The 71741-nt window shown below is 38.1% G+C and overlaps 5 protein-coding genes across 8 annotated transcripts; 2 read left to right on the forward strand and 3 right to left on the reverse strand.

The window, feature by feature from the left end:
* Nucleotides 1-10111: 10111 nt before the first annotated feature.
* On the reverse strand, nt 10112-41581 carry bckdhb (branched chain keto acid dehydrogenase E1 subunit beta). 2 transcript variants are annotated; one of them, XM_085918890.1, is made up of 11 exons: nt 41181-41581; nt 39784-39861; nt 38931-38999; nt 32878-33011; nt 31487-31642; nt 26610-26718; nt 24411-24508; nt 23548-23658; nt 15676-15762; nt 12206-12357; nt 10112-10484 (listed from the first exon to the last, which is right to left on the reverse strand). In XM_085918890.1, the coding sequence occupies exons 1-10, from the start codon at nt 41374-41376 to the stop codon at nt 12217-12219; spliced, it is 1179 nt and encodes a 392-aa protein (XP_085775016.1). In that variant the 5' UTR covers nt 41377-41581; the 3' UTR covers nt 10112-10484; nt 12206-12216. The 2 variants fall into 2 exon arrangements, with proteins under 2 accessions (XP_085775016.1, XP_085775015.1); XM_085918889.1 differs by having other exon boundaries at nt 10112-10597; nt 41181-41580.
* Nucleotides 41582-41985: 404 nt separating this feature from the next.
* Nucleotides 41986-49566, reverse strand: ttk (ttk protein kinase). Of its 2 annotated transcripts, none has more exons than XM_085918780.1 (25): nt 48966-49566; nt 48514-48598; nt 48214-48436; nt 47880-47986; nt 47668-47811; nt 47360-47474; nt 47206-47275; nt 46985-47106; nt 46760-46847; nt 46534-46642; nt 46196-46418; nt 45657-45763; nt 45404-45547; nt 45167-45288; nt 44790-44923; nt 44508-44637; nt 44128-44220; nt 43873-44030; nt 43536-43687; nt 43312-43436; nt 43115-43189; nt 42831-43007; nt 42597-42693; nt 42387-42472; nt 41986-42310 (listed from the first exon to the last, which is right to left on the reverse strand). In XM_085918780.1, exons 2-25 carry the CDS (start codon nt 48596-48598, stop codon nt 42230-42232), a joined length of 2967 nt encoding a protein of 988 aa, XP_085774906.1. In that variant the 5' UTR covers nt 48966-49566; the 3' UTR covers nt 41986-42229. The 2 variants fall into 2 exon arrangements, with proteins under 2 accessions (XP_085774906.1, XP_085774905.1); XM_085918779.1 differs by lacking the exon at nt 48966-49566 and adding an exon at nt 48743-48942.
* Nucleotides 49377-53890, forward strand: ebag9 (estrogen receptor binding site associated antigen 9). 2 transcript variants are annotated; one of them, XM_085918781.1, is made up of 7 exons: nt 49377-49684; nt 50088-50182; nt 51081-51162; nt 51287-51439; nt 51812-51922; nt 52635-52726; nt 52904-53890. In XM_085918781.1, exons 2-7 carry the CDS (start codon nt 50100-50102, stop codon nt 53019-53021), a joined length of 639 nt encoding a protein of 212 aa, XP_085774907.1. In that variant the 5' UTR covers nt 49377-49684; nt 50088-50099; the 3' UTR covers nt 53022-53890. The 2 variants fall into 2 exon arrangements, with proteins under 2 accessions (XP_085774907.1, XP_085774908.1); XM_085918782.1 differs by lacking the exon at nt 49377-49684 and adding an exon at nt 49696-49874.
* A 1946-nt stretch (nt 53891-55836) lies between these two features.
* sybu (syntabulin (syntaxin-interacting)) lies at nt 55837-59350 on the reverse strand. The gene is made up of 5 exons (XM_085919109.1): nt 59193-59350; nt 58892-58985; nt 58639-58773; nt 57852-58007; nt 55837-57510 (listed from the first exon to the last, which is right to left on the reverse strand). Exons 1-5 carry the CDS (start codon nt 59224-59226, stop codon nt 56418-56420), a joined length of 1512 nt encoding a protein of 503 aa, XP_085775235.1. The 5' UTR covers nt 59227-59350; the 3' UTR covers nt 55837-56417.
* Nucleotides 59351-65132: 5782 nt separating this feature from the next.
* On the forward strand, nt 65133-69801 carry gdf6a (growth differentiation factor 6a). Its single transcript, XM_085918417.1, has 2 exons — nt 65133-65493; nt 68770-69801. Exons 1-2 carry the CDS (start codon nt 65133-65135, stop codon nt 69732-69734), a joined length of 1326 nt encoding a protein of 441 aa, XP_085774543.1. The 3' UTR covers nt 69735-69801.
* The last annotated feature ends 1940 nt before the right edge of the window (nt 69802-71741 follow it).

The following is a 71741-nucleotide window of genomic DNA, read 5'->3' on the forward strand; positions in this document are numbered from 1 at the left end:
GCAATCATGTATTTGTGTTTAGAATAAAGGGTTCATTGCTATTTCCCAAAATATTTTTCTTTGGATGTTAGACTGGTCAGTGGCCGGGCCTATGAAGAGGGTGCGTCTGCACCAAGTAGATGTCTTTGAAAGCAGATCAGAGAAAGTTCTGGCCTAATTACCAGATGTTTGCCTCAAGACATCTGGGCTGGCTGCCTCCTGCTGAGAAATGGCTAATATGGAACAGTGTCAGGAGTGCAGGTCATCACAGACAACTCATTTGTCAACATGGACAAAATATTTAGTCAAGGCAGATTGGCCACACACCCACTTTTTTGGCATAGTTGAAAAACGACATCAGCATTATTTTGTTCTTATACAGATACCAATCACGTGTTTGTTTGTTCCAATGATTGGCCTAGTTAGGACCTGTTGCAATTTCAACCCAACTTTTTGGAACAATATAATTCAAATTTTGCAATTCTGCTAATTGAGTCCCATCCGCTGAGCAAAAATACACCTCCAAATCAATTAGTTATTTCACAAGTTGGGGTTTGGGCAAGACCATTGAGTTGTGTTTCAGCATGACTGTGCCCAAATGCACAAATCAGGGTCCATGGTTGGATGTGTTTGGTTGTGGAGCTGTTTGACTAACCCTGACCTCAGTCTCAAAATCATCTTTTGCCTTGTCCTCACAAATGCTTTTATGGATGAATGAACAAAAAAAATAATCCCTCAAACACACTCCTATGGTGCTGCCAGTGATTGTGGGCTTTGTGAAAATATTTTTGAAAATGCTATTTTCTAGGACATGTCAGTTATGAGCCCTTGGAAGGCCACTTACTATTGCCTTAAAAACCAGACATTTGCAGCAAGAATATTTATTTACCACATTAACAATGTATAGAGTGCATTCCTGATTAGTTTAATGTTATCCTTATTGAAAAAAATAGATGATAGAAAACTAGAAAAAATAAGGACATTCTAACCTGACCCCAAACCTTTGAACAGTAGTGTGTACACACGCACGCACACATTTAAACACTTTATGTAGTTTTTCTTTCGGCTACGAGAGTCTCGAGAGTTTGACCTAAGTTAAACATTTTCAAGGCGTCTCAGTGGTAAGTGGCAAGAAGCGTCTGCCAGTCGCACCCCGGCTTCCTGCTCAAGTGTCTTTTTTTGTTTTTTTAGCAGCGGGTATAAACTCCAAGCAGCTTCTCCCAACAGCATTGGTGCAGGAAGATTTAAAATGCTCTCAAAATGTGTTTTATTACTCGGCTTCAGGTCATTCATGTCAACCATGATGAGGACACAAACAAATCGTCAAAAATTACAAGGAGTCTCAATGTTCCTCACTAAAGCAGTCATTATTAATGCACTAAACTTCATGAAAGTGAAGATAAAAAATTCAAAGGAGACAAATTAAGCGTCAGTGAGGAAAAATGCAGTTTCAACTCATCGCATTGAATAGGTTGTAGAATAATGGCTTAGTTGGAGAAGGACTATGACGTTGAAAGCAATGATATGAGGACCCTGCCATTGTTTCCTCCATTGTTCTCCCTGGTGACTTAAATGCAGCAAGTCTCAAAAGCCACACTGCACTAAATATGTATTTCGGCACAGCTAATTAGAGACTGTCTGTTAAGGGGGCACTAGGCCCAGAACGAGGGCTGGCTAAATATACCAAAACAAAAACAAAGCTTTCAAACTGAAAATTACAAACAATTGGACATTAAGTTATAATCACAAACTTTCCAGTGAAGGTAACTTTTTATGAGTTAGTAAGAGAACTTAAGAACTTAAGAGTACATGAGTTTGGTCACATGCTTTGAAAATGTGACAAAGACACTTCTGTGACTTTGTAAAAGAAAATAGACAACTTAGCTTTGAAAATATTTCCCCTTATTTTTAATGGTTAAACTTGGCACGTTCAAATGATATCCTCACTGAATAAAGTGTTCTTGTTCAGGTTTAAGCGCTGAGCTCTCCCGTCATGTTAAGAATATATGACATTATGTGGAAACATAACGTAAATATAGTATTTCGGTTTGTTGTTAAACTTCCATGACTCATCAAACCGTTTTTGACCATTAGGGGTAGTATGTGTAAATTGTGACCACTAAAGTTATTTTAATACCATCATTTTGAATAGTGCTTGATTACTCATTTCACAGCCAGACATTGCTAAGCACCATTTACATATATATTTCCAGACATCTTGTAATCTCGACTTTCTAATGTTTTTCCTTTCAAAACAGTTCTACTTCTGAAGAGGGTATTTTACAAACCTTAGTTACATAATACAAACTCTAAATCACAAGATCAAGGACATTTTCCTTTTTGAGGACAGATCTGCTAGATATATTGACAAATGTCATGAAATGTTGCTTCCACAATTGAAAATGCTTTGTGCTCCAGTTTCCCCTACTCTCCGGACCCCAAGTACACAAGTACACCCGTTCATCACTATTTCACTTGTTGATGTCTGTGCTTGTTTAGGTGGCAACAGAAACAAAGTATGTTATGAAGCAGTTATGTATTCAAATGAATCAAATGCAGGAGGGCTGCAACATGAACAATCTTATTGTAGTGTGAATTATTTAACGAACCAGTGAGTGATTCAAAGACAGAAACTTAAAAACATCTGCAAAATTGAACATGATAAACAAAGACACGAATCGTGGTGATAAAATCTGGATGTGTTGTGTTTTTCTCCATTTCAATCTGCGTAACTTGAGGAGCATGATTTAGGGAGTGTCATGGGTCAGTTCATTGGAACTCCCTCCCTCCCACCTTCCAGTAGATACAAGAGCTATGAGTCAGCCTGGACATAGGTGAAATATTTTACTGTTCACACATTTCCCTCTTGCTAACCTCAAAAGAGTCCTCTCTTCCCTCCCTGCAAAATAGCGCTCCTTGAGATCCTTATGCACCGCCACTCAGCAGCACATCTGACACATCTGGGAACCGAGAGAGGATTAAGTGCTCTGTGTGTTTTTGAAAAATGAGAATCCGTCAAGGGTTGCACGATGGAAGCCATGACGCAAGCCTCGAGCGGCATGGTCAAACAGTAAAACTTTTGCGAGCAGCAAAAATGCTCAGGCGTCAAACTGTGTCGGTAAGCAGGAATCAAAGGCAACCCCGGCGCCACATATCGACATCATGATGGGCTGAAAGCTAAATGAACCGTAACTATTCCCACACTGTTCTGAGAATGTATTGTACCTTTACAGTAAATAAAAGAATAAACACATAAAATTGTCACGTGTTCCTCCTGTGCCCCGGTCGATGCTTTTCCCTTGTGTGCGGCCGGCTGTCGCTAACGAGATGCCACCACGACGCACAACGCGAGATCGTTGACCGGCTCGTCAGTCGCCTCGCTCTGCTGGCGTTCTAGCCTCCCTTTTCCCCTTTTCCGAAAGAAACGGTTGGTGCTGCACATGGTTGTCCTGCCTCGTTCGTGACAGGCTGACTGCTGCGCTTGCTCTGAGGCACACCCTGCGCTACCAACCTGTATTCAAACGTTCTACCGTCACTTATAAACCTGTGAAGTAGCGTAATCGCGAAAGGTGAAGCGCAAAGTGGCGAGGGATCACTGTACGACAGTATAAAGAAAAATGCTCATATGACCTTTGAACTCAGCTGCTTTATATTAATTTTAGCAAGCTCTGAAAAGGCACGCTGTAAGATATTTTGCAATGTTTTTATTCTTTGAAGTACCCGCATCATCTGCATTCTTTTGTATGAATAAAATGTGTGCAAGATGTTTTATTTTCCCAGCTGCTTGTAAACCAGAAAAAAAAATCTATTTCAGTCTAACAGTACAGTATACATACATACATACATACATACATACATACATACATACATACATACATACATACATACATGCATACATACGTCAGACATTTGCATGTAATGTATATATTTTGAAGCATATGTATAAAAAAAGAAACCCCTTTGCAAGTGGCTTATAGTCAATCAATCACTGTGCTTTCAGTGTGAGCATTTTCACATGGACAACAGTTTTTGGATGAAGATCAATCTAGTTTGAATGACAGTCAAATTGAACTTTCCTTCAGACATCTGGTAAACATCAGCTGACTATACTCTCCACAATACATCTAATACTGTGAAACATCAAAACAATGTAAAGCATTTACATTCATTTCATGAGCCTTGAGTCCTATCAACTTTTATTTACTGAGTTGAATATTTGAGCATAATGTTAGATGAGGCGTCTTTGGCACACAATTGGATAGGGCCCCTTGAGCTGATTTGAGCTGAACCTTGACCTTGAGATGAATGTCCACATTTCCTATCTATTGCATAATTTCCACATTAAGTTTAGAGCAGTTGCTGTAAAACCAGCTGCATTTGGTGAACGTAGTACTTCATATTTAATTTGAAGTGTATAGCCTACCAATAGGATCCTTAACATAACATAACTGAAAGGCATTCTAGATTGCAAAAGATTTTATGTTTGAAAGTCTTAAAAGTGGATTTTGGTGGAAAGTTTGACGTCGCAAACATAGTTACATTTTTCCCCTTTAATGTTTTAAATTTTCTGTTGTGTTTTCAAAGCATTTTCTTTGGCCAGAACAACATATGGTGGAGGAGATCCATTTTGGGCTGGATTGCTAAATATCTAGCGCAATCCCAACGTGCAACTAATTTTCTCAACTGTTTGGAGCAAGACATCAACAAAACAACATACAATGACAAATTATATGCGGTACAAATACATAATGTTTATGAAACACTGTTAAAAAATCACTACTCTTCAAGAGAAAAGTAGTCAGGAGCTATTCATGTTTACTCTAAAACATGTGGCTTTCTGGCAACTCCTCTATCAAAGTTGTAAATGAAATTGTCCATCGCAAACCATGACGCCAAGTGAAAAAAATCTAACTGGATGCAATGCAAAAAAAATTCCATCGTGACCTGATTTTGCCCCGAACTTTGATACTGTATTTCCCAAAGATTTCAAGGTTTACAAAACTTAACCATGAGCTGGATCTTATGAAACATCCTGTTGCTCTTAATGTCCGTCTTAGCCAGATGGTCAGCATTTGCGTTGCATCGAGCATCACGATCAATCATGTGTTTCTTCTCAATGAGCTGCAGTTGCTGTGACAAAGGAGTCGTCCTCCTTTAGCCACTCGCTGGCCTTCTGCTTAGTGAGAAGGCTTTACATGTGTGAGCGTAACATGTGATGACCCTTCATTGGGGTCGGGGGATCATTTCTTTGCCACATAGTAAATTTGTGTTGTACCTAAGGGAGGGTCTGGAACTACGCTTTGTGTCCAAGAGGATGTCAGTGATGCGCCAACACAGAGAAGCAAAATTACCCCAGCTGACCAGGTGTTTTTTTTTTTTTTCACCCAAGCCTACTGTCTCCATAGCAACCATTTGCAAAATACTTTTTTCTTGGTTCCTTTCAGCAGTTTTTTTTTTTCACCCAAGCCTACTGTCTCCATAGCAACCATTTGCAAAATACTTTTTTCTTGGTTCCTTTAGGCATCAATGGCCATGGAGAAAATTTGATTAATTGTGAAAGTAAAAGCAGTGATTTGGATAGACATGTTTTAAAGCTTTAACGTTGTCACGACTAGTCTTTGTAATGAAAGAGACATTGGATATGCCATGTACACAACATATTGTGCGCGTGCATGAACAGGTAAATGTTTAATGGGGCAGTGAAGCTTACGGTAAATGGAACAAAAACACACAGATTCCCTCATCAGTCTCTTGTGGAGTATCATACACAAACCATTTACTGGAAGAGCAAAAGGTTACAGATAGGGAATTGAACTCATGGTTTTATTTCAAATGTGGCACACGTTTTGTGGTTTGGAAAGGTTTGTTTTCTGTCACCGAGGTAAGATTTGTATGTGTAACACATCATTATTTTTTTTTTTACATAAAACAAATATCAAGCACAGTCAAAGGTGCTGAACTCACTGCCTTTTATAAAGCTCCAACAAAGTTAGCACATTCTCACAAAATGGGAATATAATAAATATCCAGTTTAGCATTACTTTCTTGTAATTCAGTGATCCATTCCAAGTCTGAGCTGGAAAAGAGGGCTGCGAAGACAGATGCAGTGGAAACACGTCTCCGGGAGGACAGACTGCGGCTATTGTCAGTTTCCCAACATGCACACAGTACTTCTGTTAACAGTTTGAACAAATCACCAATTCACACAATTTGTTTTTTTTATTATCAACTTGGTACTATATAAGTCAGATGCAGATTGATCTGAGTCAAAAATGAATGTGCATTTGAATAATATAAACACCATATAAAAGATTGAAGAGCCACTGCAAGCCAAAGACAGGCAGACACGTGAAAGCAAGCACTTGCACAGTTATTTGTCCTAAAGTACTGTAAATGCATTCCCTACCACCCAGGAGTCCTGAGATCACCAATTCTGGGAATACCAGCACTGAAGTTGCATCACAGTGCTTGCTAATGTTTGAGATTCTAGCACTTTGAGATTCCTCCGAATATAAAGTGCGTTATAAATATAATTTATTATTATTATTATTATTAATGTATTGGATGAAATCATGCAATCGACTAGGAAGCCATAACACAAAACCCAAGGAACTACCTGGATCCCATGCATCAAAAAGCAAGAAGCTATTTTATTGACTTGTATTTGTTTGGTGATTCTTTTCCCCGTTAACATATTTAAAACAAATTTTAGAAGATTAGTTATGCACAGCCAATCAAGCATGTTTGTTCTTATGGAATATCTGTTTGAGCTGTGGTGGATTTTTCTCGCTCTGCCTATGTTGGTGATTAGAGTGGGAAAAGCGGGGCAAATCCATCCACAAAGCCCAAAGTCTTTGAGGCATCTGATGCGACTTGACTGGAGCTTGCCTACCTTCCCACAGACAATGTTGTCCAAGTAAAGATTCAACCCTATGGTTTGGAAAAAAGCAAGATATGACAATCCCGTCACTGTCTAATGCTGAAATGGATTACATCATGACATTTCAGATTAAAGGACTCGACATAGACCTCCAGTTGCAGTTCTGCTTTTTCAATGAGAAGAAGTGGAAACTGCTGTCACCAGTGCCTGATATTTCTGTCAAGCAAAATGTCTGGACTCAGTTTTGATGATAAGCAGCAATGTAACGCAACACTTGTCACAGGCCAATAAGTCAGTCTCATTATGCAGACTCTTGGTAATAAGAGTGTCTTTCCATTTAAGTTAAACTGTTAACATAAAAGAATCAAATTTTCCTTACCAAAATTAAAGGAGGGGTGGAGAACAAACACTTCTTCATGATGTTGCCGTCAAATAAACTGATATGACATCCAGTTTGTATTTTCTTTCTGAATCATTCACTTTATCATCATATACAAATCCCAGGCATGGGCTACAAAAATAAATGACCAAAATATCTACTGGATGTTGAAAAATACAACCCTAGCAATGTTATGAATTTGTAATAATGCTATAAAACATTACCCAGTAAACCATTCAAGTGCACAAGAGGCCACATGACAGGCTAAGCGGTTTGATAATCTCTAGTTATCTTCATCTTCACCTCCCCGAGCTTCATGGTGGGACATACCACCCCTGGTTTGTGTGTTTTATGTAAATATAGTGTGTAATGACACACTGTCGGAGCACAGATGATATTGTGGCCTTCCTTCCATGCAAGGGTCATCTTTGCCAGCCCGCCCTAAAGGAGGGGCCGAATCACCACTATGGTCAAAGGACCCGCTTTCACTCTGACCAAAATGACAGATGAGTTCATATCTCTAATGTTGATCTCATTTTATTACAGGAACCTCCTGAGAATATTATCTGAAAAGTGTAAGAATTGAAAAAAATGAACGTCAAGACATCTATTGTCAGTATACACATTAGAGTCATTTCACGACAGCTCAGCAGTCTTGAATCACACATTTACACGTACCTATACAATTGTAATCTAACCTCTAAAAATGTGAATTATAATACTTCCCTGGAATTTCTTATTTTAGTTTATGTGCCTAAGCCTAGTGGCCAATGGGGTACATAATGCAAAGTAGTAAAAGTGTTCTGTTGTTAAAGTTGAACTTCTTATGAGTTGATAATTCATTAAGCGGATGTTCCTGCATATTTCAACACAAACATGGTCTGCACACTCAGTGGTCAATAATATGTATATTTTTCTCCGCGGATGAACAAACTGTTGGTGGCACACAATGAAAGGTCCTGGGGGGATGTTCCTCGAACCTCTACAGCTCCCTCCACACTTGAGGGAGATGTTTTTCTTTTTTTTTTTTTCGTTCTTTTGCCCACATTCTGTCGATGCCTTGAACCATGATTCCCACAATGGCAGAAATCCCATGACTGACATTCAGTTTGAGAGAGTAGTAATTGGTCCATGAATAATTTTATGTTTATCTGCAGCAAAGCGTATTACTCCAGGGAAAAGGACAGTTCAGACTGCAATTTGCAGTTGTCTAATTGCACAGTTCCACTCAACAATTTTGAATATTGTTTAAGGCCATGCTAGACATCATTTGCTGCAAAATTTTAAGTCAAGCTATCACAGAAAACATTTCTTAAGAATATACTCTTCTCAACTTCTCAGCTGTACAAAGCCATATTATGATTTTACCAAATTGCTGTTCTCCTTTAATATTTTACAACATCCTTTGGAGATACAGTAGTTCAACGTCCCACTCGCCACCCCATGCAAGAGGGAAAACATCACTTTTAAATGTATTAGTCCCACTTTGAAGTCACGCACACCTTTCTCTCAACTTTACTGACATGTCGAGCTCACCAGTTGAGGCGCAAATAAAAGGTTGCAACTTCAAGGCATGGGGCCATCGTCTTCTTGGCCCCCCGCTAATCATGGGTAATGGTTCATTAGGAGGCTGCTTATTTCTTCCCACAGGCTGCATAAATGTAACCACAAGTCAGCAATACTGTAAACCCAGCAGGACATCATATTTACAAAGCAACACAGGCAGCCATATAAAAGCAACAGATGGGAAATCTGACACAAAAATGTACAGATAATCAAAATACTATGACAAACAAATTAACATCAACAAATTAATATCATTATTTGTCATGTAATAAGTCTGCACCTGATAAAATGGAATTTCTTACAATTGTGCTCTGAGCCTTTCACAAAACCACTGTGAATAAATAATGGCTCTAATATCACGCCTTTGATTTTCAATCTGCAAGGCGGGAATAATGGAAGTATGTAACAGGAATATGATATTCTATACCATTTGTGTCAAACTCTGGCTCGTGGGCCAAATTTGGCCCGCATTATAATTATATTAAGCCCGCAAAGACAAATTGTGCATCGACTTTGGGTCAATACTAAAATTTCACACATATGTTGCTCCTGAGTATAATTCCCAACCCTGGCCAAACCATGAAAAAAACCGCTGGTTGTCCAAAACGTCTGTGTTCCACCAGACATTGCAACACCTCAAATTCATGTTTACAGCAGGCTGTGTCACTATGTGAATATGCAAACAGACGCTGAAATGTCCCAATGAGCTGGGCTCCATGAGAAAGAAGCTTCCTATTTTTGCATTCTACAATGCCATCCTAAGGTTGGGCAGTAGTTAGGAAGACACCAGTCCTCTATAACTATTGATGGATGCTTTGTAGTTTAGACATCAAGTTCTAGCATTCTGGTATTATCTGTTAGTACACCATAATGGCTTGCAAGGACAGTTGATTGAAAAGTTCTTTTGCTGTTATGATTGTGAGGATAGACAGTTTTTTTTATGGATTAATAAAGATTTCTCATGACTCACCATTAATAACTGGGAAATTGGTAAATTACTTTTAAGGACCGATAACGTCAAAGTGAATGTTATAATGAATTATGTGTTACAGTCAACACACGTTGACAACCAATGTTTTACTTTTGGGAGAGACTGACTAAAGAAAAATAAAACATAATCCAAAGCAATAAATAAACTCATCTAGTTGTTAAACACATTGCGGATATTCTATAATTATCTCATCGTGAGGATGTGGTAAGATAAATTATGTTCCAAATTTTCTTGACACTGTGGTGAACTCCATCACTACAGTCTGCCAGCCCAAAAGTGTGCACACAGCAAATAAAAAGACGATTGTACCACTCAAATGTGTTCATTGATTTATTTTTCTTCTAGATCCCTAATGTGTGGAGCAGGACTTGGGGTAGGGGTTGAAAGCAGTGACAAGTTTGCAGGAATTAAATGATAGAATGCCATTTTATTACAGAAGACCAACTCAAATATAGTAAAATACAATCATGGATCATATCGTCCTCATAGTTGCCATCAAGGACATTATAGAATAAAGTTTTCGAATCCAGACGTCATGTAAAGTTATTAGTTGTGAGGGCACACAGGGACACGAAGTCATCTGGACACAGCTTCCTTACTGGATGGTCAACAAAGTGTCTTTTCTTGGCCGCTCACCACTGAAGGAGGAAAATGGGGAGCTGGCCGTTTAGGGCTTTCAGGAGCTGGCTCTGGAACAAGAGTGGTTGAGATAGTTGAAGTGAATCACTTGGCCATGATGACAGATGAGGCGGAAAAGTCTTGCTGGAGCGAGATGGCGAACAGCGGGGATGAGCGCTGACGTCTGTTGGATTTGATTGAGAATGTTATTAATGGCTGAGGTGACCTCAGTCCAACTTGCCAGTGACTATAACTCAAAATGAAGAGTAAAAAGGGAGAATGATTCAAAGCACTCCAGTTTGCAGGGTTATTGAGCCCTCCTGGAAGCAATCAGGCAATAGCGTAGCCTCCAGAGTCACGTACGTCTGCTGAGCATTAGCAGTGGATTTGAATGACCATGAATTGCGGTAAAAACGATATGGAATTAATAATCTGGATCACTGATATTGCTGGCGGTGTGCTGAAGAAGAATAGCAAATATGTTTTAACGTTAACAAAGCTACATTGGACACGCCACACACATGTCAAAATCACACAGACATGCCTTATGTGAGAGACGTCGGTGTTTTGAACCTATGCACTGAATTCTGACAGAACGAGCCGTCTGCTCTCTGCTGAAAGGAACACATTTTAAACACATGGTGAACGTACTGGCTCGCGCATTCAAGCTCAGCCAACAAACATAACAGTGCTCCATAAACACTTATGTGAAGCTAAAAGCTGCTAATGTGAATACAAGAACAGTTAACATCAGACTTAGTATTGCCTAAATAGGGAAATTCATTTGATTAAAGTTTTGCAGCCCATTGCAATGATTTTGAATGTCGTTATTTAACGGCAGAAACACAGTCAAATTAAAAAAAATATTGCTGTTTTAAATGATTAAGGATAATTCATATAATAATGAATAAAGACAGCCCTCCATACACAAACATACACAACCAATGTTTATGATCAACTTTGGAGCAGTGGCATGTGTGCTGTGCAAAAATGCTCTAAATTTAGGTAAGGATCCAAGCACAGTGTGCTTATAAAAAGTATCTCACTATGAATTTTATTTTGAACATGTAGACACGCAAGGCATTGTCAAAGAAAAAACACAGCACCCATCAATTGCAAAATAAAACTGAAAACGTTAGGCCACAAGGTTTTCTAGGTAGTTGACTTTCAAAATATGGAAAATATGGTACTCACCGACCTTTCTGACTTTTCAAAACTGATTTATTTACTGGTTCGGTCATTGTTGTTCGCAAAGGTTTTATTTTGATTAAACACATAAGATCAGCCTGCTTTCATGAAGGGCTACAGATATCAGAAAAATAGTACTGTTGAGAGGCTGAAATGAAGAGAATGTGGTCATCATCAAAACCTCCAATTTTATTTACTTGTTTTGTTTTAAACATGCCAAACCAAATCTAACTTTAGAGCCAGTGGATCAGCATTGAAACAAAAGAGAAAAAAATTGCTGCCATTCCCCATGAAATGATCCGCCGAGTTATAGACAACTTTCATGAATGCCTTTGACAGTGTGTGGACAATAACAGCTCCCATTTTACTGATTTCATTTTTAAAACCAAATGAAACAAAATGGCTTTTTTTTTGTTGGAAAAAAAAAAACCCTTTCATTTCATTGAAAGTACATATATTTCAAAAATATATATACCTTTTTGTTTCTTTATTTTGTTTTTTTTAAACCCAAAAATGTGTCAGATCATTTTGCCGGACCCTGTATAAATAATTCCAGAGATGTAGGGATAATTCTTTTTTGTGATAGCATCTGATTCTTCCTTACCATAATCTACTTTAGAAGTTGATCATCTTCTTGATTGCTTCAAAGCACTTCCACTTGTCTGGGATGTAGAATGGTTCAAAAATATGAGGGAAGGGAGTGTCATAACCACACACCCTAGCAATGGGAGCCTCCAAATTAAGGAAACACTCCTCCTAAAAAAAGAAAATAAAACAAGAACACCATGAATACTGGATAAAAATGGTCCACATAATTATGCATGTAAACATAAAAAAATAAAGCATGTTGTTAAGAGGCTGGGATGATAAAGTACAACCGGGTATATTTTTATTTGGAGCTTCTCTACAAATGCTTTGCATTTTGCTGGGATGGCTTTGACAACAATGTAATTTTACAAGTTCTACTTCATTGTATTTTTAACAAGTTCATTGTTCTTTGTCATCTGTTAGCACGACACATCTTGATTTCCAAATTTTTCCTTGCAAAATCTTTCCAAATGTCTGCAACTCGGGATGCTTTCAGAGCCAGAAAAGCACGAGCTCCTTCAGTGGACACCCCATACTCATACACAGAATGTATTGAGCCTGTGGCTATTATATGCTGTAATACAGTATAACTATATATTTACTGACCAGCCCACAAATTCAGCAGTTCAACAACATAGAATTGTTTTTTATATTTCAGGCTACACGATGGCACGCACGCATTACATATATACTCTCTGCAGGCCCAAACACTATCAAAAGCACAGACCTACATTTACAACTTATGAAGGAGTAATATTACAGTCTTTTGTCTTTCATAGTGTGTATCTTGGCTTCTAGATTTTTGTGGGTTAATCTTTTTTGTTCAATTGGATCTGAGCTTTGATGTGCTGCCTTGGACATATTTTATCCAACGCCAACAGAACCTCCAGTGCAGGCGTTGGCAACACTCGCATCATTGAAATTGCTGGATCTTCATTTAGCCAATCCGATTGTATATTATCCTCCGGAATGCCTTTTCGCAAGCCTCGTGATGAGTGAGGTTCATCGTTCTCTCATTGGTTCAGCTATGTGTAGCTTCAGATTCGTTTGTTCATTAGTTTTAAGGAACAATTTAAAACAATTTTAAACATGTCTTTCCATTATATTGACAAAATATGCACTAGAACACCTTTAGCTTTCGTTTTGAATTAGCTACTTATGACATGTTGACCTTCTGCTACTTTTTAAAGTGGGTAGTTGCACTGTGCAAAACTGGAAGTTTATTGGAAAAATGCTGTGCTTTATCCTTGCCATTGGACACTCAAAGTCCCTTGGGGGCTATGGGGCAGCGGGCTGGCCCGGACATTTGGTTTCTGCTTGGAGATTGGATGATCTGTCCAAGGTGGAGTTGAGCTTCCTGTCATTAAAATGACCAGCATCCTCAAATATATAAAACGCTCTTCTTTAATTCCACAAATACATATAGAAAATGTGGTTAAAATGTGATACGCGTGCATACATGCGGTGGAGAATACTTGAGAAAGAATATAACTATTGGTGAATCTGCAAAGTTGTTTTTAGTAACAGTTTATGAACACGCTCTGAAGTGTGAATGCACACATTGATATACAGATTTGCGGATTGTTTTGAACATTATTTTGTGATGTGATGGCAGTATTAAGAGATACATTAGGTCACTGAATAGCCACTGAAAGCCCTCATTCTAAACTCACACCCTGGCACTGAAATTTGAATCAAGAAATGATGTGCTATATTTTTGGTAAAAAAGATTAGACAAAGCGATGGTTGAAGCACTTCTACAGTTAGTACTGGTGTATATATAAAAACTGAAACATAAATGAGTTCGGTAAGTTTGTCATCTGTAGCATAAGCCTTACATTCAGTAGTTGTCCAACAAAACTGTCATAATGTGACATTTTCGTCATATAGGTCTTAAGAAAAAAAGCGTTGAGCATGTAAACTTCACATCCCTGCTCCTGCAGAATGGTCTTTCCTCACATTAAAGTGCTGTCGCATCTCTATTATGACTGGTACGTCATCTGAATACAGACGTTCAAGGCTAAATACTTGACATTTTTTGTATTTGAAATGAACTGCAATGAATTGGGACAATGGGTTGAACACACCCTCCTTTTCATCACTTTCCTTGCTCTCAGTCCTTGAGTGGAACACAACTAGACAGATTCTTTCCAACAGACTGTGGTAGATCCAGACAGTAACCAAAATATACGAGTAAAACTGTAACTCAATTTTCCAAATCTTTTCACTTTGCTTAAGAATGTTTAGTGCTAAAAATATCAAGACAATATGGGATGAAGAAACAGCTTTCCGTTTGCTTTTTCTGCTCTGAATCTGATAGTAAATTCCGAAACGACGCCCTGTGCTCCTTGGTTCAGGATCGTGATCACACAGCAAATATTCCGAGCATACTAAAATACGTTACGAAAAAGTACATGTACATTGGAGCAAAACTGCTGTATAGAAACTGACAACAATCTCGGACATTTTAGAAGATAGAAATGTACTTACCCCTTAATTCAACTACCTAATCTGCTTACATGCCACATGTACAGTCATTAGTTACATCATGATCAAGATTTTGACCGTACTTAGACTAACTCTTGACACAGGTGGAAACTTTTGAGTAAACTGACTGCACATTTTTGTATAACATCTGACAGGAACGATTAACGAATTAGAAGTACCTGAGTGTGATTTCTGTGTCTGTGAAAAGGTAACATACTCAACTTTGTTGAATATTTAGTGGTTCAAGTGATTAGGAAAGCTTGTACGGCAATAAGTTTTACGACGGGGCATCATGCCTGAAGCATTGGGCCAACATCGACTCTCACTCACATATGCCTGCAATGTCTGGCTTGGATTCAAAATGTGTTTATGGCAAACACAAGAAAAATCCCTCATACTTGGTTAACACATTTTTTGTCAGTAGCCTGAGAATAATAGTGAAACTATTGGTCTGGCCAGTGTGCTGTGAGAGATCATCAGGTGTGCTATTGGAAATTATCCACTTTTACTTAATCGATCTTGAATGACTGATCACAAATAATGTATGAACTAGCTACGATGATTAGGAGCTATGATAGTAACAGGCAGAACAAATTCTCTTTCACTAAAGGTTCTTTTATTGCATGTTTGTTCGGTAGTGTTCTGAGAGATTTTATTTTGAATACAAAATATGTGCCTTGGCTCAATAAAGGTTGGGAAACACTTCTAAACCACGTCCAAGAACACAGCCTGGCTGGTTGGACAAAATGCGGCACGGTCAAATTACAGTCAGATGCAATGGAAAGCACCAGGAGTGTAACTAATACCAGGCAATTCAAAAGCCTCAGAGAAATTAATGAGAACCTCGGACTGACGTAGCAGTGTGTATACAATGTGAGGGGTACTCACTATATGTGAAGGGGACAGGACAACTATATTATAAAATATTGTGTGCGTGCTTCATACGGTTAAACTAACATTATATGACACATTCATCTCTCAAAATAGCTTAACACTCACTTGTACTGAAGAGCTGATTTCAGCAGCAAACCCTCCAGTTATTGGGGCCTCATGACTAATGACCAAACGTCCAGTTTTCACCACCGACTGCAATACAAAGACACAAAATACAAATTATTGCAGATTCTCTACACAGAATGAGTCTTAAAACGCAAAGATCATATCAAATATGTTTAACATAAATAATGTTTAATTCAAGTTATGTTATAAGGTTAATTCATGCATAATGGAACCTTTACAAAAACCGAAATGTACACAGCTTTTCACAAACAGTTTTTAAAGAGCATTTGGTCAAGAGTGTAATGCTAATTTTAGTCAGTAACTAACACCCTGAAAATGGTCTGCAAATAACCTCAGAGAGACAACATAATAGCTACTGGGATGGTGGGGAGGGGAGACTTTCGTCAAAACACAAATAACTTTATCTGCATACCACAAGAAAGTCATCACTGTTTTGTGTGTGGTCTGTTTTTTACTCTGTGTGACTTTGAATGATACATGTGTGGTGAACATGGGGATGGGAAAACTACATGAAATGCCACTGTTGATCTAAAAGTGATGTTACAAATGATGTACTGTTATGGATGATGTACTGCATACAGCAGCTTGCTTCACGCAACGTGTGTCTCTGTATAACTCAGTGGGTATGCGCATGTGTGTGTGTGTATAGTGCATATAATAGAACTTGATGAACTTCAGAGGTTATTTAGGCTGGTGCATAGGGTTAAAGGGACAACTATGGACATTAGAGGTCTCAGCCTTCCATGCATAGGCATTTGGGTTTTTCTATAACCTGCCATTACCCCATGAGGATGCCTCGACTCCACCAGTTATTGGTCACAGGATAAAACTAGTGGTGTACTATAATCTCATCCACTTGCCACTGGTCCAGACCAATGCTATGCATGTTCCTTGCAACTTACGAAAACACTGTAGTGAAGTTGTCTCTTTCAAATGGCTCCATTTAAAATTGCTTTTGGGACAATTTTGAACAGGAATGGAACCAAGTGGCATGCAGGCCTACACCTAACTTCACTGAGCCATCTTCTGAGAATGAAATTTTGACAGCAAACTGATCAATTTTGGGTCAACTACTGTATTTTCCAGACTATAAGCCGCTACTTTTTGCACAAGCTTTGAACCCTGCGGCTTGTATTCCGGTGCGCCATAGCTATGGATTTTTCGTGATATCTAATACACTCGCTAGGAAAAAAGTTGTGGACCGCTGTTGTTCCTTGCTGTGCTTTGCTGGGGGGCGGGATATGTGACTGGACACACGGTCACTGGGGAGAAGAGTGACGTGTTGATTGCATGTAAGTCCGCCAGGCAAATAGTGCCGCACAATTGACAAGAACAAGAGCTGGAACGAGATCACGACGGACATTACTGAAGAAAAGGAAGCTTTTATACACAAACCCTTATTATGGGGGACAAAAGAAATGCATATGATACAGCTTTTAGGTTAAAGTCGTTAAAATAACAGAAAAAAAATGGTTCTTTATTGTCTCTCAGTCTATTTGAAGCTTTAAAATATCTTTTAACATACAGTACTACAGTACCAGTAGTTGAAATAAAACACTATAGGTTGCCACAATTTCAAAGTGTTAAGGGTTAGGTGATGAAAACAGCAGAAACCATTAATTTTACAACTGACAGAAGGTCTGTTCAAAGACTATAATGCCAAATAGCATGCAACTGCCTTCAACTCGAAAGCAGTGTCAACGCATTCAGGAGACAATCAGCTATAGTTGTAAATGGAAGTTTTACTCATTTCACAAAAGTCAGCTTGGCCTTTTATTTGTCTTCAGGGAATCACAGAAACTAAGGCATCATATCGTTTTAGTAGGAGAGGAAGCCATAGGAAAATACCTGGACAAAGGTTGACGAGTTTGATGGCTTTAAAAGGGGAAAATTCAATATGCAGACAGAGGAAAGGACCATAAATACTCAAATCTAAAAACTTGAGACCCCATGCTGGCATGTTTTTATGACATGCACATGGATTTATATTTGAATAACAGAATATATCAAAGAACACTTCCTTAGAAAAAGCTAAGAGTAAAGGGTTGGTTGTGTAAATAAAAATATATTATTCAGGTTTAGAAGTCAGACATCATAATCACAATCATATTCCTTGTCCAAGTGTTAAAACACAAAAACAAGTTCTTTCCAGCAGTTGGAATTGCTGTAGTACTCCAGCAAACAAGCCACTCTAACAAAATACACATTAGGACAAAAACACTAAAGTGATATAGGTGATAAAATAATGCAACATGTCCAGCAATGTGGTGATACTGATATAACAACTAAGCAAATGTTGATTGTTGGGCGGGGCAGCAGCTCGGGTGGCTTGCACATTACTACTCATTGTGCTATAGGGATGTCATTAGATGCCAGAGTTGTTTCAAAGTCGCAAGCGAAATGTCATGCTTACTGCAATTCCCATACACGCCCAAAGTAATGAGCAGCATGGATTTTCATCTTGCCACAGCCGCTCCAGCCATGCTACTACCTCTATGATCAGTCTCTTTCTACATCAGTATGCTTCCTGCTTCTGCTTTCCCAACGCAGTCGTTCATTCATAATGTGGTTTGTCTCGTCCACGTGTTTGTTCTTGGCTCCTCCCTTCATCGATTCCTCAAACCATGCATTTAGTTTGCTTTCATGAAGTCCGTGTCGTCAGTTCCAGCACTCCCCACAATGCAGCCTCACCAAGGTTGGCAGTCAACGACCTGGCTCCAACTCAAAGGCTAAGGTCACAACGCTCACTTTCCCATGGATTATATATTGAATCACACACATAGGCAGACAAGAGTCTCCAAGAGACGACTGCAACATGCAACCAAACACATTCATACTCTTGTATGTGAAATACACGCCCTGAGAAAGAGACAAAAATGGCCTTTCAAGAGCTGCTTATTGTGAGTTACAAAATCTCCTTTGACTGCCATATGGCTATGATAATGTCCTGTTGTTGTCGTCATTGTGTTGTTCAAAAAAACAAAAACAGAATGGAGTACTTTGTATCAGACATGAGTTTGGTACACTGAAAAAAAATCTGTTTGCATTTGAAAAAAAATAGTATAGACGTTGGTTGCATGGATTAGAATCATATTTCAACAACATAAATATTGTAAGATATATTGTATGTAGTGTGTATGAATGTGCATTGTATGTATTGTCTAACTTAGAAGTAGAAAAGTAAAGTTTATAATAAAATAAAAACAGATCTGAAGCAATCAAATATTTCCCTGTGCTATTTTGGACACTTCCGCAATGGGACTTAAAAGAAATGCGCACTTTCTGGTAACAACTACGATGACTTAAAAACTGTGGTCATGACTCCCCCAGATACACATGCACATTTATGCGCGCACATAACACACACCAAAAAAGAGTAAGGAAAGAGTGAGGAACAGCTTCAAGACAGGGCAGAGGGCCAAGCCAGCCTCTGAAGGAGAAGAATGCCAGAAGACCTCCGACTGAAATAACTGCTAACATCCTATGAAAACACATTAAAAACAATTTAAGTCAATTACACACTGACACACACTTACACACTACTTGCCTGTCCTACACTACCACTGTACTACGCCCCTGCATTAGTGTGTACATCTTACTCCTGTACAGTGGTGCGTATTTCTGTGTACTGCACCTCACATATTCCAGAAGGTACGAGCTGATAGAGCACCCAACGCTGCAAATCTAAAGCAGTTCTTGTAAAGGCTATAATGTGTAAGGAGGTCCTCTGCTCAGCAGGTTAAATATGTACGTATATAATAATATTAGACAAAGCTTCTGGAAAATAACGACAGTCATTCTTTAGGGCGGACGGAAACTATGATACAGGCAAAAAGTGGGTCGGTATGAAAAGCAATTTCTCAGTGCAGAGTGGCCATTAAATTGACTTGTAATCGAGAAAGACACCAGGAATAATGGGGAAATCCTGCATGAGTGGGAACAATCCACAACAACAGTCAATAAATTGGTTCATGAAAAATGTAGGTCATGAAAAATGCAGCTACATAGCCTTGATCAACAAATGGTAAATGACAAAAGGTCACATTTATTCTGATAAAAAGCCTGATCGGAATAAAAAATACTTGATGTACAAATCCCATTCAGAATACCCCATCAAGCTGAATTACAGCTATTTGCTGTATGTGTTGTGTAATTTGTCTAGTCACCGTGGGACGGTGGGAAACGTAATTTCGATCTCTTTAACATGTGAATAAATTGACAACAAAGCAGACTTTGACTTTGATATTTATACCAATCCCATCGAATAAATCCCCAAGTCAAATATATTTTTCTCTGATGTATTTTTCTCTCTTTTGGATGCACAATGACTGACATCTCTGTTTTGCCTCAAATGTTTGCTTACTTTCACTCCACAGAGTACTCCTGGTTTGGTCCAAAGTGCCCAGTTAACGCTGTAATTACTGACAGAGACAACAATACAAACACAGGGAGTGCGGCTCAAACCTTTGGTTATTTTGTTCCTGTGCCATTCTTTTTTTTTTTTTTTTTTTACTTTGTTTCCAGTGTGAGGAACAGCAGGCCAAACACATAACAATTGTTGTGGTAAGCCAGCAAGCACATGCTGGCTGACACCCCTCAATTGAAATGGAAAAGAAGGAATGATGGCTGAGAGCCCGTGCTAATCGGTCACAGGCTGCCTAAACCATCCTTGATTCAGCTCCAAATTACAGCACAGCCAATTGCTACGCTGCGTGACAAGCATGGCCACGGCATCTCAGCGTGAAAACAAAATACATCTGAATTTTAAGTAGACTTGTACAAAATTCCTTTTTCATTTCAACGTATTTTTAGTACTCTCCATAAAAATCTAAATCTAATGTATCAACTGTATCCCGAGAATCTTGTGTTTCATTTTACTGTGTTGGGGCAACAAACATGCACTAAACCTGATAAAGGTTTGTCCACCTACGAAAGAAAAGTTACATAATCAGATTACAAGGTGATCTTTATACCTGCCATTGCATAAATCAACACTGATTTTATTAAAAATGTCTGCCTGATTTTGCCCTCCGAACATTTTTTTTATTCAGTTTATTCTTCCATGACTGCTGAACAAAACAATGAATGTGGAATTATCCAATTTTTTCTGTCGTACATCATAGCATCTGCTGTTAATGGAACTCTTCTTTGTCTCAGATCGTCTCAAAGTATTAGTGGCCCTCAAATCTTCAACCAGACATTTTTACTATGCTTGTGAATCTCTGCCACAGTATGGTGTTCTTTTTGGACATGCATAAAATATTTGGTTGTCTTATTGTTATCAGGTTCCATATTAAAGTTACATTGTGAGTATAGTCCTTGCAACACGCAGTGCAGCGTCGACAAACCCAGTTATTGTACATGTGCTGGGTGCGACAGCGCGAGGACGGCTATTCAACTTGAGAGTGCTGTCATGGCGGTGTAAGAAGGAACATCCAAGAGAAGGGTTGGTGGAATGACTTCACAATGCTAACAGAAATAGACCAACCAACGGGAAAACCATTAACGGTACTTCCTGGTGGGCCGTTAAGCAACCAACCAAATATGGGCCAGCTTCCAATGTGGGCACTCATCTTGGCACGTTGCCTCGTGGCAAACGCCATGAAAACTAAGTATCGTGTGAAAAGACATGAAAGGTAACTGTCACTCATTCCAGACTGATACGGCTCTTCATAAGACTGTCTTTTATGAGCGTTCATCCCATGTAATAATAATATAATATAATAATAGTCGGAATTTTCCACAGTTCTGTCTTGAAGTCCTTAAGTGATTCCTTCTGCAATGGGGTCGACTTGGTTCAGCCAATTTGGTTGCATAATTGGAAGGACTTTACAAAATACTAAGATGGGGAAAAGCCTCATATGACATAAGCCCCAGTTGATGATGCCAGAGGTTCAAAAACGGACTGATACTAATGAGACTAATAATTAATTCATATTAGACCTCAGTTTAAATCGGAACATTTCAGAATTTGATATGCAAACCACATTCAATCACTGCAGTACAAATGAATATACTCTATTAGGGGTTTCAATGGGCTGACAATATCCCTTGGTTGAAAAACAAAACGAAATCCTTACAACAAGAGTTGAGCATCTTCAGTTTCTGCTCATTTGTGGGCTGTCCTGCTTTTTCTTTGTTTGCTTTTGGGGTTGAGATCAGGTGACTTTACTTGGTTATGAACAACATTCAATTTGTTTGCCTTCATGGTGTCCTTCCGGTAAAGTTCAGGGTGACTATCCATCAGTACAATGACAAACCATCCAATCAGTTTTGTAGCATTTGGCAAAAATGTAAGCTGGGCTAAAAGTCCCAGACATTTAAGAATTCATTGAGTTCATTCTTTCAGCAGTCACAACATCAATACCAGTAATCTTGTTCAATTAACAGTCATAGTATCTTGACAATCCACAAAATGATTTGGTATGCATTAAAGGATGAAAACCGGTTCATTTATTTCCCCATTGCCCATTTCTTCAACTTTAGATATTACTTGACTTTGGTTAACATGAAGTCTAACTGTGGCTTCTCTGTACTTTATACCCAGTAGATTTTGGATTTCAGTACATATAATATGTATTCTTTTTAAACATAGTATTCCTGATGTATGTTGGTCTTATTTTAAAACACCAGAGAAACTACAGTGGATGATTGGTGTACAACTGTTTTACCAAAGGCGTTTTGTAGTTACAAACAACCGAAAACAAAATACTTCGCACCCCTTTTTAGTAACCAAGCCAACTAAGGGAGTAAAGGAATGAAATGGATTCTTTTTACCACCGTTTTTGATATTATAATTTCATTTAGGTCCTGCAAGTGGTCTTCATACAAATATTAGCTGTAATTTTGACTTATATATCCTGTGCATCTTCCAACTTGCGTACAATTTTTTCATCATAGTAGCATTGTAGGAATAGTACGGTGAGTAAGGCCACACATTTTGTGCCTTTGCTTTAATTAGACAATAGCTTGACTGAAGTTTGATTGTGCATCCGTGCGTGCATCAGGCACAAAGACACCATTCCATTTCATGGCGTTTTAATAAGGAAGTAGTTTAAAAATACTGCGGTTATTTGAAAAACCCTCCTTATAAACAGTTCCAAAGTGACAACCAGTACTGCTTGTGCTTTCACTTCCAACTCACACCCTATTAAATTACTCCCCTGGTAATGAAATTCCATCCAGGGTCTTCTGTGCTGGCATTAACATTTGCTTGCATAGTACATAGGGCCTCAGCTATGAAAACTGGACAGCAAATATGCAAAATGAAAATGTACTTTATGTTGTGAATCAGTTGTGTACACACAAAGCACTTTGACCTTAAATAGACAACGGACAAAAATATGTTATGCCAAGAAAGAATGGTTTCACTGTACAAAAACAACAGCTAATTATTCGGTGAATAATTTGAGATTTTAAGCTATTTAATTTAAGAAGGTAGTGTTTTTCTTTCTCCTGAAAGATGTAGGTCACGTCACGTTTCTTATAATATAGAGAGAGTTGCCGACCCACTTTTCTGTGGCCATTGCTGCATGGGATCCTTGTATTTACTTCTTAAAGGTTGTTAATGTATTTTTGTGTTTGACCATATTGCCATACAGTTGCCATTATTTTACAAACAAAGTTGATGTGATAATGTAATTGTTTGTAAAATTTTCAAGGATATGGGTACCCTATAATTTTGCTGAAAAACAAAGATTATTTAATTAATGATGTTCCAAAATAAAACAAGAACTGGTCAAGCAAACTGTGAAATACAGTAAATAATTGTTAAAAAAAACTGAAAAATTTTAGCCAGGATAAAATGGTCATAACCGCCAATATGTTTTCCAGAACTATATTGAACAGTACCTTGCAAACAGTTTCAACATCCCATGGCAGGATAGTGCGAAGGTCAATGACCTCACAGGATACACCCAGTTTCTCCTGAGCCATTTGTGCCACTTCCTTCATCACATGTACCTAAAACAAAAAGCCCACATGAGCATGATGATTTTCTTTTTTTGCGGGGGGTGTCTTTAAATAATTATTTTCTGTGAGCGCATCAACAGATTACAGACACCATAATTTGATTTGACATGATTTTCTGAAGGAAAATACTTTGTCTTTTCTTCCTCACTTAACTTCGATAGCCAGGCAAATGAGGACATGTGAGGTAGGAAACAAAGAAATGCATTTCAGAAGTGAGGACCATTGTTTCCATGACTTTCCTGGATCATCTCTCTTGCCAAGTCATCTTTCAAGAATAACACTGGCTATGATAAAGGTGCTTTCTGTGAGTCCCCTCTCAGACTACAGGTACACTGGGCCCCGGATAAGCCAGATAAAGTGGCTGGGAACAATCAAACTGAATCTGACTCCTGGTGAGTAACAGGCTCTGTGATACGAAGCTGTAGAAATCAAAGCTCACTGATGAAAAGACCGTCAACAATGGAAAGTGTGTTGCAGACGTGTGTCGTTAAGAGACAGAGAGCCAAAGCACAGCTTTGGTTCTAAGATGTCTGCGCAGATATAATCTCAGCGAGCCATCTCAGAGACCCTGCAGTGACACAGGAGAGAAGTTTATAGACTTCAAATTAATCCACTGGCTTTGAACATGACATGTTGTTGACGCAACTCCCTATTCCTTGTATCCACTGTTCCAAAGATAGACTGTAACTAAACTAGTCAGCTCACCCACTGAGATGTTGTCAATTATGTGCAGGATCACGTACCTGAGTACCCCAGGCGATCAATGTGACATCACTTCCTTCCTCCACAACCTCCGCCTGTGAGAGTGGAATAGTGTAGGCTTCTGTGGGAACTTGCTCCACTGCAAACACACAAAGATCAAGAGATGCATTCCATACTTGCAAAGATATCCAGCAAGTCATTCATGTACAATGTTATCAACTTGTACTGGAGCGTCAACAACAGAGATCTATTTTTGATGACTGGTTTGACTTCAATCAGCCTTAAATGTTTTAGGCATGTCATTTTTTCAGAATAGGTATCACAAAACTGTCTGAGAGGAACCATGCTAGAGCGAGCTCGCTACTCACCAGACCTGGCACTGTCTAATTCATTTCTTCTTGTCTAAGCCAAGGAGGTTATCAAGGAGATCCGTTTTAAAGATGTAGACAAAATAAAGATGGCCGTGACAATGAAGCTACAGAGAAGAGGCTGGGCGAATGTGTTCGGTTCCACTGGGAATTACACCAAAGTTGAAAATTTGAGGTATGATTAGAAATGTAGTTTTGACACCATTCGTGGAACCTTTCTGGCACATTTCCTATGTGGCAAAGAAATATTGTAACAATGATACCATAGAGAACTTATTATCAGTGCATCCCTTCAAACAGCCAATTTAATATACAACTGAACCTTTTCATATTTTTACAGGATTATAAAATTTATTGTTATATAGTTTCCAATCCGTGAAGGGTATGGACAAAGACGAGACCGTCCACAGTGGAAAAAGGGTTGGGGACCACTGCAATAAAGGCTGAACAAAGAATTGTCACGTCCACGCTTGGCAACGGAATTTAAAGGAAAACAAATGTTCTAGAACATGTCCTACAGTTGTAATGTTGTTTACGAAATTGATGACACTATCACCTCAATTAATATGCAAGGGTAATCAGGATTTCCTTTCAACATATTGTGAATTTAACTACAGTATTAATTGTTGTAAACGTATGAGGAATTCATCTAATCTACTGGCTTTTGCAGAGAAGCCATAGTGCTCAGAGAACTTATACATGAAGAGAGAGAACGCTCAAACTTATCATAGAAAGGCTTAAGGTCAGGATCCAGAATTGCATCCCAAACCTTCCTGCTGTGAGCCAGCAGTCCTCGCCAGAATGGTGCTCTTGATAATTAGATAATTTTATTCTCAGTTGTTCATGACATCAATAACATGCAGATACAATACTTATGAGGATTGATACAGAACATATTTAGCACTCTGTGGTTAGCAAGATACTAAAATTACAAACCGACTAACTTTAATACAAGAGAAGAACCACTAATAGAATGACACAACCATCAAAAACACATTCCTTCAGCAGTACATTTTGTCTGGCCGATTTCAAAGGCTACCACATGCTTTTTCCAGAACACCATTGCCTAGAAAAGACCGCTTGTACTTTTATCAGCACATGTTTGAGCAAGGATATTTGCCAGCTACATGTTGATTAATGTTGCAGAAAAACAGGGTTTGTCCTAACGGGGAGGACTCATATTCATGTTGCTTGAAACCCAATATAGTGCAACTCACCACTGTATATGAAAAAGCATTGAGACAGGACTCTCACGTCACCTGCTTAACAACATTTATACTGCAACAACATGCAAATACATGTGTTTACCAAGACTTGTTCATGATTTAAGTTTTAGATGTCACAGAGGGACCCGGACACAAACAGATTAACAGGGCTGTGACTCTCACATGTTCAATCATATCAAATAAATTATCCTATCGAATTTTTCATCGAAGAACTGAGTAATTGGATGGATTTGCACAACCCCACTGACTACCATATGTACCATATGCTACCATATGTAGCACTTGTAACTCAAATATTTGCTTGCAACCCCAAATGATGTCTTACTTGTGGGTCAAGGTATCCATGCAAAAATCCTTAGCTGTATACGTCTTTCCAAAAATATGTTTTTGAGTGAGCCACTTCCAACCCTTTGTGGGGGATAATTCATTTGAGTTTCTCTTAAATTTTAAAAATATTTTTCATTATAATGTGACAAGGATAAGCATTGTTGAATGTCAACGGATGAATGGACACATGTTATATTTTACTAGTAACCAGAATTAAATATCTGAATAGTTTTAAAGGATAAATGAATGCTGTGTTTAATAAATGAGCTACAGTATCTAATCTTACCTTGCAATTTACATTCAAAAGAATCCAATTTACCTGCTGCTCTGTAAAGGATCTTGGGTTCAAAGAAAATGCAGGGATTCTTATCAGCGATGCAGGAGAGAAGTAGACCCTTGGCCTGCACTGGGCTGCGAGGTACTACAACCTGCAGACATAGATTTCATTGGGTTAAAGCCATGTCAAATACTAATGGTAATACAAAGAGCATGCATAGAATTATTCTGTACCTGTTATCTTGTAATTATATCCAAGCTTTGCTCTTACAAACATGGAAAAATATAGTAGAGAGTGATGGACCAGCTAAACTCTCTTGACCACTACTCGGCTCATTAATTGGACTTACTGACATGTTTTTTTGTTTTTTTTTCTGTCACTAGCCTTCTCTTCATTTGTATAAGAAATATTAAAATACTAAAGCTTTTGTTTTTGAGTCTTTGAGTCTTTTACTTCGGACTGGAGTCACGGCGGTCCCGACCGACGCACGCAGCCATCTCGACATGTAAAACCAATTAAGTGCATTATAGCTAAACAAGTTACTTCTTTTTACAGTGGTGTAGAGGGAATAGCCAATTAATATATTGCCATTATTTGTCTTTTCTTCTGGCATTGAAAATGTGAATAGCATTCAGGTCAAAGCAACAACAAAACAATGGCTAATATTTAGGGTTTGTGATGAAGCTGGCTGGGCTGATTATTTGTGCAAAGATTAACATTTATCAGTCTGACCTTGGTTGCAAGACATGTTTACAACTTTCTGGATGCTTAGTCAAAGTGGTGTTTGCTCAAAACCATATCAACATTCTTTGGCTGTGGCGAAATAAACAATTTTTGTGATGATCACATGAATATTAAGAGGCGGACAGACAATGAGAGATGCTACTTATGACATCTGTTTCCTTAGAACATACACAAACATACATAAAAATATAAATAAGACATAAAAAACTGACTAAAATAACACTTTGAATCTAATGGTGACTAAACTTTTAAACATTATCGTATTGTTTTTAGACATGTCCATTTGTACATCATGACACCCCTTGTTCATAGTGAAGGAGTTGGATAAACTAAGTTTTTATTGGCTCAAAATGTTGATGAAGAAGTGACTCTTGGTGGGGCGAAAAGCTCATCCCCATCAGCATGTGCCCACATGACCAACTACTGGCATAACGCATGTTCCGTAGCCATATTTGGAGCACTCTTGTAAAGGCCTGGGTGCCTTGAAACGAAATGGTTTTTAAGAGTTATGGTCCATTCTATAATCAGTTCGAGATGCATCTTTCTAAATGTTTGAGGACAAGCTCAAACCACAGCCCTGTGTAACTTGAAACATATTGAAGCTGACATGTCATCCCCCTCCACAGCGCTCCATGCGGGTATCAACACAGAGTGGAATGGAAGGAAAATGCAAGAATCTTTTCTCTGGGTTATGTAAGGCCAATAATGACAGACTTGCAAATGGCGTTTTCTTTTTTTTTTTTACTGTGGTTTCCATCATTAGCGTGTTGCAAAGGCAGACATAAAACATACTTCCATAACATACTATATGTAATAATATAAAGACTGCAGCACACTATGAGCATTGCGTAATGTACTATATTAAGCACTCCACTTTCTCTAATTGAGTTGCACAGAGGCATTTTGTGTGCACGCACCATAAGCAATAAATTGGGATGCTCTAATAGAGGCACACAATCTGGATAATCATATTTCATGAACCGTTTGAGTCTGTAAAAATCTAATACTGTACTTTATAAAATTCTAAATAATACCGATCGAAGCGATCCAAAGACCTAATTATTTGAGTTAAATAAATTCAATGAAAACAAATCATCAGTAACATAAAACCGATTTATACCAATATATTTAGGGTGTGCATCTCCAAAAAATAATGAGCATGATCGAGAAATAAATTATTATCTGCACCCCTGCACATATCAATACATGGGGTACGATAGCATTCAAGGATGGTACATTTTAAAATGCAACGATTTGATTCAGTTTGGCTGGATGAAAACTGATTTTACAATTAAAATCATCTTTTCTGAAACCTGCTACTAGAAGTTTAACACCTACAGTGTACTGCAGCACGGGGCACTGATGTTTTCGATTCGATTCGATTCGATTCGATTTCGATTCATATCTTTATTTCGAACATCCAAAACAAAAAGAAAATTAAGCAAAACAGATAGCACTTGAAGTGCCATATATAAGTCCATACAACAAACAAAAAAATAAACCAACAAACAGAAAGAATAATTATTTTAAATATAATAAATAATAATAATACATAAATAAATAGACCAATAAAGAATGCTCGAAAAGGAGTAGGAGGAAGCATAGCTTTTTAGATTCCTACCCCTTTTTCACTTTATCCATTAAACCAGTGATTCAACATATACTGTAATTCTACCACAGAACGCAAGTAGACACACTTTCACACTTATTTTCTGTTTCATTTTTACTTGCATGTAGCCCTTTGGCACTTTTAGCCTTTGTACTCGCTAAACAACATATTTTTGTACATTCTTTTAAACTGGTGGATATTTGGACTTTGCTTGAGTTCCTCACTTAGATTGTTCCATAGTTTGACCCCGGTTATAGTGATACAAAAACGTTTTAAGGTTGTTCTTATGTTTAAGATTTTGAAATTGTGATGCCCCCTTAACTTATAACCTCCGTCCCGATTCCAAAATAAGTTTTGGATATTTTCTGGTAGTTGTTTTGCTTTCGCCCTATACATAATGATTGCTGTTTGATAAGATACTATGTCGGTGAATTTTAATAGTTTGGATTGTATGAAAAGTGGATTTGTGTGTTCTAAGTAGTTGACTTTATGAATAGTCCTTATTGCTCTTTTCTGCAGAATGATAAGTGGCTGTAGTGAAGTTTTATAAGTATTCCCCCAAACCTCAACACAGTAATGCAAATAGGGCAAGACAAGAGAACAGTAAAGTGTACGAAGTGAATGATAATCCAGTAATTCTTTTGCTTTGTATATAACTGCCATGCTTCTTGAAATTTTAGACTTTACGTGTTCGATGTGTGGCTTCCAACTCAGCCTGTCATCTATTATAACCCCAAGAAATTTGTTTTCCTGCACTCTTTCAATTTCAGTCCCATCTATTTCTATTCGTATCTTTTTGTTCTTTTTGCCAAATACCATAAACTTGGTCTTACTTACATTTAATGATAATTTGTTCCAATCGAACCACATTTTGATTTTTTTCATTTCCTCATTCAACACTGATTCCACTTGTTGAATGTTGTCACCTGAACAAAAGATATTTGTGTCATCTGCAAAATTTACGAGTTTTAGTTCTTTAGAGACTTTGCACATGTCATTTATATACAAAATAAATAATTTAGGGCCTAAAACTGATCCTTGTGGAACACCACAGGCTATGTCCAAATATCCAGAGCAGTGATTACCCAACTTTACATATTGTTGCCGTTCTCGCAGATAATCTTTTATCCAGTCTAATACTAATCCCCTTATCCCATATTTTTCTAATTTATTAAATAGTATTTCATGATTAATTGTGTCAAAAGCTTTTTTGAGGTCAATGAAAACTCCTACTGCATGTCGTTTGTTGTCTATTGCATCGGTGATTTCCTCGATTGATTCCATTAATGCCTGCGCTGTTGATCTGTTTACTCTAAAACCATATTGGTTCTCAGCAAATAATTTATATTTTTCCAAAAATCCATCCATTCTACTGTTAAAAAGCTTTTCCAATATTTTTGAGAGTTGTGGCAATATTGAGATAGGTCTGTAGTCTGTAAAGTTGTGTTTGCTACCAATTTTATAAAGAGGAATGACCTTAGCAATTTTCATCTTCTTTGGGAATGTACCAGTTAAAAATGACAAGTTACAGATGTACACAAGTGGCTTTGAAATCCCCTCAATGACTTGCTTAACTAACATCATATCAATCCCATTGCAGTCAGTAGATGTTTTATTTTTGCATTGTTTTACAGTGTTAATAATTTCATTTTCATCAACTGCCTTCAAAAACATTGAGTAAGGATTCCTTTCTATTAATTTATCTCTGTTGCCTGCATCTGGCGCTGGAATCGGTATGTTTTTTGCTATTTGAGGCCCAACATTTACAAAGAACTGATTAAAACTGTTTGCCACTTCTTCCATATTATAATTTTTAGTATCATTTATAACAAAATATTTAGGTAATTTGTGTTGTTCGGTACCGTCTCTAATAATGTGATTTAGGAGAGTCCATATCCCCTTGATATTATTTTTATTATCCTCTAATTTATTTTTATAATATTCTTTCTTACTTAATCTTATAATATTAGTTAATTTATTCTTATATCTCTTATATTTATTTTCAGCGCACTTTGTTCTCTGTTTTATGAAATTCCAAAAGAGTAAATTTTTCTTTTTACAGGCATTTACTAATCCTTTTGTCAACCATGGACTGTTCTTATATTTAGTTTTTTTATTATATTCCTTGATTGGACAATGCTTATTATATAATAAAGTGAATGTAGTCATCAATTTATGGTAAGCATTATTTACATCTTTTTCTTTATATATTGCATCCCAGTTCTGTTCCATTAATTCATGTTTTAGAGTACCAATTGTCTCATCTGTCCTAATTCTTCTTTGTTGCTTATACACCCCACTTTCAGATTTGAAATTATTATCATACACTGTGAACACTGGAAGGTGGTCAGTAATATCAGTAATTAATATCCCGCTTGTTGTCCTGTTTTCTATTATATTGGTGAATATGTTATCTATCAGAGTAGCACTCTGTGATGTTACTCTAGTAGGTCTAGTGATTGTAGGAAAGAGACTGTTCATTTGGTATTTTATCCATCAACCAACAATGAAGCATGCTTTTGAAATCTATACAATTGGGAAACTGTAGGGTGCTTGAATGGCTAACCTTAATGCCCGGACAATGGGCGAAGAAAGCCTCTGGGCTTTGGGAATGGTACAGGGATCCATGGCCGACACATCCCCAGGGAGCCCGAATGGTGAGGTTGCCACAATCAAACAAGTTACCAGAGCGGTAGCGGTACTTGGCAGCTTCATTGACAATCTATAAAGAGAGCGATATGTTAGTTCCAATAATAAATGTTAGGTGGCAATACAACAAATGGAAAGGTATTTTTGCTGCACCAGGAAAAAAAATATTGTCTTACTTTTAGGTTCTAAAAGTGTATGTTGGTGTCAATTCCATATACAGCAGCTGAAATAAGTATTTAACACCTCACCGTGTTTAATCACGAAATAGATTTCCAAAGGTGCTATTGACATTATTTTCACCAGATGTTGGAAACAACCCAAGTAATCCATACATGCAAATAAGTCAGAACAGATCAGAAACTCATTTCAGTGTAATAATGTGAAATGACACAGTGAAAACATTAAACATGGCACTTGATATTTATTTAATACCTTGTACAAAGGTATTTGTTTGTCATGACAACTTCCTGTATGGAGAAACTAGTTGCATGTATTGCTCTGATGTGATTTTGGCATATTCCCCCCACACAAGCAGTCTTTAAATTAGGGATATTAGGGATATATTAGGGAATTGAAATGCCCATCCTCGCTTCATATCATCAACCTCGTAACAAGGCTGGGGTGTGGGCTGTGGGTTGATGTTAAGTATTTATTTTCTGAATGATTGATCAATCGATTGAGTAACATGAGATGTATTTTAAAGTATTTCAACATTGGCCTCAAACACCATCAATGCATAATATGTGGCATGCAAGGATGACAGAGCAGGGACACACATTTATCTTGTGGATGACACCCATGGTAAGATATAAGGGGACTGGAGTGGCAACACCAATCTGAAGTCCACATGCTGGCTGTCAATTGGATTTAAAAATAATCCCCTCTCCTCATTTTTCTCTTATTCTCTGCATGACGCATATGTACTCACAGCTGACAACAAGGATAAAGCAGCTATTGGAAGGGAAGACGTATTTTTGGAATGTAGGCTAGCTAACTAAATATTGCAGCTGGGCTGGATAACCAGTGATGCAAACAAAAATGCTCAAATTTGGATTTCAAAGTGCATTGCATAGCACCACACCTAGAAAAAAAAAATAATCAGGAAAACGGAATAGCTGAAAAACAGTACAACATTGTATCTCTACAATTGAGGTCACCATGGTTTTCCGTCTTTGCGCATGTTTTAGAAATAATATATAAATGATGTCTGAATTCACTCTACATATATTTTAAATTTAATGGGAGGGTCCTGAGATCTTCTTAGAATGTATACATTACTTCACATGTATTGATAATTCATATTATTACCTGGTCGAATGCGGGATAGATGTAGTCTGCAAACTGGATCTCAGCAATAGCTGTGGCTCCTGCCACAGCTACACCAATACCGAATCCCACAATTCCCTGCTCACAAAGTGGAGTGTTGAAGACTCGATCCTTTCCTGGGGTGACATTGAGAGAAAAACATGTACATTGGCTACCTGCAAAAATCTAGAACATTGGTTGATTGAAATGACAATAAATGTAACATTTTAAAAGTAGGCTGTATAGGATGCACAATTCTCACAATTGGCGATTACCATAAAAAATATAACCTACAGTGCACTTGGCAGAGGTTTCCCCTTCTCCTCCTCTCACACATTTACCTGCTTGATTATTTCTGCTATGCAAGTAATGTTAAGTAATCTTATATTTCAAAATCCATCCCAAATAATAATAAAAAAAGATTTCCCTGAGACAGAAGCGTGCCACCGTGACTTCTGAGCTGGTCGCGAACCTTATGCAGAGCACTTATAGTATAGACAATCAATCATAATCACATCCCCGTGTAAGTCCATGCATTGCCTAGGATGGGAAAGTCACCCCTGCCAACACGGTTGTCACATATTGTTGGCAGGTCTAGTATCGCTGTGTGATAGCAGCGGCAACTTTGAAAGCTACATTGCAGAGCGGTGTTTTGACTGGAACGGACACAATTTTCTATCCCAGCTCTGTTAATTTGAGGTTGTAAAATTGAGGTCATAAAAGGCTAAAATAAGTATAATTATGTAGCAGATTTGAAACGTACTGATATGGGTAACAATGGTAATCATTTAAAACATAAACGACTACACACAAAAAAAGCAATTATTGCATACGTCTGTTGCATACACTCTAACTAAAATTCTTAAATTCAATAATCACTTGGCATGATGTTTCATTTGACCAGTTTGCAAAAAAAGGCAAGAATCTAAACAGTAGACATTTTTTATGACAGCAATACTACTACAGCACTCTGAAAATGCAATGCAAGCTTTTAAATGTAACAAACCTATTCAGTGATCCAGACTGAGTTAAGAAAAAAAATATATGATGGAAAAACAGATCCTATTTTTGACAGGGATTCCATTTTCCCTTTCACCACCCTGTAATCTAAAATGCAGTCGGAAGAATGTGCACTCTAAAATTTGGATTAAGATAGTTATTTTTGCTTTTTGCTTTGCTTTCTTTGTCTGTCACAAACCTGGATGAAAAGTTCAATGATCAAAGTGAGTTTATTAGTCTAAGTTTGAGTCAACCGCATGTGAAGGTGACTAATGTGTGGGTGTTGTCAAAGTATTAACATCAGCCAGCTACTGCACTGAATCTGAAACATTCATGGCCACACAGACAACTGGCATTAGAAAATGTATATTTTACCTGTGTTGGGCTAAAATAAACAATGACGGTGATAAACCTCATTAAAGCCATAGGCATTTTCAACGATAATTCAAATTGGATAATTTATACAATTCATTAAAATATTGACAAGTCACAACTTTGTCTTGTTTGCATTGAAACAAATGTTTACGAAATGTATTATTCAGAGATGCAAGTTCGTTTGTTTAGATTATGTATTTTCTGTTCTTACTCCAAATCAGCCCTCTCTAGCCGATCAGATTTTCATAATACGTAATGTAGTACATTTCGTAATATTTAAGAATTACAGGTTAGGGTCAACAACAGGTGGATTTTTTTTTTTTTAAGAAACGTCATCGTCAAAGCTATACATTATAATGCTCAATGCATAGTAAAATCCGTACTGTGCAAGTTTTTATAGGTCAAAATAAAAAAAATAAAAAATTAAAGTATTGCAACAACCTTAAAAGTAAAGACGTTTAGGGACACAACGCGGTCTCGGATGAAACTTTCCTGTTGACCAGTGTAACTGAAGAATAATGATAGTTTTGGTTTTGATGAAAGCTTTAAAAGTTTTAAAACTGAGGGCCAAAGAGGTGTTTTCAAAAGCAATGAATGTTGCATTCTCATCAGGGATCGTTCAAAGTCGCCAGTCACCAAAGGGTCGCCAGACATTTGCCTTTCTTGTTGCAGGAAAAATCACCTCGACTCTTAGCAACCTTGAACGAACCCTAATGATCTCTGATGTCAACGTATATTTTGCAACCCTTGCCAACAGTTGAAAATGTTTGTCCCTCAGAGGGATAGGAGCTTGAGATGTGAGAGAGAGCATAGTGACTGCATGGTTAGCCTTGTTGCCTGGCAGTAAGAAGACTCTGGGTTCAAGGCAAATAGTGTGACGTAAAAGGGTTCTCTCTGTTGTCAGCCAAGTTCTCTTTCAGGTGCACTGGCTTCCTTCCGTCCAAAAATATGTTTGGTTAATTGTAGTATGTGCTGTATGTGTGAATGTAATGGGATGTGCATCTAAATATTCTGAAATTTTGATGCAAATCTAATGAAAATGAACAAAACACATTCCCATTTGTTATTAATTTGTTGTTATAAACAAGTGACGCTTAAAAGACTGGTGGTTGTGGTGGTGGGCTTTCCCTAATTTGGAGGAAACCCTGCTCACCTAACTGTCTAAAGTCTCTGCGAATTTCTCCACTGCTACAAATTATCAGTCTACATAAAACCTTTACACCTGTTAGTGTCTTTGCAAAGAAATGGCAAAGCCGTCTAACCGTATGTTCGGCGGCACGGGACTGTGGGATATGCTACTCGACTATACTGTCGAAGATAAGGAGACTACCACATTGTTCTCCGTCTGTATGGAAACACAGGTACGTTCCCCTATTAATGTTTGATTCTTTTAATAAATCCAGAAACATTTTATTTTTTTCTTCCCCTTCCAAACATAGCTTACTTTATCCCCCATCGCTATGTTTTGCAATCCGATCTAAATGTGCGACATTGTATCTGGTCCTGTCGTTTTCGTATTGGCAAAACCGGTTAAAGGAGCAAAAAATTCCTTTTGTTGAAATATACACCTCCTCCAAGGACAATTTTTTTGACGGTGAATTCTAATTTTAATTCATATTGTTTTCTTTCTGGGTTATTTTTGCAACTTTTGAAAATTCAAATAAAAGCTGGTGGATGGAAACCAACTGTGTGTCAGCCATGTGACAGACTGTTGATCAGTACTCCATGTGCCCCGCCTCTCACCCTACGTTTGCTGCTTTTTGGCCAATGTGGAAAACTCTTCTGGTGAAACAATTTGTTGATTTGGATGTACCTGTATGCTTGGGGTCATTGTCATGCTGAAAGGTGAAATTCCTGTTTAGTTTCAGCTGTTTAGCAGACATCCAAAGGAATGGGGCCAAAATTGACCAATATTGAATTTCCCTCAACTTAACTGAAGCCCCTGTGTCAGAGAGAATGCAATTTTGTGGGGACATTTTTTGCAAAGAAAAATATGAAAAGACCTTTATTAATTTAATCTGAGCATAGTAAAAAGAGCCAGATATCTAAATATTTTTCACATACAGTGATACCTCATTTTTCACGGGAGATGCGTTCCAGAATCACCCGTGAAAAAGGAAATTCTGCAAAGTCTCTCGAAATTTAAACACCACTGTGTTGAAATTTCCAACACAGTAGTGTTTCTTGTTGGCCACGAGAAGGCATGAGTGTACACTAATTAGAAGTATGGTTTATCTTGCAAAGCACTGCAAAGTGTCCATCTTAAGAATTGCCACAATACACAAACCTTGGGGACAATATGCATAGTGAAACCAATTTCGAATTTCCTGTTGCATTGTGGTCCAGTACACAATCTTAAATTTTTATTAAACCATTCCGAGTAAGTTTACGCTACATAAACCTTTCCCATTCACTTAATAACTATTCCCACACTGTGCATGTATTGTACCTTTACAGTAAATAAAAGAACAAACACGTGATATTGTCACATGTCCCAACTCCTTCTGCACCAGTTGGTGCGCGTGGCCGGCTGCCGCCTCCTGCTCTTGAACTCAGTCACATACGCTGTGACGCACATTGCTCAGAGGCACGCGCGCTATCAGTGTGTATTTAAATGTCATTCTCCCTTCACTTATGAACCCGTGAAGTAACGCATTCACAAAAGATGAAGCGCGAAGTGGCGATTTCAATCGTGAACTATGAATTTAACAAGTTGATTTTAAAGTTTGAGAACTGAACTTTGAATTAGTTTGTGTAGAAAATGAACCAACACAGTTAACAGTCGTGCTTTTTTAAAAAAAAAAAAAAAAAAAGATGTTCAATACTGTTCCAGACATGTTCAATAAATGCTTTTCCAATTTTAAAACCATAATCGTGTAAATAATTGTAATATTGAAAAAAATAATGTGATTATGATTTTTACCCATAATCGAGCAGCCCTACTGCAGCCGCAACGCATAGATATTTGATTGAAATCCACAAATGAAAGGCCTTGGTTGCATTTGAAATTTTTTGGGGAATTGAACTGTTCAGATATGTGTCCCATATGGGCAAAAAAAATTGAATCAGGCTGCGGTGCGAACCTAGCCTGATAGTATATTTTTAGTGAGGTAATGCGATCCAAATGGTGATGGTGGACAGCCGAGATGAAAACATCATAAAAGCCATTCATATAGTGGCTTGCCCTGCATTAACCTCTTTTCTGTATCGTTGCTGCAGGTGGTAGATGTGTGCTTCTTCCCTTTCAGTGGTGAGAGGGATAAAAACAGCTTTGCGCTTGTCACTGTACACAAGGATGAGATGGAAAATAATGATCCCTCTCCAAAAGGTCAACATTTCTGACGTCAATGAAAACAAAGGCGAAGCCAGCTATTGTGCGATTGATTTGAGGCTCCACATCATCAAAAGACACAACCAACACAAACGCACTAAAATCAACTGAAAAAACGTGGAGGCTATGATTTTGGACGATTCTTCTCTGCATGATTGTATAAATCAGCAGAAGTGTTGCTATTTGGAGAAGATATTTGGTTGTTGGTTTAAAAGAATAGCAATACAACAACAACAATTTAAGATAAAAATGAAATGACAAAAACACACATGTTGTACACTGTTGTGTATGTGACCCTTTATGACATTACAGTCATGTAATAAGATCTTTCGGTTTATCTAGTAAGAGCTGAAAAGGCTCCACCATTCTACTTTAATGGCTTTCTTGATAGACGAAAAATAAAATTTAAAAAATCATACTTGACTGCAATTTAACAATCATTGGTGTTAAATAATGCTGTAATTGAAACAATACTTTTTTTTTTTTTAAATTCATACATAGATACAAACATCAAAAGTTGCAAACGACTAAAGCCTTACTCATTTCAGTCAAACATACACAAATGATGAAGTCAGCTTAATCACGTCATATCTACAGGAGCTGTCTAACTGTTGATAGACAGGCCCCTTGCATGTTTCAACAGTTGCTGTAGAAACGTGCAATGCATCAGTCTCGTGACAACTCCAGTCACAGGCATAGCAATTGCTGCTTCTCTGTTCATTTGTCCTGTCCCTTAAATGCTTTCAAAGCCACACAACATAGAAATAAATGCTATATATCGTGTTTTAATCATTACATATTACTGCAGTTCCCTTTTCACAGCTGACATTTAACTGATTGGAGCAAAGACACACAAGTCACAATAACTTAATCCCATTCAAGTTTCAAAGAAGTAATTGATGCTGTGGCGGTTAATGTAGTTAAACTTAATGTTTTAGTCAGGGCTAAAATTTATTTATACCTGCAGTACGTCTTTGCCATATCAGTTACAAGCAGTACAATAAACAATATGTATTTAATTTTCATTTCATTTCAATGCCACACAGATAAGATTATCAGGTACATACAATAGGCAATAACTCTAACAATAATTACAGCTGTATTGTTCATAGAGAACTGTCACATATTAGGTTTCTGGGGCTATGCTGAAGAAATATTTGCAAAAGGGTCCTTTTGGTCCTCTAGGTGAACAGTGAACTCCAAACTGGAGCCGCAGAAAGTGAAAGGGGTTTTTAAATACTCTGCTGCCATCTTGTGGACAATTAATGCAAAGCAGAGAGAAAGCTGCTGCTAACGTTTCATTTTGACTGTGAAGAAATAGATGGTGTTGGTTGAGGTGGTTTAAACTTACCGTATTTGTCTCTCAAACCGACTGTGCATCGGAACACTCCACCGAAAGCCACATCTTCCCCAAAGATGACTGCAAATAAACAACGCACAATTATATTTTGCTCTGCATGAGGGATGTAAAACAGTCATATAAACACTGAAAGCAGACTAGGGTCTGATTACATTGACAAAGTGAAATGGGCCCAGATTTAACAAAGAAAAGTTGTTAAGGAGCATTTAGCTCGAATGAATAAGGCATACGTGTTGGGTTTGGCATAAATCTCACAAATTATGCAAACAAAAACATAAAACAAGCATTTTTGAATCGGTAGCATTCAACTATTTTCCACCAGTGTCCATCATTCTTCAGCTAATGGTTTACAAAGAATTTTGAGATCAACTCTTCAATTTGATGAAGTGTTGAGATTGCAGTTCTTTTTGTGCACAATACTTCCCGAGAAAAAAGTGCACACACCCTCTGCATGGGTAATTTGGACACTATCAGCGAGAACTTTAATTAATACACTAAATGGTGTGGCTTGTTACAAGTGATCTAGATACACTAGCGTATTTAGATGACATGTGACAAGCTGCACCATTTTTTTTTTTTTTTATTTCAGTACAAGTGTCTGAGATGTTACACCAACAAAACATGTCGCTATGGATATTAAACTTCATATTCTCAGCTTTCTGAATGTAATAGTAGAATATGTAATATTGTTTTAAAAGAGGGATGAGTAAAATGAAGCATGAGGTTAACTTCTTGTTTTTCATGTTGAACAGGACTTTTGTCTAATATGATATACTGTGTAAAAACTAATACATTAAAAAAAAAAAAACATCTTTAAAAAAAAAAAAAAAAATTAACAAAATACCTGCTGTGGGGTCACTTGAAAGAGTGTTGTCCAAGGCACTTGTAATTGACTGGAAAAAATTCATCTTCTGTGTTGGTCCTACAATAACGTACACATATAAAAAGATCAACAAGAAAAATATTGCTTAATATACTTCTATCATAATCACCCAGTTACTTGTGTAAGATTAAAAATGAGAACACATGCTAGATCTTGATACAATAAATATTCAGTTGAAAATTTCCAAGGAATGCACAAAATCATTGGCTTCTAATTATTTGAGTTGAGTAAGGCAGGAAACGGGTTTTGGTTCGACAAAAGGAAGCGCATACTAAATTAGCGATACGTTGCACATTAGTTGCCATGTTCTTCTTCCATTTCTTTCTGTTTTCTTGTGGCGGTTGGCAAATACTTTTAGTACATTACCTGCCTACATTACCCTGTCCTCAGTGAGGTGCACAAAGTATTTGAGCGCACAGGTTGTAACTTGCAAAAACTGCAGAATTTAGACAGTACCTGTTAGGAAGTAAAGTAGTAGGAAAGTTAATACTTGGGCTTTCAGTTGACGGCAGCTTTTTATATAAATATAATTTATTATAATTCAGACATTGATGACTGAATGCATTAGAAATTTTAGAAGATAATTTCTAAAAACACACAAAGACTGAGAACCGTGTAGTGTGCTCCATTGTGAAGATACAGCGTTAAACTCTTTTGTCACACATTTGGGCATTTATTCTTACGAAGAAAATTACACAGCGTAAAGCCCCAATGAACATTTCATGGGGACAAGCGGTACAGATGATGGATGGATGGATGGATTCTTTTTGCTCTGATTTAAAAACCCATCATGATGCATACTTTGAATATAAGACATGGGTCATCTAAGAGTTTTCATCAACTATGTACTTTAATTTACAGGGAAAAAAATAGAAATTACTTTTTGATTTTAATTGTGTTGCTTAATAGAAACTAGTTTTAAATTTGATCGACAAGCTTACAAACGGTCCAGGTGTGGCAGTGCATTACTATCACAAACAGGTAGATTTTATTCTATAATTATATTAATTGTCGCTTTAACTCTTTCTCCCCATAGTTTATTGTCAAGAGGAGGCAAACATCCATTTTCTCAAATGCCAATTTGCAAATGCAATCCGTGTAGAACAGTGTATATGAAAGTTGGAACCATTCTGTTGCCAGCAGTAAAACACATAAATAAACAGAGACACAACAAAAACAATGAGAGAAAGAGAATAGATCTGATTAAATAGATCGGTTAATATTTTACGTGAACAGAAAAGGTTAGATTTTCTAAACAAACTGATATTTTACAATTTATATGACTGACAATAAAATATGGCATTCTTTTGTGCTCGGAGCGTGAGGCAAAAGCTAGCTGTCAGCTGCTAGCTACTCACCATACTGGGTCGGGACGAGGTCAGGCTGGAAGGTAAAGTGTGCTGCATGTCTACGCTGTGTTTTGGGATCGGAGTTGCAGTTCGGTGACAGTTTCAGCAATGCAGGTCCAAATGGGCTTTGCGGTACCGTCGATGCATAGGAGACAGAAAGTTTAGAGTATACACCTCGAAGGAAAAGTCGTGCTGCAGCCGCCATTATTGTTTTGACCCGTCAATACGGAACCAAACTACGAAGATCGTCTATTTAAACTGACCACCTCTATAAACCAAAGAGCCTTAGCTGATAAAACAAGTGATCTGTAACCTTTTGGTTTTTGTTTATTCAATCTTACTTTTCTACGAATGAAAAAATTATGCATTTATGTAAGTGGTTTTTTTTGTATCACTGTTGCAAAAGTGGACCCTCTTAATTCTTTTAAGCATGGGTAGTTCAGAAACATACAGTGATTTGATTGGTTAGAAGAGGGGGCGTGTACGCAAATCATTTCCATCATATGACCATGGACGTATGATTTGAATAGACTATAATGTTGCATTTGGGGAATGTGGGAAAGTTGGAAGTTTCCAACTTTCAATCGGAAAGCACATTGAGTCTGAGTTACGAACCAAAACCGGGAATAAATTATCTGTAACTTTCTTTTGTGTAATGGTGAACCTTTCTGTAGTTTGGCATGGCACTATTTGAAATTACTTGAACACATGATGAGGATAATACTGTAAATTTATTTAAACAGACAATGAAATGAAGATGAAATGACCTTTCTGTAGTTTGGCATAGCACTATTTGAAATTACTTGGACACATCTTGAGGAAAATACTGTAAATTTATTTAAACAGACAATGAAATGAAGTTAAAATGATGAACATTTTTACCTCTAAAAGTGTACTGTTCAATATTTTTGCAGAATTAGCATTTTCAAATAATACAAACAAAAAAGCAAACCTCTTTACATTTGTTCTGTTCAATATCATAAAAGAATTTGCATTTTCATTGTATCTAAGTAAAAAACAAAACAAAAAACTGAATAAACACACAAGCCTATTTACATTTATTTTTCTACATAGCTAATTGACTTTGCACACTCTGCCACATCCAGCTTCCTGCCACTGTTGCACATTTTGGCCAGATTCTGTTGAGAGAAAAACAGTGTGAGATGATAACATGGCTGAAGAAAAAGAGCAGACAATTGATAAAGTAAATCTTACATTAGCAGCTCTGATGATGCTATTGGGAGACTGGAGGGCTGCAAGGTCAGTTAGTATTTTCTTGAGATCACTGTTGCATGGACGTTCTGAAAGAGTTGAAAATGTGTCACATAGTTCTCAACAAAATGAGCCTTTGAATCTAATTTTAACTTTCACTACATTCCAAATTATAGGTGCTACTGTATGCATGAGTGTGTTGAATGTCTATACCTGTTTCCGGAGAAACTTGTGGTTTAAGTTGCAGGTACGGATGTTCCAGCAGTTCCACGATTGATATTCGCTCTCTGGGATTTCGTACCAAGCACCTCTGTCCAACAAAAGACCATATTAGCTGTGACAAATTTACACACACACACACACACACACACACACACACACACACACACACACACACACACACACACACACACACACACACACACACACACATATATATATACTTACTTTCAAAACATCCAATAAATCCTTCTCTGAGATGTCAGCAAATTCAATGTCATGTTTGGGATCGATGATGGCATGCAGCTTGGCGATTTGATTGGTGATACTTTGGAATGGAGTCTTTCTGTAGGTCATGCAATACAGGATACAGCCAAGGGACCACACATCGCCTTTTGGACTAATCTGAGGGAGAAAGAAAAAAAGAAAAACACCCAAAGGGTTATCAAACACGTTTTTGCAATCAGAAAGGTGTTTCTTATAATGTTGAATAAACAAACGGGAAAAAGTACTTTTGAGCGTGCTTTTCCATGCTGGGATGAAGTATCTTTAATTGTCTCAGGGGGCATATAGTTCAGAGTTCCAACCTGTGATTGAAAGACAACTATTACACAATAACTCTAAATGCATTTACTCCTACCATGTTTTATTTCACTTGTACATCGAACATTCAATGACTTTTAACTACTCTATAAAAATAAGCTCTTACTTGGGTGTCCTTCATAATGCTTGTTACATCAGGCTGTATGCGATTTGCAATGCCAAAGTCAATGAGCTTTAGTGATGCATTGACAATGACAAAATTTGCTGGCTTTAAATCACTGTGAATGATGCCTGCATTCGAGAGAAAAAATTTGCATAAGATTGGTTTGAAATGAATACATGTTAGCAAGTCTAATGAGGGACGATGAGCGAAACAAAAAAAAAAAGCACCATGTTTGTGAATAGTATGGACAGCTTCTAGCATGTTCTTCCAGTAGAACTTCCTCTCAAGTGGATTGACAGTCGTTTGGTTACGTAGCCAAGTGTTTAGATCCAAGTTGCCACACTCCATCAGCATGTAGATGTAGTCATTTGTTATTTCACTACAAACACAGGACCATGAAAACATTAAAAAAACTGTTACATACTGCATTTCTATGCATTTCCCTTTAATATGAAGTACAAGTCAAAATTTGCGGGATAGTAAAACCAGAGTCGCTAAAGTGATGAACAGAATAATTCATAGTTTTATACAATGGAATTCTTTCCAAGCAGTCTGTGTACTTACTAGTCGTAGAGCTTGATGATTTGATCGCTGTATTGTTGCAAGTGATTCAGATGTTCAATCTCGTTTTTGTAACTTTCCACTGTCTGAGCATCCGCTTCCTCAAGGTTTACGTATTTCACTGCAAACAACTGTTTTTTATCATCCAGGACCTGGTACACCTAAAAACAAGCAAAAACAAAATCTTTAAGTCAAGACTTATTATTATCATGCACAACACAGTTTCATCCTATATCTTTCCTTTCTGTTATCATTTACCTTGCTGGATCCACCACGTCCAATCATTTTAAGAATGAAGAACTGCTTGCCTTTAATGGTAATGGAGTCATTTAACATTGATGTGAGGGAAGCCTGTTGGTATGAGAAAATATATGTCAGTTTTGTGTTATTGACATTTTTATACTAAGTTGTACCAAATTTGATACCCTTTTATTTTTTCAGTTGTATAGTAAGTTTTGAATTGTGTTAATTGAAATACCGGTAACACATATGCAGACAGAATGTGATACAAACTGGAAATGGAAGTACGTCGAGATTGTTAGACGTTTCCCTCCTCCAGTACACTTGCGTACTTCAAATGATCAGAATTGTGATCAGGGTTTTACTATAAAGTTGTTGCACAAGTTAAAAGGTTGTACCTGAGGAATGTGAAATCCAGTTGAGTGATTCAAAGGTGTGCAAGGCTGCTGAACAGGTTCAACTCTGTGTGCTGCATCTCTAGATGAACACAACACTGCCGGGGCTCTCTTTACAATAGGAGTAATAAAGCTGAAAATAGAAGTTAGTTGTAAAAGTTGTTCAATAAAAAAAATTCACACAACAATAATGCTTCATAATTGTCATCTAAATCTAAAGGGTTTTGGGGTTCTAAGCAGGCACAGACAAATAAATGCATGATATTCAACTGTCGTGTTTATTACCTATTTGCACATGTGCTTCTGTAGTTATTTGGAGTCCGTAGATTTAATGTCGATGGAAGCCGAAGAGATGGAGTCGGGATGGATTTCACCACATGAGGAATCTGTTTGGAATCAGGTGGTGTTACACGTTTCATCTGAAAAGAAGATGAAGAAGCATGCAAAAAGGAGTTCAATTTGACAGGAAGTTGAATTAGAAAATATGTTGCAAATTAGGAGTGGCTGCTCTGGCTTGAAAACATCACAGATCATGACAACGGTCTCCAGCCTGACACTAGTTAGGTGACCTTGAGACTGCAATTGCAGCATTACACCGAACATATCAGGCAATTTCATGACAACAAACGTCTTTTTGTAGAAAATGTATAAAGATGTCAAACCTCCGCAATAATATCCTTCTGAGTTGTCATCTTCCATTCCGCAACTGATGCACCCTCCTTGCTGGCCGGTTTGGGATCTTCCACGGTTTGGTTTCCAGCAATCTTATCAGGGAGCTGGGTTTCTTGGATTCAACAATGTTGGCAAGTTAATTTAAAAAAAATTAGGCTATAAGAAAGCTCATGGCCCTCTGCATGTCATTGCTGTCCAGACCTTCCAATAACTGGCTTCAAGAATACCTGGAGAGAGCTGCTCTTTCTCGGTGGAAACAAGTTGTTTCTCTCCAGCTTTCAGCTTCTGCAACGCTACCTCCAGCAGCTCAGCTGGCTTGGCATCCAAAGATTGAGCTTTGAGCAGGATTGAAATCGCCTTGTTCACATTGCCTGAATAAAGAGGACAAAAAGAGTGTTCTGAATTTGATTTACAATCAACAAACAAACTGTCATGCTTTTACAGCTTGTTTTAATCAGCATAAATGTTGCATTGTTGTACCTTGAGAAGCCACAAACTGAGCATGCGCTACATGCACAAATGCAAATGATTTGCACTGGGATCTTGCAACTATGAAATGGTCTTCAGCTTCATCAAGGTCATCAATGCTTTAAGAGAAAAACAAAAAAATTAAATGAGAAACGTTTCAAAAACAGACCGTTGGAATGAGAAACATTTTCCCCCATGTCACTTCAAGAGCTCCCGCACTGCTTCACTGTTAAACATGAAATAAATGTTGTTTCATATATAAAAACAAAAAATGAAGGTGGTGGTGGGCAACAAACAAACACCTGTTGTACCAATTTGAGAACCATGTCCAAAAGAATTGTGCACCCCCATTAATAACCCTTCGTGAGCAGGGTTGCCATTAAGTCATGGCTTCCGACTACTATATCCACATTTTGTGAAATTCAACAGGCCCAGATTTCATTATGAGCAAGTCAAAGTGTTAGTAAATTGAGATGATTCAGAGAATCATTATTTAAGGTTAGGAAACACACTACAGGGTAATGCAGTAAAAGTACAAAGTGAACACTTACCCCTTGAGTTCTGCATACTTGATCAGTAATCTTGCATAGCAAGAGTTCTTGTTGTACTTTCTTATGGGCAGACGTATGAAAATGTTAGAATAGCAATCCTTGAGTTTATTAAGCAGATTGATGTCTGTATGAGGGTTGCCTCCTTTTTCAAGGTTAACCAGGTAAGTCCAACATGACTCAAGGGAGTTTGACAGAAGGACTTGCTCAAAATCGGAAGTTACATCTGCAAAGACAAAGCTAAAAGTCAGACAAAAGTCACCCCCTTCCCTGAATAGAAACACATTTTGGTCAATCCAGTATTATGCAGGCATGTAGGTATCAACACCATCTATTATTACCGTCTAATTTGAGGGTATTCTTTGGATCATCTGCATTAAGATGAGTAATCATGGGCTCCACGGAGTCCTGGACTTCAAAAGGGCCATTTACCGGGGTAGTAGATGGTGTCTGCAATAATAGACATGTTATATACTTTTTTTTGTAACCCCTGCTACAACATCACTCCTGAACTGAGCACTAAAAACTGTGATCAGGAATACTAAAACATGAATATAAAATGCAAACCGGAAAGCTGTCCAAGTGGTGATCGTCAGGGGCTTTCTTTGCCGAGAATAACCCAAGCTTTGTGCTCTCATGAGAACCAGACGTTTGCCTGAAACACAAAGACACCATTTACACACAACACATTTGTTGTCATAGATATCTCATTTTGCTTTTTTAGACTGTACTTTTTTTAATCATAGAAGAGATGCAGGTAATTTGTAACTAGTAATTTTGTTGAAAATATACCTGTATAATTTCTTTATAATTAATCCATCAGTGCTATTTGATGGGCTCTCATTGACATAATCACCACCGCCATCACAATTCTTTTCTGGGATGGAGGAAGGAACATTGGGAAGTCTGCCTGCCTAATATATAAAGAGGGGAAAAAAAACTGACTTCAACACCAACAAATATACTTATAATAAATAGCAATTAAGACCAACACAGATAAATCAAATTCTCACCAGACTCTTGCATTGAGATGCAGCTATCCGGTTCTGCAGCTGGTCTGATGATACACTGAGTATTTTACTTCTGTGATTAAGAGAACAAAAAAGTGACATGTTTTTCCAAATGGAAAGTAGCAGGTTCAAAGTTGGAAGCAGTCATTCACCTTACCCTAAATTGACATTGCTTGAGAGATGCCATTCACCTGTCCCATCCGATATCCTGCTTACTTTCTGGAACTCTGAGCCTTTTTTAATAACATCATCAGCAGTACTGTTTAACAAAGCTGTCAAAAATACAATGACAATTATTGTACATTTTCATCTTCAAATAAGAAGGCATATTCCACAAAATGGACAGACTACAACCAACTACCAGTGTCAGCCATGCACAGTACAATTTGTTCAAATACAACAAATAACTGAATTTGGATGGTAGCTCAAGAAACTAATTGGTAAGATGAAAGAAAAGATTCTTACATGGGTAATTTTCCTTGTCATCCGGAGGGAAAATGCGATGTTTTTCTCCCTGCAAACGTAGCAAGGCATTCTCCAGTAGTTCTTTTGGTTCGGCACCCAGTTCAATTGCGTTTTGCAGTATATACATACATTTCTTTATGTTGCCTGATGACGAAAAAAAAAAGATGTCAGATGATATGTGATAATTTACACTAATACGAAAATGTTTGTACCTTGAGAATGCACAAACTTTGCATGTGCGATGTGAACAAATGCAAAGTTCTGACTATGAGACCTTGCCAAATTGAAGTTGGCCTCAGCCTCGTTGACATCTTGAATTCTACGAAATGAAAAACATGATTATCAGATGAAAATGGCACCGTGTGGCAGAAGCAGGTCTTCTGGGTGAAAGGCTTGGTCCTAAACTCTGCCACAACTGCAGCAGATACATACAGAAATAAAAGGATCAGAATAGTTAAATCATACCTTTTAGAAATACGGCACCACAGTACTAGTATTGAAAAGAAGGGAAAACACTTGCACATGATTTATAACAAGGTCACTCACGCTTTCAACTCTGCAAATCTTATTAACATCCTGGCGTAACTCTCATTTTTGCAGTGTAGTCCAAGTGGCATATTCGAAAACACTCTTGTGTAAAAACTGATGAGTCGAGTGAGATGATTCGAATCCGAGTGTGGGTCCCCTTTCTTCTCCAGGTTCATCATGTATGACAGACAAGCTTCAGATGAATTTAAACTGATGATCTGGTTAATATTATCAGTGTCATCTGAAAGTCATGGAAATCAAAAGAGCTGATGAGGCCTGTGTATAGTAGATGATAGGATAACAAAGCATTCAAAGTACCTTCATTGAGATTTTTTCTAATCTTGTTGAGCTGTTGACAAACCATGGCAAGTTTCTGCATTCTCTCCGTACGCGCTTCTTCCATCTAAAGTGAGAGATCACGACATGTCTGTCCAGACAACACTGTACATGTATTTTGGTTTTGTTTTTGTTCAGCGATTGTTCACGCTAGGTTGCTCCTATTGACTTTGCATGAGTTATTATGCCTAAATATTTTATCGCCTCTCACCATGCAAAGATGACAGTGACGTTAATCCTTATATCACCGAAGTCGAACGATATGTTTGCCCTACCACTGCCAACATGTCAGACAAGACACAAGTCCCACCCCTGACACCAGGCCTTGTCCTAAGATGCGCCAAACACTATATTCCAAATATTGCACTCCGTTACTTTATTCTATGGACGAATCGTATGATGGTTACCCTTACATATATTTTGAGGGCTCTTACCGTGGAGATGATAGTCACGTTAATCCTTTTTTAACTGAGTTATCAGGTCGAGCGATGTTTTTCGCCCTAAACTCAATTGAAAGTTTTTAAATATTGCACTTCCGTTTTACTCGCGTGTTGATTGGCTACATTGGGCTGACACTTTTGGGCTAATATGACGTCAGGTGATAATGGCGACCCCATAAAGCCAAAATACATAAAAGGCAAAACACTATTTACAGTTTATAAACATATACTTAGCTTAATTCAATCATTATTACAAAAATCTGTTATTCGAAATAACTTCACGTAACACAACATAATTTGTAATAACTGCATGAAGGTATGCCGTTGTGTTCCTACCTGGAGTTATTTGGTGAAATGTAAGATAAGATACAATATTCTTTTATTTCTATAAATTTAGGAAATGATTAGGAAGCCTAGCAGGAGGCAAACATGTATCGTGAACAACAAACTATTTGATCGGAATCAGCCCTACCGACCTCCCACGAATGCAGCATTACATCGCTGCTGATAATAATAATTTTGATTAGTGACGCAAAAATAATGTAATTTTTTTCGCGAACTCCGACACTTTTTGAACGGATGAATGAAGGCAGGTTACGAGTACGTAGTCTCTTATTTCCTTGTTCCTGCTCCTCCCAACTGAGCTCCAAGATGGCAGCTGCGCAACAGAGATGAGCAACGACATTAGAGTTCTGTCATGAAACAGCAGCGGAGTATGTATTTCTTTCATGGTTGTGACCTCGCCGTCATTTAATATCTAGCAAATCTAATCACACTCCACTAGGCTACTGAGGGATTTGGAAATAAAATGCTTTTCTATTGGCTAAGCTAGCATGCAGCAGTCGGCAAATAAATGAACTTGTCTCGTCAGCAACACAAAAGGAAACATCAGCTTTGCATACGGTAATTTTCTTGCTTGTGGCTGAATTATTGAAACGATCGATAATAAAGAGAAGGCTTGCTGGAGAGCCTTGAAATGCACAAACGTTACATTCTATGTTCTCTTTACTACATTCGGTGCTTTGCTTGATATTGACAGTTTAACATTACAGTATAGTTGTTGATAGTTGACAGCAAATCCACAAGAATGATAAAAGTGATTCTTCTTTTCACCAGCTCAATTTCGTCATGGCCATCACTCAATTCCGTCTGTTTAAGATCTGCACATGCCTGGCCAGTTTGCTGTCTTTCTTTAAGAGATTGATATGCAGGTAAGTGTATACAAAAACTTTCAAACAAGCTATTTGGACAACTGTATCAGTATTATTCTAATATGATAGCTGTAGTGGTTGGGCATCAGTAATTGAACAAATTTCCCCTAACATATCCATCGATCCATCCATCCATTTTCTGCACCAGGGATGGGCGTCTTAATTGCTGGCGAAGGGCACAATTTTTCATCACTGCTAACCAAATGTATGACAAAATACTATTTAAAATATTAACAAAATCTGTGCAAACATGCAACATTTATTTTTTGACAATGCATTTTTCAATACATGTATGAAAGATCCACCAACTTAAACCAAGGAGAAGGGGTGACAAAGAACAAGATTACTTCATTATTTATCGTGTTCTGTTAAAAGAGATCACATAAAAATTCAAGGACAGCTTAAAGCTGCCAAACAAGAAACCACCATTAGTTAAATTGACATACCGTGTTTGTCCTGCATAAAATTGCACATTTGAAATCAATTATTAGGCCTCATGTACTGTACTATAGAACAGAATAAGTGAAACTAAGACATGTCTGCCAACTAGCGGTGGTTGGTCATGTTAAAACTACAGCCGTGTGTTACACAATACCATACAACTATATATAGTGCATTTTACAACAGCTGCAGCTGTAACAATCAATAATTTGCATATTTGTTTATTTTTGGTATTCAAGGATATCCATTTCTGTATATTGACTGATTAACAATGTTTTTTGAAGAATTTTTTGGGGGGGAGTGGGGTTGTTTGATAATAGTCATGTTTTTTATTTATGTATTAATTTCACTAATCAAGGGGTTAACCTGGCTTTTGCAGCAGGCCTCCAGTTGCACATTGTTGATCTGTTTAACTACCCTTTCTTTTTCTTTTTGTTATTGTTTGCCCACAAACTAGGAGTGGAAGGGGCCGAAAGCTCAGTGGGGATCAAATAACTCTCCCGACCACAGTGGATTTCTCATCATCCGTACCAAAACAGGTTAGTAGTAACTCTGTGAAATTAATCATCTACTATAGCCTGGTAAGAAAAAAAACACACAAGGGCAGACTAAGGTTTATTATCATAGTGCATTTCCCATTGGTGTTTTCCTCTCTGCACACAGCCAGATGTTGAAGAATGGAGTTCTTGGGATGAAGATGCTCCAACCAGTATTAAGATTGAAGGTGGTAATGGAAATGTTACCCCTCAACCCACTGAGATTGAAGAGCCCGACTACTTCAAAGACATGACGCCAACCATCAGGAAAACACAGAAGGTAGCCTATATCTTTATCATAATTACATCACAAAGAAATCTTTATAATTTTATAAACCATCAGAAGTTTCTGCATTCTGTCCATATGCTGTTATTTAATAGATGGCAACATGTTGAGTTTAATGAAGAAAAAGGTAAAAACAAAAAGGTAAGTACCAATTATGAAGACCACCACGCAAGGCGCCACAAACATTGCGTGGGAGTAATTTTTATTTTTGCCATCAGCGGTGTATGGCAAATTCTGTTTCAAATTTCTATGTTACTATATACGTATGTAGTGTAAATAAATCCATCCAGTTGCAGATTCAAAGAAACATTTAAGGGTTTATAATTACTGTTTTATATATGTGGTATGGCTTGTTCCATTTTGCAGATAGTGTTAAAGAAAAGGGAGCCATTGAACTACCTGGTGCCTGATGGGTCAGCAGGTTTCTCCAGCAGACTGGCAGTCTCTCAGGATATGATGACTTTCTGTCCACCTTCAGTGAGTTATCCTTTATCATCTCTGAAGCTTCAGACATGCGTTCTGTTTATAGCCATGAAAGACATGAAAGTGAAGGTAACATTGTTGTTGAGTAAATAGGGTAGGGTTGCAACTAATGATTATTCGAATAAACAATTAATTTGTTGATTTTTTTTTTCCAATTAATCGATGAGTCTGTTAAAAAAAATCCATTCCTTAATTAAAAATAATGGACATTTCACATGGGCAGTGTGAAAGGTGCACAATGGTTGTGCATGATCATAAGAGACCTTAAAGTCAAACTCGAATTTAAAAAAGTAGGGGGAATAAAACTTGAGCTCAAGCTAAATATGACATAGACCGACACACAAAAACATCCAAATGCATGACATAAAATAGGTGCTAGAAATGTTTTGTCATTCACCATCAGTTTGTCATTACACTATGTCTGTCTGAGTCTCAACAGTTGCGTCAAGATTTTCAGGCTTCCCCACAACCTCACCACCTCTTTGAAATTCTAGTAAAAGTGTTCATATGATGTGCTCTGTTTTTAAATAGCACTCCGTTTGATGCGTGACATGAAAAGAAAAGTTCGTCGTTTATTCAGTCCAAGAGTTTTCGTTACCAAACAGGGCCTGTGGTTGGTTGTGTTGTTTTAATGCAAAAACAGAACAGTGAGATTTCATTCTGTTGTATTTATGCTGTTGAATTCTCGCTGTCTGTTTTTCTACAGGGAGAGCTTGGCGAAATGGACACCTGGCAGGGGGACACCAATGCTTGGGAGGATGAGTCTGACGCTACCTGGGAAGCAGAGGAGGTGCTCAGGTAAAGCATCTATTACTGTACTGATGGCCGTGTATGTTCACTCTGACCAGTAGATAGCATCATGTACCACTACTGTGTATTAAAAGGGGAAAAACATAGGTGACATTTATTGTACTCAAACTTACATAGACATGTTTTCTGATCTATAAATCTTGTAAACTGTTATCCTTGTAACAGACAACAGAAATTGGCTGACAGAGAAAAGCGGTCCATGGAGCAACAGAGGAAGAAGATGGAAAAAGAGGCTCAGAGGATGATGAAGAAAGAGCAGAAGATGGCTGTTAAGCTTTCGTAACATTTGCCAGTGCTCAGTTTTGAGCCAGAGGATCTCAAGGGAAAGACACTGAATCATTTGTGAGTTTGTTTAAAGTCATCAAACCATCCAAAGTTCTGCGAAGTGCTGCACTACTACATTTTCAGTCACCTGTTCTTGTCTAGCCGCCTTTCTCGTCCATCTTTGAGTTACAACAATTAATCCTTGGGGTTGCTCACAAACTGCATTTTTTACCATGTTTGTGAGTCATTTGCTCTTTAAGAATTTCAATATTTATCCCCCCTGTCTATTAGGTGTATGTGCTAGTAAGCACAGGACCTGGTCAAGGTGTGTAAATAAACTCAAATCTGTACTGTACAACTTTTTCATTTATGGTGTACAATTTATTTTCTTTATCTTATTTTTAACCACACTGGTTAAAAAAAAAGGTGTAATTATTTTTAAGAATCGCTGTTTATCTGTGACATTGGTCTGCTTATTAATTGTTTTTGTTTTATGTTTCATTGCTTAAAAGGTTTAATTCCCTAATGATTTTTTTGCTCTGTACCATTGCAAAATTAATCATTAAAGACAATAGCATATGCTGTCTTGTAATTTAAAGCTGTGGGTTCCTATGGTAACAACATGGCTATTAACATGAGCTTCACACTGTGATGGAAAAATATGCAGTCACTATCTAGTCAATATTACAAATACAAACCGCATGAACATTGTGTAAAGCATAAATAAAAACATAGGTCAATGATTTTGCATTGTTACATGCATTAAATGTAAAATGAGCCAATATTTGCCCATCACACCCCCACTCCTAAAAAAATAAAATAATTGCAATTTGACCTAAAAATATCTTAACTTTGTGACATATTCAATTAAATATAGGTTGGAAATCATTTGTAAGTCTGTTTTTATTTAAATTTCACACATTCTAATTTCATTGGAATAGTGTTTTATAGATGCCATTTATAAGGAATAAATCATTTTCAGTAGCTACATAACTTATTGTAGCCCCCCATTTATGATTAGACTGTCACTGGCAGCCTTTGTGAAGTGAAATTTACAATTCTGTGGTTTGCAGTCTTGAAAGCGATTGATGCGAAATCAAGGATCGCTTCAGCATACTGGCAATTATTCAGCTTTAGTACCAAGACTATGACCAGGTTTGAGTAAAGAAAGCAAGCAGCAGCCTTTGTGAATCTACTACATTCTGAAGCAATAAGCGCTCCCTGTTTAAATGATTTGCATGGTGCTTTTGGTGTGTTCAATCAAAGAAATTGATTTATGGTTTATGTATTCTTTCTGATGTACATTACATTGTTTTGCTTTGACTATTAAAAACAGGACTGTTACTAAAGTCATCATCATCAAATATGTTCTTGCAGCATTTTGAATAAACGTGTAAGATTCAGGTGAATAATATGCTTTTTAAATAAATTGAGTTGTAATGACCAAATGCAGTTCTGTAACAGAGTTTGCAAAGAAAGACGGTGCAAATGAATGAATCTTGGTGAATCGACTACATTCTGAAGCAATAAGCGCTCCCTGTTTAAATGTTTTTTTTCTCTTTGCTTTCTCTGTTTAAGCATTTTTTTTTTTTTCACGAACAGGCTTTCCCTTGTTTCTTCCCCCAGCTGAGCTCACATGCTGATCTGTAGACAATATGTCCCTGGCATCTGACAGGAAGTTTGTTGAATTGTGATGTGGTTGATTCTTCTCTTCCCTCTGCAGGTCTGGAGGGGGACTCATGAATATTTTGACTGAATGATCTCTGCCTCTGTTAGTTGACGTGCCAGTGGATTTAATGCACTTTACCCTGTTGACGCTTAAAAGATGTGAAAAAAGAATACTAAGAAAACTTATATCCAAGCTGAGGAGGCATGGGAATGCTGTTTGGGTAAAGTCTGGATAGCTCCCTTTTATATATTCATGTTAACATCTTAAATAATTCAGGATTTTTGCCAACTTTTATAGGCCTCTTACATAAGAGTGATGTACAGTGGTGACTGGAGACACTAGTTCAATTAATTGTTTCATAACCATGCTCATCATTCAAAAACACCCCAGTGGGCATCCGATGTCAATTAAATATCAATATGATGAGTCAAAATCAACAGGATGTTTGACAACATATTGATCTTAAACACACGTCTTTGATGCAAAATTGACATCAGATCGCCATCGGAACTTATCCCAAATCATCTTTCCTCACAAAAAATAAAATGGCATTCAACAAAAGCCCATAAAAATAATATTGTTATATTGTTTACTTTTACACAATGGGCATTGAACATAAGTTCAATGCCCATTGTGTAAAAGTAGGCATTGAATCTGTAATGGCTCTTGGGAAGCCTATATGAATTAAAAAAACTAAAGTGACCAAATAATATCTCAACAGAGCACTATGAAATATGTTTGGAAAGTACAGCGCTTGTAAATTTGCAAATGTTGCATGACAGCAGACTGGAAAATGAAATGAAATCGCTAAAGTGCTTGTGGGACTACCAAATGGGCACTATGCACACTAATGCCCATTTTGAATTAACTTTGCAGGTTTGAGTCCAATGCATCAAAAATCTGAATCAGTTTTAGTTTGACACTAAACTAGAAGTGCAAGAAACATCTTAAAGCATCTGATATGAAAAATTGTTCACTATGCTGCTTGTTTCAAAGACAGTTATGCTCACTATGACCACACATTATTTCTATCCCTGTTTTAATTTTGCTCACAAGAAAAAAGATGAATGATTATGGCTCATCTCAAAATTCTAGCTGGAGTCACTCAAGTCTCATGGTTCCACATTCATTTGTGGAGCTAGAAAAAAAGGTCAGGACTCTAGGCACTGTATTAATCATGCTTTAATAATATACATGGACATCTGATGCAAACCACAGGTACAGGTATTGCACATATAGGCACAAACTGTCATTTGCTGTGAAACATCAACTTTCAATTAACAATACAAAAGGTTCAACTTACAGTAATAAATCTCTGCTTATTTGGGGGAAATAAAGAGGATAAATTGATTTTTCATTAAAGCTTTGGCTAAAGGAATAAAGTTCATTTTTGGACAACTCACCATTACAAAACAGATACAGACATTCCATCTTTTGTTTCCCCAAAACTGAACAAGTGCTTTGATTTTCAGCAAGGATGACCTGGGACGGTATCTATAAAACAATAATAAGAAAAACCATCTACCCAAATGATCATCTTATTGAGAAACTATAAATAAACTATACACTCATTAATAAATATTCCCTTCCTTGTCATTTTGCTTAAACTCATAGTAAATATAGTGATGAACTCACAACCGCGGAAAGGTGTTCAGGAAGAGCAAAAAATATACGGTATATATTCTCAAAAAATGCTTAAGTGCTTTCTAATTCAAAGTGAGCCGTGTGCCTGCAATTCAGAAGCCATTATACATCTGGCCTGTGAGCAATGCGACGAAGGGAGTGCAATCCCATGATGCAACAGCCTCTAATGAGAGCGGCAATGTTGACTGGAGTGCTTTTATCCACACCGTGTCGCGAGTATAGCCAAGCCACTGTAGGGAGCACAGGCGCCGCGACGGCAACCAGATCCACCAGAAAACTCTTGCTCCAGTATTGCTTGGTGATCACACCCGGTCCTGGTGAAGGATGTTGTTTCTCTGTGCTCACCTCAAAATCCAGCTCATCCATGAACCGCGGGTTCTCCACCAGTTCTGAGTCGCCCATGCCTGAGTCAGTTGTGATGACTTTGCTGACAAGTGGAGTAGGGGTGTCCAGGTTTGGGAGACCCAGAACAGTGCTGGAGATGGACAAAGTCTGACTTCTACTCCCTTCAAGTCGGAGAAGCTGGTAAAGGAGAGCCTGAAGCTCGTGTGACATTGGCATTATGTCAGTCTGGAGATTCTTATCTTCGGTCTTCTTAACAGAGCATGAAGCGCAGCTGTTGACGGTATCTAGTATGGCTGGTGGAGATGAATTTGATATTTCCGATAATATGGACATTCCTGATTCGATCCCAGGTTTCGGCTTGTTGATGGAGTCTAGATGAAAATCTACTGGAGTGGACATGAAGACCTGCTCCAAAATATCACCTCTGTTGGCCATCTCGTCATTTATTAGCAGCCCACTGTCAGCCATGGCCTCCACTCCATGATCTCCTAGCTCCATTCCAATTTCTTCATCCCCAACTATCTTTTTCCCAACTCTATCAGGGCTCTGAAAGAGGAATTCCTGTGTGTTGTCTTCTTGAAGGTTGGCACCACTCTGAGCAAGTTCCATGCTTTGCAAGAGGGCCTCCAGCTTCCTGTTTTGGATGTTGATGTCGATGAAGTACTTCTGTATTCCCTTATCTTTTTCCATCAGGCTGCTCTTCATGGTCTCCACAACCTGGCGCAGCTGTTTGATTTCCTTACGGGCTTCTTTGAGGGACAGTTGGGCCTCAACCCGATGACACTCTTCCTCAATCCAGTCTTCTCTCATTCTGCTGAGTTGGCCTTTGAGATCCACAATTTCTGCCTCCCTAAAAAATAACAAAAACATCATTTGAAGATGAGGAAGGCATTGCATGACTTTCCTGTCAACTGCCAACTATCTCACACTAGCCAAACCAAGCACTATAAAATATTCATTCCAAAGCTGAATCCAGAAGAACGTTTCATGCAAGACCAAACTCGAGCATTGTTATGACATTTGGGGGGGGGGGGGGGGGGGGGGCTTATGTAATTACCAAGTGGATGTCAGACAAAAAGTCAGTTGAGTGGAGCTTCAGGAGGTGGCTATTACATCACATCTACAATCTCACATCTATGACGCCCAACACACACGTAATTAAAATCATCAGTCCACTGGATGCTAGCTCACCTGTCATGAACCCTGTTGTCAGATTCCAGGAGCTTCGTTTTGAGGTGTCTGATGACCACTTCTTTTTGTTGCAGAGGGGTGAGGTACTGCTCAGGGTTGGGAGGTCTGATTCCATGGTTATCGCCACATGAATGGTAGCGGCTGAAGTTTACTCTCCTGTTGGAGAGAGAAATAATTTCAAAACAAAACACTTCAACCATTTATTATAAAACACCAATATCACTGCATGCAAGAGGCAATTTGTCTGAAAGGGTTTTGCCGGGACAGATGTTTACTGGAGCCAGAGAATTAATGTCTGATGCTGGATTACTGGCATGCAGACAAGAGACAGGATTCTAGTTTATCTAAAAACATGATCGGGCTAGAATCCTAAAAAAATATCTCGACACCAATTGTATGCATGGCATGGTTCTCCAATAATGTGTTTTTTTTTTTCCCTGTAGAGGATGAGGAATTGGGGTCAAAGTAGAACAAAACCAAGTCTCTTTCAACTGAAACTTGAAGCTTCGATGAAAGTGTTCTGTATCTCACCCACAAATAATACAATTGAAATAAAGAAATGTAGTGAAATACAAGACGCATGTTCTTTATTGCTTGAGAAATTGAAAGTGTTTGATAACTTCACACTCAATGCCCTAGTCACCTCAGGGTTTGATAAATCTAGTATGCCCCCCACACCCTTTGCCCTAAATAAAATGAGTTAGTGTCAGCTTTCATATGACTGTAAACAAGATAAAGTGTTAAAAAAAAACATAGCTTGACATATTACAAATATAAAAATATGTACCTGGATGTAGGGCTGGAGTTACAGCTGCTACTATTGGTTGACAATGCAGCTCTGGGTGGAGTCTGGTAGGGAGCGTATAGCGCTGCATCACGGTTGGAGGACGGGCTCCCTGCCGGTTTGAAGACTGGGAGCAAACTGATGTGGGCAATGTGAAGTAATTATAATGAAGTAAATTAACATAATGCAAAAAATTAAAAACATTCTTCCACATTGAATTAATTAAAAACTTGGGAGTATATTAAAATCAGGATACCTGCGAGAGACAGTCTTCTTTCCAGATTTGGTGAGGCTCTCTCTTCTCTTTAGGCTCCCTGTACTGCTGGAGGAGCTAAAATCTGCCTCACTTCCTGCATGAGGAAGAATTGTATGTTACCAATTGCTGACAGGCGGCTACAAACTCAAATAATGCTTGCTTTGGTTGTCAAGTCATCAATGTGCATCGAGAAAACAAGCTCAGCGGGTTGCAGGATTGACACAAAAGGATTATTAATAGACAGATTGAAGCTAAGGGCAACAAATCTGACAGTTAATTGAAAATAAAATGTCATCCAAACCTGAGAGACAGTTCTTGTTATCAAACAAAACCATAGTGCTGTGACCAGTGTCAAACTAATTGGGGAAAACCATTTTCTCCTCCACTTTGGGAGTCGGCTGAAAGTCTGTTCACGTTCACCCAGTCAAGTAACCTCCCACTAATCAGCGTGATTGCCTCAGCTCCAGAACATTTTCCATTGACCAATCAGTTTATTCCCCCATGGTGTTTTGTGTCACAAACTGTATTTGCAGATTTAAGATGGAAGAAGAGTCACTTCCCCTAAGGTTAAACACACGAGTAATGATTCTCTCCTTTAGTTGGCACAGTTTTTGTAAGATGCTGATACATTTGTAATTTCATGGAGATTGTTTGAGACTGGAAAGGTTTTCTTTTAAAAACAATAAACACGTATGTGTATGTTCTATATGTTGCTTCTTCCTTTACCTCTGGTTTTCATGGCCGACCTCAGTGCCTTCTTGTGCTTTGGCGTACTCCGTGTTTCGCGACTGCCTTCAGCCATGACTCGTACCCTCTTCACTTTGGTCTTACGCTCGGGGAGTGTTGGCGAGCTGTGGGCACTCTCCTCTGAGCCTGACGGAGTTTTGGAGGGGGACACAGACTGACTAGTGGGGCAGCCGGTGTCATCTATATTGTAGATAGGCACACAGACAGTAATAACCAAAACCAGACACACGAGAGCTTGACCTTAAGCACACACACACACCTGTAAAACTGCTGGGTTAAAAATTGGAACGACCCAGGAAGATGGGTTAGAAAAGTTATTTTGCAAAAAATAAATAGGGGTTGTTTTGTAAAAAAAAAAATGGTTGCTTTGTTGGGCTGGTCCAATTTTCAATCCAATTTGGGTTGTTTTTGACTCAGGAGTTTTAAGCGTATCTATGGATATTACTGTATCTATATTTATATATTTAGATCTACATTGATATCTACATATCACTCGCTCAAGTAGACAGACAGACAGATATTTGGCACAGAAATTCTTACCCGAGTAAAAACTGTTGGTGCTGATTGTTCTTTTGGAGTGATCTGAGCTGATGTCACACTCTTTGCCCTCTTCCTCTGAGAAAGGAGAGTCAGAAAGAGGAGAGCCATTGCCCTTTGGCTGGAAGGGATGGAGGACCAAACGTGGAATACGACTCTGAGGGCTTCCCTTCTGTGGAGACTTCTTTTCCTGCTTGTATGAAGTTCACATCCATTGAGTGGCATTTGGTATCAATATGTACTGTAGTACATTAAACATACCAAATGATGTCTAAGAACAAATTCATAACGACTCACCTCGTACTCCTGGAATGGTCCCATTGTGTTTCATGTAGTAGATTCTCACTGATCACACATACAAAAAAAAAATAGTTTTGAACTGAATTTTGAATTGAAGTGACAAACAGTAAACAAAGAAAAAGGCCCGCTTTGGGTTGCATCACAAATGTCACAAGAAGTACAGAGACGACACATTCTAATATTACCACCTTATGAAACAAACTGAGTATTGACACTAAAATTCTAAAAGGGCATCCATATTGCATTTCACACTATCTCAAAGATCTTTTCTAATGATCGGATTTAACCAAGATAGAATTAAATCCAAATTCTAATTGTATTGAATTAAATGCCAGCTTTAAAGATGACACAATGTGTGCTCAGTTCCCACTCAGATGGTGAGAATGTGATTGTGAATGATCATTTTTCAATATGTGAAGTGATCATTCCAGGGTGGGTAGCCTCCAATTCTCTGTAAACAGAATATGTGATATTAAAAATGAATGGATGGACGGATGACATTTTTTTTTTTCGCTTTCCCCGGTCAGAATGACAAACCTTAGGCATAGATCCCAGATGGGCAAGAGTCGAGTTACACCATTGAATGGTTGACAGTCTTTAGTCAATCTATAATGCATGGGTTGGGGTTGTGGAGGGCAGTCGAAGAACCCGTAGAAAAGCAACGCAAGCATGAGGGGAATACACACACTCCATGAATGATTTCAATTCAATTTTATGATTATGTAAGGCCAAATTTCCCCATTAAAATCACACCACTGTCCAACCTAACCCATGAGCAAAACCAGAACATTTTCATAACAAGGTGGAATTTTGGTATTAAAATAAAGCAAAGACCAAAGGAGAAATCAACTCTCCGTGGATTAGCTCCCCCCACACACAGCTAAACAAAGAACAAACATTTTGTATTAATGCTTTGAAGCTAAATAATGCAGAATGTCTTCTCATGCTTGAATAAAATCTACAGTCATCACTTCTGGTTTGTTCGCTGCACTGCTTCTCAACAGCTTCCTTTAATGGGTCAGTTGCATAAGTGCAGATGTGATGCATCTTTCAGTGCTCCTATGATGTAATTGACCCCGAGATTTTATTCCTGCTTGGCTCTGATCTAGAATGTCCGGTCTACATATTTGTTCTTTTTTTATCTTCACCAATACATATTTATTGAGATTTTAATATGCATTTATGTATTAACCATTTAGTGGCCAAAAGTAAATCAAGACGATTTTGTATGTAGATGATGACAGCCTCTTAATTCAAACCACAAAGGATGGTGAAAATAGAGCAAAGTGCCATGGGATTGAAACTCCATTTTTCATTGTCAGATTTCAAAATAGAACAGAGATCTAGGTGACCTCCATTATATATTTTAGATTCAATATCCTCACCAACCCAAGTGGCATGGTACATGATCAGATGCACAACAGAATCAAGCAGAGAAAAGCATTTACCCCGGTGCCTTAGCAACAGTCTTAGCAACAAAGGGAATGCTGAGGAAGGGAGCATTTCAGTCCACATTTAGACACCTTGTCAATTTCTTTCATTAGTAATGTTGAAATGTTAAGTGTGGGTGTTACCAATTGACAAAACAGGGAGGGAGGCTTTCAAATTCTGCATGCCTTTCATTTTGTGTAAACAAACTGATTTGTATGTGCACGTTTTAAACAGTGTAGTTTTAAAATCTTTTAATCCCCTCCAATCCAACTGCTTTCGAATGATGATCCACACATGGACTCATGTCAAGCAGTTGATCTCTTTATTCCATCAATTCAGTCAGCCCCCTGTTTTGAATCGTTCTTATATGGACATCACCGATAATATTCAACTAGTACAATGTGAATTTATGTAAATGCTTGCATTAGATTTTCTGCAAGTATGGTACAAAGCAATAAATAAATACCTAAATTAAATAAATAAACAAACAAGCAAAATATGTAACTGAGATTGTGGACTTTGAAACAGATGCCGTCATCACATCATACCGTCATACTGAGACAGTAATGCTTTTGAATCATCCTCATAAAACTCTCTCTCTCTCTCTAGGTGTCATCACGCTATTAGACCGTTGCAATCATTCCGAATTAATTACTAACAACAGTAAAAGGGGTCTTCAACTTATTTTTTCAAAATTTCCTTCTTTTGTAACTCGTCATTCAATTTGTTTTCCTTGTATTGATGCCCCACCTACAACAACTAAATGTGTTTTCCCTTTGGAATAAACACATGCACAACACAATTTATTTCAGACCGGTCTCCAAATAGTAACATTATTTGGATTTTCATAATAAACAACATAGACCCCCCCCCTCCAGCCCCCACACACCTGTTCTTATGTGCGCAGTTCATTTGTTCAGAAACATCCTTACAATATTCTTGATACAAATGACGCCATCAATATGCTCACCTGATGTTTTGCAGCGGTCCCACGAAGACAGTTACGTCGCACGAATACACGTCCAGTTGCTGGTACCAGGTTGTGTTCTAGAGTACAGATGGACCCGGAGATGCCATACACCATTGGACCTCTGATTGTGCGCGCACACGATGACGAGCATCCTCTGGGTGTTACATAACGCATTAACTCTTGAGGCGCCTGTTACACTGTTACGACGGAGTTGACAGATGAGCAAATATGGAACGGCACATGTAATCCATCCTATGGGATCAACATCGACATCGAGAATCAATAAAATAACGATTGCATAAATGTTACAAGTTAAGAACACGCAATTATTTGGATGCAATTCAAGATCGCTCTCCATGGTACTGAACGACGGGTACATGATGGTGGTAGTGGAGTTGCTCGTGTCTTGTGGCTTTCATTATGTTCGTTCTCTATTCATCGTTGTAAATAAACTCTGCAGATTCAAATAAGACAATGATGCTATGTTTTGATCTGACTGCCAGCACGTGACCAAACAAACAACGTTTTGACGTCACTGATGTCCTCTGCTGGAAGTAACGAGTAATGACTTTTTCCTCAGCTGAGGTTGCTATAGCCCGAAAAAAACAACTCACCAATTTTGTTCGTTTTTGCTCACGTAATTGTATTGTGGTTTACATATTTTTTTATTTTTTATTTACATATCTAAATACTGTGCTGTGGACGCTATATTATGCGCGTGTCTCAAGAAATTATCCAATTTGATGTAATTGGTTTACAAATAATCTATTTATGACAGATAATATACAACATATTTTGCATATCTGTATGAAATAGAGAAGCCATGTGTCGCATTGTGTAAGCGACGTGATAGAACAACAAAATGCTCCTCCACTAGATGGCGGAAGGTACAAAATAGTATGCATATATTCCTTTTCCGTGATATTTTTGTTTAGTGGTGTGCTACGAGTAATGATACTACTACTACTACTACTACTACTACTACAACTACTACTACTACTACTACTAATAATGATAATAATAATAATGTATAAATACTATGAAAGAAAACTAAAATTCTGAACCCTTGCATGGTATCCAATCCAACTTTTGATTAGAAACATAAATGTTTTCAGTACAAAACAAAAAAAGAGGAATTGACCTTGCTGTTCCAATTGGGGACTACAAGTGCGTGTGACATAATAGGTATGTCTACTTACACAAAGGCACAAAGTATATAAATTCATTTATTTCAGTTCTTTGTTTCAAAAAGTAAAACTACGCAACTATAGTATATTAAACACGTGCACAAATACACTTTTCAATTTCTAAGACCTTTTACTGTTTTTCTTGAGAGGAGTATGAGACATTTAATTGATCAGACTTTACCAAGGTTTGCAGTTCATTTCAATGGTGAACAATGAGACACTAGAGGTCGCTGAAGCCATTCTAAACGCATGTTTGTCATTGACCAGCTGTACTGCACGGGACTCCGGTGTTCTGCAAGTTTGGCAAGGATCGGTACACTCAATTCTCTTAATTAATGGGATGCGAAATCACTCTTCATAATGTGCATGTGTCAAGTGACCAACAAAACAAAAAAAGTGCATGCAAATATATTTTGCCATGGTTGCATCATTGATAATGGTTATTTTGACACAGGTTTATGATCACTAGTAAGTACTTTTCAACAATCTAGACGTAAAATGTTATCTAATCTGATCAGATATGTCCTTGGAGGCTTTAGTCCCAACGACTATCAGATAAAGACCATTATTGTCCCCATCCCATCTACATTTTGGACTCAAGACTATTTTAAGCTTTCATTAACGTGAAGAATTATGCTGATCCCACACGAGTCTTAAATCATCATTTATGAATGTGGTTTTATTTTAATGGCATTCGAATATTTGTAGGCACGCATATTTTTGCATGTTTCAGGATCTATCAGGGAAACAATAAATAAATGAGTTGCGAAACCACAACAAAAACTTTCCCACATGGATTCCCGGGTCGCTAGTATGGCCTTTGGCTCCGTGTTTGCAAGTGGATGTCATGAAATTGGGAAGCACCGGGCGACCGTGGGGGCGTGTTTCAATCGGCCTAACAGGCTCTGCTCTTGTGTGGAGTCCAGAGCGCAAAACGCACTTCTCCAGGGCGCAAACCAATCTTACACCCTGACGCGCAGACCATCTCCGGCTCAGGCGGACCCCTCCATCCAAGGGAAGGAAAATACGAATCTTTCCACATTCGACGTCTCCTCCTCATCCTCCAGCCATGTTTGCATTTCGAGTTATTACGCTTTATGTGGGCCTGCTCCTTGTTTTCCTTTGGAATATACCATGTTTCCAGTCAGCTGCTATCATCTCTCCCTCTAGCCCGAAGAGGAACAGGGGAGCCAGGCTCCCTCATCAGGGTGGACAAAGGTCAACCAAACTCCTAAAAGACATCTTCGCCTCTTCTCATCATATGATGGGCCAGCATAAAGAAGACCTTAAGGACGATGTCGTGCCGCACGAGTACATGCTCTCCATTTACAGGACGTATTCCGCAGCGGAGAAGCTTGGACTAAACGCGAGCTTTTTCCGCTCCTCTAAATCTGCCAACACCATAACAAGTTTCGTGGACAGAGGAACAGGTTGGTTTGGGGCCGCGGCCAGCTCTGTCACATTCATCTTGCAAAGTTTTCTTTTTGGTTGAACTACCTGACATAAAAAAAAGGAAGAAACTGCGAATTAGAAAATTGAGAAAACCATGCAATTGCGGTTGGATCAATATACGGATACATAATTTTCTCACATGCGCAAAACTTTTCTCTTAGTTTTTTTGCGCGAGCTACTACACTTAACCCCTGGGTAACACGACAGTAAAACACTAATTGAGACGCTCTCTAAACGAAGGTTGTAAATCAGTGTCAGTGCAGGCTTAAAAAAAAAAAAAAAAAAAAAAACTCCACGGGAATGGGAAACCTTCCCCATATTCCACAACGCTTTTGGTTTCAATGCACAACACCTTCATGGAAATTAAGTGACTGCAGAGTCTACGGAGAGAAGTACATGGGTGCGAGGAGCAGGTGTTTGAGGCATTAATAGTGTGGTAGCAAGTGTTTGGTGATTGTCATTTCAATATTGCAATTGAAATACATGCAGGTACACTCCAACACTTGCACACACCACGGCCTATTTATTAATCGTGGACAGTGCACATGATTTATAATGAATCGGCTATAAGACAGGCGGTCCAAAAAAAAAAAATATTACAGCTCCCCGTTCAACATTTGACTCGCTTTTCTAAATACGCAGTCAGAAATAAAAAGTAAATTATATGGTAATTCCAGTCAAAACGAGATTTTACCCTTGTGCTTCTTGCTGTGTGAACGGATGCGATGGGACTGGGGTGAGCGGGAAAGGGGGGGGGGTATGTCGCACTCTTCGCCGGTGATTGTGATGTGGCGTGTCAGTGGCTCTGACCCCGAGTCGAGACCCTCTGAGAGCCGCATGGTATAGAACGGCTGATTGGGGTATTTGAGCTCAGTCATCTAATTGAGTGTTCATGTCATAACATATCAAACATTGTCTTCTTCCGTATTGACCCAAAGGCCACGAGGATGCATAACCAAATGAACGACTTCGCCGGGGGAAAGGTAAAACAACAAAAATAATAAGCATTTCCCCTGCTGTGAAGTGATTTGTATTATTTTATTGTTGTAGCAAATTCCCTCACCAATTACAATTCATTATGGAAAATAGACTGCCTCACGTTCATTTTTTCAAGGGTTCTCACGAAATTCCTTAAGGGTTGCATTTTATTAGGGAACCTGCAGAATTGAACTCAACTGGGAATAAAACTCAAGGCAAAATTCAGGCCTGCTTATATGCACAAGCATGCGCTGCGCCTTTACTTTCCAGTCCATATTTAAGTGTTATTTGCAGATTAGAAAAAATATTTTTATTGGACTCAATATTATTTTAAAAATAAATAGCCCTAGACATGCATAATTTAAGGCTATACTTTTGAACGTAATTTCAAGATTACAAACGTTTCAAAATTCTATAACCACTGTGATGTCATTATATCACATTTTATGAATTGCCATTGAAATAATGAAAACTATGATTTGCATTTGTTGACATACGACAAAAATTGCCTAGGAAGTAATCTAACGGAATCTCGATATTAAGAAAACCTGGTACATTCTTGTCTGTCAACACGAATATGTCAGTAATTTCAACAGGCTGTTCACCCAGTCGGTTCAAGGGCCATTTTAAGGGGGATGTTGTCGTTGGCAACATGGGATGAAATATAAGAGGGGAAGTGCTTTAATGAGAAAGATGGGAATTCAGGCTGTTAATTATTTGGTGAACTTGTATTCGATTTTGTTTAAGGTCTTGTTAAAAAAAAAAAAGGTAGAAAAGAAACGTAATGCAGACCAGACGCGCAAGTCACAGAAACAAGCACAAGGTTTCAATCTGCTTTTTTACGGTTTCCCTCGGCAGGGTTCACGGAGGGAAACTGACAAGTAGAATCAAATATCTATTTAGAATAGCTTGTACAAATCACGCGTGTGTACGCACGCAGCCTTGTCACTTTTATTTTTCCAAGAAGTTTGATATTATTCTGCATGGTCAACCCATGCAAGCGTTCATTCTAACGTTTTTTTTTTCCCCCAAGCAGAATACGCAGTATTTAAACAAAGCAATGAACAATATGCATGTTTCACGATCACCCAAAAATAGACCTGTGTATTAAAAAAATAAAAAATAAAACAATTGTCGCGTCATATACCAATAATGATTTTTTCGCTCTCGTTCTTAAACTTATATTAAAATCGTGTGTTTTGCGAGTCTGCCCAGCTATAAATCGACTATATAGGTCAAATATTTGCAAAATTTTGTTTTTTCTTAACAACAGCGTCACATTGATGGAATATTTGCCCCCCCCCCCCCCCCCCGCAGTGCTCAATAATGCATTGTGTATTGTTGCCTTTGAGCAGCACTTACTTACCCCAACTTTTTTGGGTTGTAAAAATCAACAATACTCTTTAAAATATATATGTAAATAATGAATAAATGCAAATGGTTGAATTCATTTCGATATCGCACAAGAACCAATGAAGCCACAACTATAATCATATTTTGAGTGCGATGGCAATTTAAACGAAACATATCGTTAATGATGTTGGCTAATGTTTGAGACGTGCGTCCTTAAATAAAAACCAAATGACAACAAGCAAAAATAGATGTTTTTGCAAACAGCCGGGAAGCTGCGTGCTTTGGAAATCTAGGTTCATTTTGAACCCAGATGCGCGATTTGCTGGGATATAAATCAAAAGATGTCAAAGACCAAAAGTTTGGTGCTTGCAGGTATGCAATAAATAATGAGATAAATAAATGAATAAATAAACATACAAATAAATAATTAAATATAAATACACCATTTAGAGAGCAACTTTTCCCAAACGCAGATGCAAACGTATTTTATTGATCATTTAACAGGCGCACAATTGATCAAGAAATGACTTAAAATATTGAATTATGTATATGGTGCGCTTTTTCATGAAATTGCACGTCTTGATGTTATTTCTGTCAATATACGGTCCATTTCATTCAACTTGTGCCTTTGTAAGGGACCAGACTTTTGTGCGGAACGGTAAAATACATAGCTATTCAAGTATAGTAAAACACTTGTAATATTTTCGCATTAACACAAAATCTCAATGTATAAGAAGAGGATGTTTTTTTAAGCACAAAATGGGTAAACATAATGAATATGTGTTTTTCTCTCAGGTTGGTTTAGTGTGGGTTTTGGAGGGGGGTGGAGCTAAGGCCTCTGTGAGTCCCCTCCCTCCCCCATCTGAACACTGTACACCCTAAGTGAATCTGACGGCAATTATTTTCCTCTTTTATCCTTGCAGACGATCTTTTGCACCCTCCTCTGCGAAGACAAAAGTATCTGTTTGATGTCTCAACCCTTTCAGACAAAGAGGAGCTGGTTGGGGCAGAATTAAGGATATTTAGGAGAGCGTTGGGAGACTTACAGACGACAGGCCTCTACCACATCCAACTTTATCCCTGCAACTCTGATATGCTGCTGGACTCCAGACTGTTGGACCCTTTGGACGCTACCAAGTCCAGATGGGAGGTTCTGGACGTTAAGGACATGTTTAAATCCCATCATCATCATCATCATCATCATCATCATCATCACCATCATGAACATAAAGGGAACCATCTCTGCTTTCAGCTCAGAGTCACTCTCAGTAATTCTGACAAGGAGTTGGACCTCAGGGTGCTGGGTCTGGACAGGAGCGGGCGGTCCCAGCAGGAGAAAGCCATCCTGGTGGTCTACACCCGCTCTAAGAAAAGGGAGAACTTCTTCAACGAGATGAAGGAGAAGATTAAGTCACGGAGGTCTATCAAGGAGATAGAGGTGGTGAGAACTTCAGCGGAGGAGGTGGAGGGGGAAGGTACGCCCCTCAGCGGGGTCAAAGCGGAGGGGCCACGGAGGCGGAGGAGGACAGCGCTGAGCAACCGCCATGGGAAAAGACACGGGAAGAAATCCAAATCCAGGTGCAGCAAAAAGGCGTTGCACGTGAATTTCAAAGAGCTGGGTTGGGACGACTGGATCATCGCGCCCTTGGACTACGAGGCGTACCACTGCGAAGGAGTGTGTGACTTCCCGCTCAGATCTCACCTGGAACCTACCAACCATGCCATCATACAGACTCTAATGAACTCCATGGACCCCAACAGCACCCCTCCGAGCTGCTGTGTCCCCACCAAACTGAGCCCAATCAGCATCTTGTACATAGACTCGGGCAACAATGTGGTGTACAAGCAGTATGAGGACATGGTGGTGGAGCAGTGTGGGTGCAGGTAGCGGCCCATCAACTTAACATGATTTTTTTTTTTTTTTTAAAATACAAACATAAAAATCCATGACGATATGGTCGAATGGGTGGAAGAGTCCTTACAGGATACCTCAACTCGTGACATCCACATGGGACGCTTGATGTTGCTTATTTATTCTAATTCACTGCTCACAAAAATGCACACTCTCTGCCTTAAAGTGTTATTTCCCAACCATGCAAAAGTTCCTAGTCATCAAACAGGCCCTTGTTTCCCAGAGATGTGTTCATTGTGTGACAAAATCCCATTGGATGCCACCGTGCACCTGTTCGTGCTGTGGCTGTAGAGCACAGAGGCTTTTTGGCTGCCAGTGTTTGGACTTGCAAGCTCTTGTCGTGCAATCCTGTCCGTAGGGCGGACTCTTTTGGGTCTGCATCCAGCTCATAATTGCCTCTGTCCGGCTGGAGCCATTGAAGGCTGTACAAGTGCATGTTTTGAAGAAAAAAAAAAAAAGAAAAAGAAAAGAAGAAATGAAAGGAGATAGAATGTCACACACACGCACACAGGCATACACAGAGTCAAAGAAGAGGAGCTAATGCCTTCAAGAGATTTTTGCCTGACTGCAGACCGGGCTGGAGGCGCTGTGAGGGTTAGCGTGTGCTTTTGTGGACAGAAAAGGACAAAACGGACTTGCTGGCCCTCTGTTTTTGTAAAAAGATATTGTCTAAAGCACACACATGAGGTGAACCTTTTTTTTTTTTTTTTTTTATTGCTCAAAAGTCTGCATCGTTATGAAATGCACTTCCGCAGCTTACTGCGCCAAGAAGATATTTGAACGTTTGGTGAGGAAATTGTAAAATGAGAGACTCGCAAATGAAGCGATTTTAAAATGCACATTAGCTTTGAATGCACTGCTGTTCATTATTTTTGAGCTGTAAATATTTTGTATAGTCGATAACTTTACAAAGTGCTCAGAATGAAGAAATGAGAGAACTGCATTTCTTTGTACATATACAAAATGCACTCAAATCGGTATAATTTCTATTCTATAATTATTTTATTATTTGTGATGTACAGAGTTTCATGATAATCATATATTTCTTACATTGATAAGAGTAATTTAAGGTGTATTCAATATATTTTTTTTTTTTGCAGAGGGTGGAAAATACCATTACTGTCTACCTCATCATTGCGTATTGGACCCGAGTTTTGAGGTGCATTCAGTGTAAAGAGCTTATACAGTATATAACAGATAATCTATATTCATATTTTAATGGATCCACTCCCTTACTGTATAAATAAAATTCAAAACCAAGTCCACAAGCCTTGTATTTGGATCAATTCCACCCTCATTTTGTTTTGTGTATTAAAACCAATAAAACATTGTTGGACATGTGTACTACAGTGAAATAGGTAAAGTCAATTATTTGTCTCATTTTCATCTCATTTCAATATTTTAAATTTGTGTGGATCAAAATGTTTATTCCTTCCAGTTCTATGCCAGCTCAGACTAGAGAGCACACGGGTCATGAAAGCCATGAGTATAAAATTACGATATGACTTTATAAAATGTTGTAGTCTTTGACAATATTTTCAATGTCAGCAATGTGTCAATGGAGCTCAGTATGAAATGTTCTGAAAAATTAACACCCCAAATCATGCTCGAGTATCAATTATTAAATGTATAGTTGGATATACTTAGCAGGTCTTTGTTGATGCTCATAGTTCACGACGTCATGTAAAAAAATATTGGCACTATGAGCGTTGTGACAAATAAATCCTTGAATAACTTGACAGGATTACTAAAGACAAAAAATAAGTAATTGGATTCCAAATATTTTTAACCTTGTGGGTGTTAGTCCCTCTCCAAGTTTTTCAAACACAAAATATAGTGGCAATTAAAAGTTGAATTGCATGTATGATAAGTCACTTAATTTGTGAGTCTAAGTGATGCTATCACGTCCATGCACACTTAAGATAAAAACCAAAAAATAGCATCAATTGTGCCCTTCACCATTATTATCATCCTTCAGTTTAG

The sequence above is a fragment of the Syngnathus leptorhynchus genome, chromosome 8 (assembly GCF_054491065.1).
Source record: "Syngnathus leptorhynchus isolate UIUO chromosome 8, UIUO_Slep, whole genome shotgun sequence".
Lineage (NCBI taxonomy): Eukaryota > Metazoa > Chordata > Actinopteri > Syngnathiformes > Syngnathidae > Syngnathus > Syngnathus leptorhynchus.

Excerpts from the sequence above, each read along its gene's own strand:
- bckdhb (XM_085918890.1), bottom strand. The coding sequence starts at position 41,376 with ATGGCGGCTGCAGCACGACTTTTCCTTCGAGGTGTATACTCTAAACTT. Across the intron at positions 31,643-32,877 it reads TCTATCCCGCATTCGACCAG|ATTGTCAATGAAGCTGCCAA; the intron begins GTAATAATATGA and ends CTCTCTTTATAG. Across the intron at positions 24,509-26,609 it reads GATCCTTTACAGAGCAGCAG|TGGAGCAAGTTCCCACAGAA; the intron begins GTAAATTGGATT and ends GTGTGTTTGCAG.
- ttk (XM_085918779.1), bottom strand. Across the intron at positions 48,437-48,513 it reads TAGAAAAAATCTCAATGAAG|ATGACACTGATAATATTAAC; the intron begins GTACTTTGAATG and ends CATGACTTTCAG. Across the intron at positions 44,221-44,507 it reads CTGGATTTCACATTCCTCAG|GCTTCCCTCACATCAATGTT; the intron begins GTACAACCTTTT and ends TCATACCAACAG.
- ebag9 (XM_085918781.1), top strand. The coding sequence starts at position 50,100 with ATGGCCATCACTCAATTCCGTCTGTTTAAGATCTGCACATGCCTGGCC. Across the intron at positions 51,163-51,286 it reads CATCATCCGTACCAAAACAG|CCAGATGTTGAAGAATGGAG; the intron begins GTTAGTAGTAAC and ends CTCTGCACACAG. Across the intron at positions 52,727-52,903 it reads GAAGCAGAGGAGGTGCTCAG|ACAACAGAAATTGGCTGACA; the intron begins GTAAAGCATCTA and ends TCCTTGTAACAG.
- sybu (XM_085919109.1), bottom strand. The coding sequence starts at position 59,226 with ATGGTTTTGTTTGATAACAAGAACTGTCTCTCAG. Across the intron at positions 58,774-58,891 it reads AAGAAGACTGTCTCTCGCAG|TTTGCTCCCAGTCTTCAAAC; the intron begins GTATCCTGATTT and ends TGCCCACATCAG. Across the intron at positions 58,008-58,638 it reads AACTCCAGCCCTACATCCAG|GAGAGTAAACTTCAGCCGCT; the intron begins GTACATATTTTT and ends TCTCTCCAACAG.
- gdf6a (XM_085918417.1), top strand. The coding sequence starts at position 65,133 with ATGTTTGCATTTCGAGTTATTACGCTTTATGTGGGCCTGCTCCTTGTT. Across the intron at positions 65,494-68,769 it reads TTTCGTGGACAGAGGAACAG|ACGATCTTTTGCACCCTCCT; the intron begins GTTGGTTTGGGG and ends TTATCCTTGCAG.